Below are 72,089 nucleotides of genomic sequence, written 5' to 3' on the forward strand. Positions count from 1 at the left end.
TCACAATTTCAGTGCCAGCCTTGGCAGCAAAACATCCCTGTAACGAGTGCAAGCTGGCAGGGAAGAGGAGCACGTGGTGTGTCAGGTCCTGGAAGTCGTACGAGACATGCCAAGGGAGATTCCCGGACGTGTGCACGCCTCCAAGAACTTCTAGGGGAGGGAGAACTCGACACAGCACGCCGAGTAAAGGATGGCATTTATGTCACAGATTTAACAGGCAAATACACTATGCGCTGATGGTGACGTACTAGAGGGGTGACATCTTGATGCAAGGACGAGGAGGACCCCCGGACTCCGCGGGCCAGCGGTCTGCCTGACAGAAGTGTCCTCAGGAGAGGGCATAGAGGGGGCGTCAGTCCTTCTCTCTGATGAGCTCCTTTTCTCTTTTCCTTTCTGTTGGAGTACAGTTGCTTTACCACTAACGTGTTAGTTTCTGCAGTAGATGATTTACTTTTTAAAAGAAGCCAAGAAATCAAAGGCAAATATGGAAAAATGAAATGCCAAAGCTGAGGAAAAGTTCATGGTGAAAACAAAGAAGCCCCCGGGGGAAGGCGACCCCATCCTGCAGGGACGCCCATCTCAGCCCTGCGACCCTGGGGTGGGGACACAGGCAAACGGAAACCTTGTCTCCTACTGGCCTCTGTTGTTGCTCAGTCACTCAGGCGTGCCTGACTGTGACCCCACGGACTGCAGCGTGCCAGGCTCCCCTGTCCTTGGCTATCTCCCAGAGTTTGCTCAAATTCATGTCCATTGAGTCAGCGGTGCAATAAGCAGGCCTCTCTCTGCAAGGTACTTTTTTAGAGTTAAGGGATCTAAGTATTGGATGGAAAGAAATGTTTATTTACATAGCTTGAAACCTACTTCTTGGAAACATCTGTATGGTTAGTGCCTCAACCAGATACAGCGATGTTATGTTGTTAAAAACTTGGAACAGCATGTGCCCTTGTATGGCCTCTCCATGCAAACACTGTAAGAACAAACACACAAATTTTGAGCACTATATAAAGTTCACTGTCAAGAACCTAAGCACATATTCCGATGTACTTACCTCCCTAAAATTCCACCCACCACTTGTCTGACAAAGGAACACTTTACCCAATTAAAAATTACGATTCTTAAGCCATTTCCTCATTGTAGAATGTAGGATCTTGGTAAGAAACTAATTTCTTAAAACGTGTAAGGAAATTTCCCAGTTAACAAATTCCATGGGGGTGGCGGGGGGTGCTCACGGTCTAAGAGCATTTTCCCCTTAAGAAGATGAGAATTCAATTTGATAAATTAAACATGATTAAACTTTTACAAGAAATTCTGATTTTTATTTCAGTTATTTCACAAAACTTAATTGATGGCAAAGTACAGAAGGGCATTCGAAGAAATACTTTGCAACAAAGCTTCCCGTTGCTTCTCAAAAGTTAAAGTTGGATTTTTCAAATCAAGTATTTCCCTAAATTTAAATCAAAGTAGCTTGCTACACACCCTTGTATACTTATCTACATACTGCACATTTAAGGATACACACTTAGGATTAAAACAGCACACGATGAAAAAGCAAGTTTGCCCCCAAAACTGCATTAAATTCTTTATGTAACTCCCGACAAACCTTTACTTCTTAAAACAAGGAATTCACTAAAATGAGGAACTCTTACTGCTAGAAATGTCAAATGGACAAGTACCTGCAATTCTTCATCACTTTTTTTATAACTCCGTTGTCGGTTATTTCTTTCCCCTCCAAAATCTACATTTTTCCTCAAACTCCATAAACGTGTACAACACTTGATCTCTTTTGTTCTTTGTAGGATTATAAAGTGAAAGTGAAGTCGCTCAGTCATGTCCTACTCTTTGCGACTCCATGGTCTGTTGCCTATCAGGCTCCTCTGTCCATGGGATGGATTCTCTAGGCAAGAATACTGGAGTGGGTTGCCATTTCCTTCTCCAGGATTATACACAATATCACAGTTTTAGACTATGAATGATCAAAATCCATACACTTGGTTTAATCATTAAGTATTTAAGGACCCTGTAGATTCAAGACTGAGGTCACACTCTGTTCCTCCAGCTGTGAAGGTCACACAGAAGCCCGTTTCTGAGTTCCACCATCTCCTGCTTATACACTGATAAATGGGTTTGGCTATGCTCATCCTGGCTTTATTTAAGAGCTGAGATTGCTAGTGGCCAGTTATTTCAATTCTACGGGAAATAAAGGCAAGAAAAAAGGTCTTAGAAAATTCAGGACAAGGTTCCAAGGTTCCAGTCTACCCTCTGCATGCGTGGGCTGTGCATCATGGATACGTGAGAGCTGACGGGACTCGGTCATGTCATACAACTGACTGTCAGACACCCCTGGGTTATGGTTTCCTGGGGGAATCTTGGAACCCATCCATCCTCGGGCACAGAGGGAGGGCTGCATCGATTGTGCAGTTGGCCACAGGCTTCACAGGACCATGCCAGCGACGGCCCTGACTAGGACAGGACATGAGGCACCCCCTACATGAGATGGACCTCGGTGGGCCAGAGCCTGGGCTCTGGACCACATCATCAGGACCCAATGCCTGACCTGTTACCTAGAGCCCTTAAGTCTGAGCATCCTTCACTTCCCTAAGCCTGTCTGGCCCTCCCCGACAAAGGTGCTAAGAACAGCACCTGTATCCTGGGACAGGGGTGAGGACTACGAGTTGACCTAAAAGTAACAGCTGGCACACTGTGATAAAGATCTTGAAAACCATTCCATGCTTTTGAGAAACATGACGGGTGAAACACGTTCCTCAGGTGGGTAATCACTTTGGGTGCCTGCTAGCAAAGCAGTTATTAAAGCTGAACTTCAAAACATTGTCAAATCACTCATTTTTGGACAGATGATTAGATTCTTTTGCAAGCTAAAAAACTTTACTGGTGTTCTAACCAACCTAACTTCACAAAGACAGCTCATGCAGTAGTAATCCCTAAAGGTGATGCCTGCAACTTAATAAAGGTTAACATACTAAGAATTCTGAAAATGCAGGTTACCTATATTGTTAAGACTTCAGTCTTACTTAAAACTGATTTTGTACCTTGCTTTGGCATTTTAAAGCCTCTAAAGCAGTTTTCTGGCTGCAGATTAAAATGACTGGAGCTTAAAAATAAAAGACCATGCCAGGTCTCCACTCCCCACCAATTAAGGGGTATCTCCGCAGGAACCAGTCAAGGGTCAGGACACTTTCTGAACTGCATCACACCCGCTAATGCATGGGTCTGGTCACCCACCACTGAAATCTAACACAATGAATAGCTATCTTCGTAGTTTCCTACACCTTTTCCAAGGTGGGTGTTATTAATACACACCGGAACAACTGGAAAACAAGAAAACCAGTTTTAAAACAAGAGCAATGTGGTAATAGGGAACGTATGAATAATTAGAAAGGGAATTTACCTGGCCAGTCGAGCTTTACACTGTAATTATAATGCTCAAAACCTTACAGTCGAGAATGTGATCATAAAGATACTTTAGGATCACAAAAACCATTTCTGCAGTCACTTATACTTGGTTTTCAATAAACCTGAGGAAAAAAGATGCAAAGTTGTATGCAATTTATGGTTATGCTTGATCAGTACTATTACAGGGAAATATTCACAGAAACTGATGCTGGATGGCAGAACTTAGCATTAGTTTTTTAATATAGTTTCCAAATTGCCTAAGATGCACACCTCATGATTTCTACAATCAGAAATGCAGGAAAACCGAACTCTCTCTCCCTTCGAGGGTGACGTTCTCACTTCTCTGCGCCCACCCCACAGGCTGGGGGTTCCCAAGAGGCCACGGCTGCCCAGGGCTCTCCAGAAGCTTGGCTCTCAGGGCGGGAGAGTGAGCTATTCCTATCTCCTACCCAAAAGCCCTTGACCTCCAGGTCAAGGTCACTAAGAGAAGACCACCTGCCAGCAGACTCGAGTCCCAGTCAGTGACAGGCCATCACTCCCTGACGCAACATGAGCACACGCATGGCCGTACTCCATGGAGATCAAACCCCCTGTTGCTGCTTTTTAGAAAGGAAAATGACACTTCACCACGTTTTTCAACAGTTTATTCACACAATAGTTTATCTCCCTTTAAAAGCTAGCATATGAAGATCACTTATTTACCTTGTTTTGTTGTTTTTCCACATGGTAAAACCTTGATCGTCCCCTAATTCTCATAAAGGTCAATGTTTTAAAATTTATGCACATACCAGAATCACCGAAAGCAATGTGCAAAGCTCTGGGAAAACTAGTGCTTGAATGTTTTTAAAGTGGCAGAAGATCACAATTCAGGGATGAACCCTGTAAGGAACTGTATTTTTTACCTTATGGGTAAAACTTGTTTTCAAAGTGGTATATTTCGGATGATTACAATCCAGAACTAAATCCCATGGCAGACAACATCCGTTTTAGGGGAACTTCTGAGCTAGGATAATAGAAAGAAAAATTAAGAATATTACTTTTCCCTGACGAGAATTTCCGACTTTGATACATACTTTTTTCCAAATGTCATTTAAGGTGACATACGACACACTCAGAATATAACCCTTAAATCTGTCTCTTGTAAATACAAGAATGGGCAAAATTACGTACATTAGTTACAGAAAGAACGTAGGAAGGCGGTGCACTTGGCATCACATAAGAACGTTAAGGCCTTAGATACGTGGCTGTGCCTTCGGTGACGTCATTGCGTTCCCCTCATGCTTACATTCCAAGTAAGCAGGCAGGCAAAGCAAAGATTTCTAAACATGTAAGTGTTAAAGATAGTTTAACCTCTATATTACCAGTCAATTAATACAGTTGGGACTCTTCTCAAGTAACTGTCATAAAGCGGCCAAATCACACTTCATACGGAATTGAGGCGCCTCCCGTACAGTCAGAGCGCTTCCTGGAATGTAAAGCAGAGGAGGAGCCCACGTGGACTTTTATGTTGTAGACGGTTCCCAGCTAAGACCAACCACTGCATCACGCAGTCTGTGAAATGCCTACCAGAAAATGCATTTACTTCTTACCAGTTGGGAGGGGGTAATCCTAGCCTAAACATTAAAGCCAGACATGTAGGTGAGACTATTCCATGGCAGCCTGTGGTTTCATCTTAGGACAGGAAGTTTCACACTGTTATTAAACAGCATATTAATGTCCACTATTCCTGTCATGTCAAAGTTATCAGAAACAGACAGGAAGCTGGAGTCCGGAGAGCAGGCTTCCTGGTCCGGCCCTGCCTTCACCTCCCATGAGACATGAGCGAAGTTCTCAGCTCCCCAAAAGGCCTCAGAGCCCTCAACCAAAAAATACAGGAGCTGAACAAAATGAACCCTAACTACACAGGATTCCCATCAAATGGGATTCTGCTAAATTTAGCTTGAAAACTGACAGCTCTGAAACTACCGGCCTGATGCTCATCACCAGTAACACTGATCACAGGGAGAGACTTAGGCCAGGGAGCGCCTGCTTCTGCACTGACGGGGCAGGATGGCAAGGCTGCTGCCGGCGTGTGTTTCCAGGTTCCAAGTAGAAGGAGCGTCCACCCTGGGCCCCAGGCAGGCGGGTGGCTCCAGAGACATGCGTATGTTCTTGTAACTTGTGCACACAGGCCAGGGGTTTTCTAGAAGACACCATACAGCACATGGATCTGACAAGCCCAAACCACATCTGAAATGCAAATGCAACTAAATACTTCAGACTGTTTCTCTCCTTCATAAAATGCACACACAGATGTGGGGCCAACATCCTTCACTGCACGCCAGGTCCCCGAGTCCAACTTCCCTTTCAGATATCAGTGCTTCTTTTACAAAACCAACACCTATTTTCAAAAATCAAAATTTGCTTGGATTAGATTGTACTTAGTAGAAAAAGTGAATCTATTTTTTCTAGTTTCAAGATTTTCTATGCCAACACAGAAGTAACTAAGTGAGACATAAGACTTAAGTGCAGGGAAGTACACCAGACCCTGCCACGCAGTTACACCGAAAACCCACTTCACGTGGTTGACACAGAGACTTGCAAAGAAGGTCATTTTTCACAAAGGAATTCCCCAGGCTTACTCAGTAATACCAAAATTCCATAATGGAAGTTACCTCACATGTCAAATTGGACCGGGGCGGGGGCGAACTGCGGGGGTACGTTTAAGTATTATTCTGAGATGCTACAAAATCACTAGGCTGGTCAAAAATCAGTGATTAGAACCAAGGAAAATGAGTCTTTCTTGAGAAGACAGACACTCAAAGAACCTAAGAACAGGATAAATTAAACAGACTCGCACCACAGGGCAGACGCGTAAACTGCCTGACATTACAGCACTTGTAATTCTCACGATGTCTGCTTATTTTGTATTAACTTGAAGACAAACGGATTATGACCTTCTAAAACACCAAAAGTGTCCTGAAATCTTATCAATTCCTTTCCTTAGAGGAATGAGGCCTTTGAACCACAAACACCATGACACCTGCAAGGGTTTCCGTGAGATAAGTCATGCGTTTCATAACCCAGATCGCCACACAGCGCGCTCCCTGACACCCGCCTCAGGACACGACAGACACAAGCTATCGAGCAAGAATCTGTTAACAGTTTTATTATTTTTGTGTTAAATACCATGGGACAGGATTGGAAGGATGAAAAACTCAGTCAACAACTGCCTCACAAGGGTAAGAAAAATTCTGCCATGATATTAGCAAAGGTGAAGGAGAAAATTTACACTGTACGAGGCACCATTTCCCCACAGAATACCTCTTGGCATTTCCTGAATGAGTGGGATTAGCAATCTAAATAAATCATATTTCAAGAGGTAACAGCAACAGATAAAATTTAAAGGGATTATTAAAATAACATTTACAAGACTCTGAACAATTCTTGAACTCTTATTAAAACCACAAAGAAAGAACAATTCTTTATTTATGAATTTCATAAAGGACTGGATGTGCAATGACGCCTGCTAGGGACGGTCTGGTGGCGGTGGCGCTGTCCGGAGCCCAGCACTCTGCTCTTACGCGTTTCTTTCTAACCGTGAGACCGTTACGGGCGAGGCCTACATGACGCTTACACACAAAGCATGGTCACCGTGGGCCACATGGTCACCATGGCCACACTACCAGTGAGATGGCAGGTAAACGAATCTTTTCTGGTCAAGAGGAAAAAAAGAAAGAGCACTCTGCATGCTTCACTCTACAAGATGAATTTCCCTAGAAAGAATCCAATGAAAATGGCTGCAATGACAACAAGAAGTGAAGGAAGAGGACTGGTGACGTTCTCTCTGAAGGACACAGCTGAGGTGGATCCAGGTTTATCCGAATGTGCTACCTTCCTGAGCCGTAAGCCTTCATCCTAGGAAAAAACACAGGCACAAAAAGAGATTTCAAAAACAAATGTGCATCAGACCACAAGCTACAAATCCACAGACAACAGAGCCAGAGCCATATGCAGGTGACCCGGGGGGCCCACAGTGTCCTCACAAACGGCCCTTCAGCCACAGATGACCAGAAACAGGTCAGTGCTAGTCAGAGTCCGGCTTACACACACGTGGCAAGCCAGCCCCACACAGGGAGAGCCGGGACCTCGCGGGACTGGGGGAGAGGGAGGGTGTGAGTAAAGGGCTTGCACCCAGCCTGGACCATGGAGGACACACAGGACCCTGTTTTGTAAGAAAGGAGGGACACAAAAGAGGGGGAGAGCTGCTTGCAGGACCCGGGCCCAAGGCTCTGCGCCTGGACTGGAGACCACTTTTCTGCAAGGTGATCTCCACTTCCAGACCAGAGCGGCTGCTCCATCCTGACTGATGCTGTCTGACACAGCAGTTTCTGACAGTCAGCCTGGGATTTTAGGGGACAAGGTTCTCAGTAACACAACAGCAGTCACTCAAAGTAGGAGGCTGTTACGACACTTCACCAGCTGCAGAATGACACTGGAAAACACCCACACCTCTGCGCCAAGGCAGCCAGCTTCACCTGGCCTACCACCGTGACCAGAGAGGGGGCAACGCTTCACCTCCTCAGCACAAGCTGGTCTCGCTTCTCGCACTCCCCCCGCCCCGCCGCCATGTGTTCACCAGTGACACCACATGCCCTTGGCGTCATGCTGTCTGCCTATATGCCCGGCTGCTCGGAGTGGCTGTGGGTTTGGGTCTTGTTCCGGTTAGTCCTATGTGGACACCACAATGACTCTTAGTCCCAGAGAGAACTTTAAAAGGCACTCCAGATGACTCTGCCTCCCTGGGTTTGGGGTGTGGCCCGGACATGAGGTAAGAGCTCACAGGAGACTCCAGTCAACAGGCTAGATGAGGAAGAGGGGGTGGGGAGGTGAAGGGCAGTGGGAGATCCTGCCCAGGAAGGCTGCCGCAATGCCAGCCTCGATGTGAGCTGTTAAGGGCCAGAGGTCAACTCAGTGCACCAGCGGCCTTCAAGGTTCTTTTATCTTTTAAAAAGCAGGATGCTTCTTCAAACAGCATCTCCTAGAGAACATCAGTCAATTCCACCACCTGTCTCCCAGCCTGGTCAGCCTAGCAGTTCCTGGCATTCAGGCCTCAGCTCTCTGAACACCTGGGCTCAGCACACCGGGGAGCACACCGTCCACCAAACACAGAACTGAGGTCACGGCAGGTAAAGGAAAAGTGCAAACAGCAGCCCCCTTACAACTGCATGGGGCTGTGTGTGGTTGTGAAACAGAGACCATCTCTCCACCCTCCAGGTAGGTGCTCGGGGCAGGGGCCTTGGAGAGGGGCTTGAGAGAGGGAGAAACAGCCAGAAAAACCATCTCAGCACAGGTCAAGCCACCTCACAGGAGCCTTCAATGGGAGTCATGCACGAAATTTAAAATTTTCTAAGCCCATTAAAAAAGTACCAAAATTGATAAAATTAGCTTTAATAATGTATCTTCTACTGAATCCATAGAATTCAGTATGTTTTCAACATAACAACAAAAAACAGGGATTTTTCTTGCACTACGTGACTCACAGCACATCTTAATTCCAACGAAGCACACCTCGGTGGCCCGCCCTGGACGACGGGGGCCCCTCGCAGGGACGACACTGCTGCCGCAGCCAACAAGGCCAGGCCCGGGCACGGAGGCTGCGCCAGCAAGCGAGGACGCGGCAAGGCCACACCAGCCCCCGGCACCCAGGCCGCCGCCAAGCGGGGCCGGGCGGGCACTCACCCTCAGGAGCCGGTTCTCTTCCGACAGCTTCATCATCTCCCCCTGCAGCCGCTTGCACTCCTCCACGAGCTTCCTCGTCTCAGTGTCACTGAGGGAAACGCTGTGCGGCTTTGGCACGGGCCCATCCTGCTTCGCAGCATTCAGGGGAACGGCTTTGCTGGGTTCCATGTCGTTCTGCATCACAAAGATAGCAGGCGGGGAGTTCGTCAACTGACAACTCTCCTTACTGGTTTTAAACAAAACTTAAACTCCACATCCTTGTCCAAGAAATTATTTACACAGCAAGTTCTGACAGGTTTCAATTTCATTATTAAAGGTTTTAAAATGTCCAACATCTGGTCCCCTGTGACCAGCTCTACAGGACAACAGTGAGCATGAGTGGTCACCAAGGTCCGAACACGTGGTTCCCTGCTCTGCGTCCACCTCCCACCCCAGAGCAGCGAGCACGCAGCTCACATCATCCTCCAAGATTCTTCCCTACCACACCTCCAAGTCTGGGACAGCAAGAGTCACTCGTCTGTGCTTCACCCCTAAACCCAGCACCCCAGCCAGTGATCACTCAACAAGGACACTGAGGGACACCTGCCCGGATCCACACACGAAGTTCACGGTCAGTGCTGATTCTGCAGCCCGAGCGAGGTGCCGGAGGGCAGGGGGATGCGGTCGCAACCACTCAAATGAAATCAGACCACCTAAGAGAAATGCGTGAGAGAAAACCCAAGTTCTGTTCACAGAAAAAAGTAACTGGAGGACCTGGAGCCTGAAGCGGAGATAATGAGCACAAACACGTGTTGTGGGGAAAAAGCAGGCAGGGAGAGTCCGCCTGACAACTGCGCTCAAACATGAGTGACCCCCGCGTTTATGAAGTAACACTCCCTGCTGTAAGTCATCAGATTCAGTACAGAGCCAAAGTGGTGCTCTGGCACTCTAAATTACAACTCCCATGTCTTAAGTCCGCCAGCACTGACCCATGTGACCCGGCGGGCCCCCAGGTGCCCTGAGCCTCAACTGGACACCTGTCCACCCGAACCTCCTCTCCACCTTCAAGCACCCCAACAGGACTAGCACAGCAAGTCTTGTCTTCAATTAAAATTTTACTTGCTAAAAATTTAACTTTTCAGATAGCAAGGTATAAACTGCTTTATTCAGATATAAAATTCTACCAAAAACATTTTCAAAATCAACTTTACGGCAGGTTCCAAGTACTCACCAGAGGATTTAATTACAGTCAACACCTGCCACAGCATCCCAGTTCTGGAATTCACACTGAGTACAAGTGGGGACAAGACGTACTTCCTATGAAGGGGTTGTGCTCTGATTGCTATTCTAGATCCATGTAAAAATGACCACCACTGATTATACTGAGGTCCCAGTCAACACTCAGATCCCCCTCACTCTCCGAAGCATCCCCGCCGGGCCAGGTACAAGAAGCTTGCTTCATGATCCTCTCTGCTTCTGTGGGAGCCTCCTCCTCCCTCTCTCTCTTCCCAGCCAAGCCCCTCAGGTCTGCTAAAAATCCCATTTCAGATGCTAGTACCCTCCACCAATAGCTTCTCTCTTCCTTTCCTTCATAGTCACTAGAGTTCACTTCAAAATGGCTTCCCAAGTGACTTCTCACTTTCCACCTGAAGCAGCCCAGCAACTGGGAACCAGGATGGCACACGGCCTTCCTTCCTCCATGAAGACCAACGGTCCACAATACCACAACTCGGGGAAAGAGTATCACCCTCATGCCAGAAAACTAAGAAATCAACAGGAGATACAAAAGGTCAACCAAGCAAAGACAAAATTAGAACGAGGACTCATCAAATTCTTCCCAAATGGCTTTTTATTTTTGAACAAATTTTTGAAATTCTAGAAAATTGAGAATATAAGAGAGGAAATTACCCCCCATTCTCTCATCAATTCAACATAACTATTATTCCTATATTATCTTCCAATATTCTTTCATATGCATGTTTTATAAACTCAGCATACATGTAACTTTTAAATCTTTCTTTATTCATTTATACGTACATCTTTTAAGTGTCATTCTAAATGACATGATGTCACTAAATACTATTCTGTGCCTTACCAAAGTTACTTAAACATTTCACTCTTATTAACATCTGATGGGAAGCTCCCACTCTGGGATTTTAAATACCACGTCAACTGACAGCATCTCACAGTGACAGAATGAGATCTTTTAATTGAAAATTTTCCTTAATGTAGTTATATTGCCTTTATAAGGAAAAGGAAAAGAAATGTCATGACCAATCTGTGGTGCATACATGTTAAAGACTAGAATGCATGGGATAATAGTGAAGCCTAAACACTTGTCAGAAGTGAGCCCAACAGGTCATGAGATAGTCACACTGAGTACGTGCACATACACCCTGTGATCACAAGCATTCAGGTCCCTACAAACCAGTCAGCACACACAGCAGGGGCAAGGAAATCCAATTTACTGATTAACTACTTTATAGTGGAAGCATACAGAACCTAACTCGGGGTGGCTAAAGAAGGGTTGAGTGGGGGGCGTCACTGGTGTGGGATAAGCTGGAGACACCAAGGCTGCTGGGACCTAACCACAGGCTCCACTGCATGGTCCCTCCTCGAGAGTTGCTTCAGATGCTCCCCCAAAGAGGAGATGGGTTCTTCTGAACCCGTCTGGACACCAACTGGAGGCATTCAACAAGCTGTGACGCCGAACAGTCAAGGAGCAGTGACGCTGAGCACATCTAACACTGCAACTCGGAAGAGACTCGGCAGTCAAGGCCATGGTACCACTAAGAGCTTGCTACCCTGCTTCACATGACTCAGCCTATCAGCAGCAAGCCCCTCCACCTAGGAGATGAATTTACCGCTGTACTTTTTAGAAAGCCTCCTTTAGAATTTCAGTTCCAATAATACTCTGAATTATTCCCTTTAGGGATAACTAGAAAAAGTGAGGGCTTAGGGGCTGCCAGAAAAGGAAAGGTGAGATAAAAGGCAAATTTGGTTTCTGCACTGAAGCCCTGGGATGGTCAGAGGAGGGAAAGAACGCACACCGGGGCAACACTCGTGGCTCCTGGGGGAGTGAGGGGTCCAGGGCATGTGCAGGGGCAAAGGGCAAAGCCCAGAGAGGCAGCAGGAAACCGCAGGAGGCTCAAATAAGACCTCAGCTGAGAGGAGGCGGTGTTTGAATATAGTTACCGAAATATCAATACATCTGCAGTCTAAACTAAAATCACAGAACTGTTAGAAGTTTTAGGCCTTTAGAGAAAGGAGTAGGTTTTGAAGCCTTAGTGTCCGTGTTCTCTGAAAGCCAGAGCTCCCCAGAAGCAGGAAATGCGAGAGAGAGGCAGCCTACGGCACCCGGGACACCCCCAGGAGGTCAAGGTCGACAGGTGTGCCAGTGTCGTACTCAACTGGATGTCAGGTGCACACAAGCATACACAAAGGCGCACACACGGAGACACTAATAAACTCAGAGGTGACCTCAGATCTGTAGGGCTCCTGCCACCATTCTCCCCCGGGGACACCAACAGTTAAAGACAGTAACCGTCAGCTGCATGGGACAGATGTTAGGCAGAAATCTCATTGATCTTTCTTATGTATAAACATAAAACACCTGCCTGGAGAGTGACATCCACCAGCTCCTCCCCCTTGACTGACACCTGCTGCCCCCATCAGATTTTTCCCAGAAGATGCTCCCCAAACCTCAGCGACAGTGAAAAAGCATGCCCACTTCATAATAATGCTCCCATTTACACTGTTCTGCTCACGACTGGGATGTTATCAAGTGTTGTGTTTGCTGATTAAGCAGAAGAATTTGTATTCGTAGTTTTTAAGTGACTGTGGTTCTGCTGTCGTTTTAAACATAGCTGAAATTTTCAGTTCTAGTTACTGCACATAAAACACTGACAATAAATACCTCGCACGTGCTCAGTGACTACGTCACCGTGATCAGTGACACTGGCAGACTCGTCTATCTGTCAGCTCCCTGAAACAAACCTTCTGCTTCTCCTGTTTGAACACACTGAAGGCCCTGGGCTCATTCTTCGCACTATAAGTGGCAGGTGCTGTGCCTGTGCTGTTGATGCTGCCCAGCGGAGCGACGGCCACGGCGGGCCCTGGAGGAGCGAGACCCTGACGTGCAGGGGAAACACAGTCTCAGTTTCACACCGAGCTCTGACCACTCCTGCGAGGGACTGGGGATGACTAACACAGAGATCATTAGGCTCTCAACATTCAACTTATTCTATAAAGACGTGTCACACATAAGAAATAGTAATAAATAATAGTTATGTTAAAGCAAAAAGTACCTTTTTGAAGTTTTTCTATGAATTAGCTACAATCAATTTGCATTACGTTCACTAAACTAAATGTATAAACCTTATTAACCTTAGGCCAGCCTCATGTTGTCCTAGAATGAGGACCTTCTACCTGCGTGGCTTCTAATTTTTGTTACTAATGAATACTTGTCAATACCTGAAGAACAAGCACTTCCGTTTTCTTACCTTTGAAAACACTCAACTTGAATAATGTTTAAATTAAATCAATTTTTCCAAGCGTTCAAAAATTACAATAATTTATACACTTCTGTATTCAGCACAGACACCCCTCCCACAAACACAAACATGCGCGCGCACACTCCCCTACCTGCCTCCCAGGATCAAGACACAAAGACACACAGAACATTCTAGCACACCATTGTATCTCCACAGTTCTCTATCTTCTCAAATTCCTTTAACACACTTAAAGATAATACCATACAAAAAGGCTGTAGCAGACTCAAATAATACTTACTGATATCTCAGGTCACTATACATAACTATGATAAGACCTCTCCATCTTACTTGATAATGCACTGTCGCCAATCTGTTCTTTATCTCAACAGAAAATAATGCACACTTAATCATAAAAAATCTTTATACACAGGATCCCTGAGGTTCCCTTTCTTGACTGCCCTTCACTCTTCATTATGATAAGTATTTTTTCCTTGAAAATAACATTATATCATAAAGCAAATGTCATTAACAGATGTTAAATGGAGGGCTTATAAATGAAATGTAATACTTTTTTAAAATTTGGAAAATGTCAAGTAAAGTTGGTGGCCTAAAAAAAAAAATTTTATTTCAACAGAATTAAGTGATCAAATATGATTACTAACAAGTTAATCTGAAACCACACTCATTCTAAAAAAAACCATGAACACTAACTGGACATCAGATTTCATAATACAGAGATAATCATAACGAACAAGAGTTAATAACTCAGACAACTGCGCTTGCCATGAACTTACTAAAACGCGCCACCAACGTGCTCAGGGCCCTGAGGACTGGGGGCCACAAGTCTCAGTGCCTAAAAGCAGAACTGCCCAGGAAGTGTTAGTAACAGGACCTCTTTTCATTCTAAAATGAAAGGTTTCTTGGACTCCTAGACCATTCTAGGTACGATCCAAATCAGAGACCTATTTCCCAAAAAGAAGCCCATATTCTAATGATGGTTCAAATACAGTACGACTGTTTCATCACAAAAATGACTTCCTTAAACGATAAACAAAAAAATACATGGACTCAACCACTATACTGGCATCTTTCCTACAAGATAACCAAAACCTTCATTTTCTTAGTTATATATTTGGCATCAAGGTTCTAAAAACCCTAAGGAAATCAACAACATAATAACATACTCTTTTCCAGCTGTCTCTAGGAACAGCCAACACCAAGAACTAGCAGCACACCTGAAGAGACACGGGCCCTCACACAGGGTGCCGCGCCTACTGTGCTTAACCGACTGTCTACTTCTTTGGGGTGGCTCAGGGAGGTGGGTGAGGGGCTGCGGGCAGGGGTGAGAAGGGGATGGGGTACCAAACGTTAAGACACACTGAATCAACATCACAACACTGAGACTTGCTGCCTACACCAACTCTGAGAACAAAGTATAACTACTATGATAGCTACTGCACCATCTATCAGCTTTGGATATTAACTAAAGCTTTCTAAATGGATTACTAAAGGTCCTAAATGCAGATGGGCAACTCTTGAGAGTGAATGTGGAAGGGGCCGCTAACTGGCATGGGCTTCTCTTCAGGTCCACACACTAAGCGCCGAACACAAGGCGAGTGCCATCTGGACGGAGCTGTGTATTAAACCACAGGCTGTCACCAGCAACTTGGTCAAGACTAAATTGAATTTTGCTGAAATTAACACTTTTAAAAATATATAAATGAACAAACTAAACAAATAAGAGGTGAAACCATGTCACCATAGGAATTTACTACACAATAATCCTACTACATACTAAAAAATGTTTTGTACTTCACTTCTAAAAATACATGCTACTAACTGTTTACAAGTGTGTTTTCCTTGAACAAGGGAGTGTCCTCTTTAATCAATTTGTGTAGACAGCATTCAACTTCATATGGCACCTAACTGATTTATCTGTAGTAAACTGACAAACTTTATCTATGCAAAACACGACTCAATGATGCCCTAATTCCCTAATAAACAAAGTTCTTACTAAAGTGAAGACACATATACAGAAATGGGGTATGAAGTAATTTCATAACTGTACCTATGGCTGTTAGAAAGAAAGTAGTATGTCAAAGACACTATGATCTTAGAGCAGTTTCATTAACATCGTCTGTAGTTAACACTGAACTGGAAGTGGCAAGATTTCATTAGGGTCTTACCAACAGGGTCTCATCATGCTTTAGATGAATAAAGCATTAGAAAAGAGGTGTTTCAAATGTATTTTTACACGCACGTGTGTGTATCCATACATATATATAAGGTTTCATCCTTAACCATTATAACAAATACACAAAAACTTTGTATGTTTTATATTATAAACATTCCAGGTTTGGTTACTTTGATGCTTCACATTTTCTATAAAGATTTTGACACAACGAAAAGCTGACACCTCAACAGGAAGTCACTAATCAACAATTCAGATGGCAGGTCTGGGGCAGGCTGCACCCACTTCAGTGATCCCTGTGTCACAGGGGTTTCTTGTAGAACCTGCAGGTTAGCAGCACCACAAGAATGAGTTTAAGCAGGAACAGTTTCCAAACGAGTATTTTACAGAACAGCTGGTACCAACATGGAACCTCTAAGGGGCTGAAACACAAATGAGTTTAAGTCCGAGAGTCCACAGAACATAGCAAAGAGGAGAAAAGGAAGGAGGTGGCAAAGCTAATGGAACATATCATCAGAAGGACACAAGTGAGTGGAGGCATCTAACCTAAGAGAAAGACTCAGAACTCCGCCCCTGACTGTACCAGCAAGTATCAGGTGAGCGCCATGTACTTCTAACACAATGAGGCCGGAGTGACTGAGCCACCACTACCCAACCTTCAGTGAATTAATGGACCTACACCACGCCTTCTCACTTGCAACTTTACTGACGTTTAGGGCTAGAAAATATTTGCTCTGGGAACGGTCCTGTGAGCAGTGTTCCTGGCCTCTACCCACACCCCACCCCCCCGCCACCCCAATGGCTGTGACAACCAAAAACGCCTCCAGACATGGACAAATGTCCCCTGGCTGGGAACCACTGTCTACACACCAACAGCTGCTAGCTTCAAAACAAAAAAGACACTATGTGCCTCCCTGAAAGAACAGATAATCATCTATACAGCAGTCCTGCCCTCTCCCTCACCAGCAAAAAATAAGCCTCAATTTAATCCAGTCTCTAGATTCGATTATGGGAAATACCAAAAACAGCAGAAAAGTTAGATGACATCTGAAGGATGCAACCAACAAAAGCCAGGCTACAGGAAACTCTATAGGACAAACCTGATTCAATAAACAATGTTCAAGAGGAAATCAAGGGAATCTACAGTTTAAGAGTCTTAAGAAACATACCATCCAAGAGTAGTATGTTTGATTTCAAATCAAACAAACTACAAATGTCCAGCTGACACTTGTGACTCTGCCTGGCAGCGTGATGTTAATGATGCACTAAACTTTCAAAGACTAATGACAGTGCTGGCCTCACTCTTCTACTTTTCTTAACATCCTCAGCTTTGAACAATATATACGGAAACAATAACGGATTGAAATTAATTAATTAATTATGTCTGAGATGTGACTTCAAACAGTATGTGAGATGGGAAGTGATGGAGATGAGATAAAATCAAGCTGGTTCACTGGGGTTAACTTACTGTTCATTTTTCTAGGTATTTAAAGTTTTTCATAATCAATTGCTTTTAAAAACTCATTACCTTTAGCAAGTATTCCCTATAATTTAATTGGTCAGTAAAAACTATACTGCAAGTCCAAGTAGTTCAATAAGTGCACATCCTTCTGCAGCCAGTATATCAAGCTCAGGATCAGCTACTCTCTGGCGAACTTTGAAATTGCTGAACACGCTCCAGGTTACTAACAACCTGCTCTGGAAAACTTTTAGGACCAAACTACTTTGGCTTTAGCTCCATGGTGTGGGGTCCTGAGCTCACCACACAGTATCTGTTCAAGCCTTTAGCAGACCCAAAGCCACTCTAGCTGGATAATCTGGGCTACACCTCTGTCTGGTGCCCCTGCTACTTCCTTCCCTGTTTAAGGCAGAAGATGGCCGGGCCCATCTATCAGAGTCATGTCATTTCCCTCAATCTCTGGTTTGGTTTCCAATACTACCTGGGTCCCGGCCCTTTTCAGATTATAATCTCAAATGCTCTCCAATCCAGAGCATAAGAGAAGCCCAGTTGAAAGATAGCTCTGTGCTTATTAAACAACTGTAAAAATCATAAAGCTCATAAAAGTGAGAAAATACCCAAATGTGTTTTTAAAATAAGTCAGCCCTATTCCAATGAACGCTGCCTCCTGGAACACATCTGAAGGGAAGGACAGCCTGTGTGGAAGAGATATCTCCAGCTCCATGTTCACACGGCAGCAGCATCTACGACAGACAAGACATGGGGCAACCTAAGTGCCCATCAAGAGAATGGATGAAGCAGCTGTGGTGTATACGCACGGACTGGAATGCGTGTATACAATGGAATATTATCCAGCCATTAAAAGGAAACCCTGCCATTTGTGACAACATGGTTCTGAACCTTAGGAGCATTACACTAAGTGAAGTGAGAGAAAGACAAATACTGTATGATGAGCTTACTTATACATGGAATCTTAAAACAACAACAAAGTCCCAAACTCTCAGAAACAGATCAGGTCTGTGGCTATAAGAGTCGGGTATGGGGAGGAGCAACTGGATGAAGGTGGTCAGAAGATACACACTCCCAGATAAACAAGAACTGGGGATGTAACATATAGCATGGTGACTACAGTTAACACAGCTGTGTGGTACACTCAACACCTTTTAAGAGAGCAGATCCTAAGAGTTCTGATCACAGGGGAAAACAGTGTTTTTTGGTAGCTGTATGAGACAATGGATGTTAACTAAACTTCCTGCAGTAATCATTCCGCAATGTATGGAAGACTAGTCTTTATGCTGACACCTTAAACTTATACAGCATGTCAACTGCAGCTCAACAAAACTAGAAATAAAACAAGTCAACCCAGACAATGTGCTACTGTGCTTTCTTGGTTCCAGGAAGAACTACACAAGCTATTAGCCTCCTGGCAGCCTCAGCAAAAAAAGAACATGAACTCCATGTGGGAAGTGTCAAAACTCCAGTGCTGCTGCACCGCCAGAACCTTGCTCTCCAGTAAGAACATGTGTTTACATTCCCTGTCTTTGGCAAATATTTTAAGATCCCCTTAAAAAGGCATTAAAAACACAATAAATGATTTGGTCAACACCTAATTACCACTCAGGCACTTTTTCATTTCAGCTTATCCTCAAAAGAGAAACACAGTAATCAAGCCCATGTATTTAACCTGCAAGTTTACTTTTCAACAGGGCAAATGGCCTCCAGAGCAAAGACAACAGTCATGTAAGATTATAACCTAATTGTGCCAAACAATGCTATGTGTTCATATTACTTTATATGTTAAATCGCATGCACACAAATCTACTGACCCCTCCTAAAAACCACTGAAAAAATTCAAATTTGCATTTCACAAAAGGAACAGAGAAAGCAACCACAACCCATTCTCTAAGGCTACTTTTTAAACTGTCTCTCAAATTTTATTTGCCTCACACTAATCAAAACACAACATAAAAATCATTTACTAAGGGATAAAATCAGAATTATTTTGACCAATAACAATAGTCAACAAAATACCTGGGAATAGCCAAATCTGGAATAAATGTTTGTCCATGTAAATTAAATCTTACCCCTAGGCTGCAGGTATAGCTGCCAAAAAGCAGTTTATGTCTGTAACTTAGTTTATGTCTATAACTTAATTATATTTATGTATACACACATCTTATTCTAACAAAGAACTTGAAGTGGTTTAAGTGGTAAGATTTTGGTAGGAAGAGATGGTTCTTCTCCATCATGCAGCTTTTTTAATTATTTCTTTTTTAATCATACTTTTAATCAAAAGTATCTAAAAGTACTTTTCCTCTTGAACAAACAAAATGTTGTAACATGAAAACAGCACGTCCACACCATGTTTTTAAAAAAAGCCTAGGCACCGAATCTAGAACAGCTGTATCATGCATCACACACCCACCAAGGCCAAAACCAGCAGCAGAAGTTAAATCTCAATGTAAGAGCTGAGCAGCTTCCAATTTTCTTAAATTTTTCTACTTACCAATTTATCATTTTCATTGGGCATTTCAAATACACATCTCAATTTAGAATCCATTAATTCATCGGGTTTCGCTTCTTTCCACTAAAAACAAAGGAAACCAAACAATGAGACAGAGGAAATACAATTGTGACAAGTAGGTTTCCTCTCAAGGGATAACCAAAGGGTTAGTGCAGCTGCCTGGAGACGGGCTGGGGGGTTTGCAGGCGCCACAGAACTTTCTACAGAACCTTACAAGAGCTACTGTCACCACCATTAAAACCACACCGACATCCCTAGAGACGACCAGGCTTCACTGTTAGCAATGCACTTCTGAACTGTCTCTAACAAATACGACTTCAAAATTCCTTCATTCTTGACATGAGTTAGGATCATCCATAGAGAAGAGATGCACAGATTTTTTTAATTTTAAAAAGTAGGTTTCTCAATAAAGAACTAAACAAAACCCAAGTTTAAACAACATTCCCCCAAAAGATTTCTGTTCAATTTCTCTACTCACCACAGCTTCCATGTCTGAAATGTTTGGTGGAGCAAAGATGGTCTGTACCATAAACTTGTGTTTACTCTTCTCATTGGGGTCATAGTCAAAAGGCTGCAGCATTACTGAAGAAGAAAGGACACATCACTGACCTTTGACCGTTCCCAGCACTCACTCACTAATTTGAAAATTTAAAGAAAACCAGGAAAGTTGCAAGAAACGCTGGATTATTAAAGTTGATTCAGAATCAATTTTATGATTTTCAATTATTTTTACCTTGTCTACGTTTTTAATTTGCTATATCTTTAACAACCCACAAAATAAACAAATGGCTATTTTAAAAAATAAGTATCTATAATTGCCCTCTCTAAACTTAAGTTTGGAAAATTTTCAAAACTTTGCTAACATTAACTATTACAATGCCTATAAACTCAAAATCTAGTAAATTTGTATTTAAAACCACTTATAAATTTAGTTTTCACATTAGTATTTAGTGATAACAGCTCTTAAAATCAGACAACTAGAATATTTATAGGAAAAATTCTAGGTAACTTAAAACTCACTACCATTTATTAGTGCTTAAATATAACTAGCTTTTTCTAAAATAGATTTTAAATAAACACCTATTCAAGAGTTTATCAGTGTGTTTAAATGAGTCTAAGACAACAAAGTGTAGAAGGAAACCATACAGCCTCATCATTTCTGAACTTTTCCCACTGTCCTACTAATTATATTTAAAATTTTTTCCCAAGCATTTATGGTTTTCAATGGCCTACAAGAGATTTTTTAGAGGTTCTGTATGGCTTAAATTATGTAATATAAATCTAATAAGAGATTATAAAGAATGAATCAGCAATTCCACAAAATATGTACACAATACTGTGGAGTTAACTTCCCTGCTAATATTTAGATTATTTCTAAGATAGATGTCAACATTTTCAAAAACCCAGATGAAATTAAGCAAATGCAAGAAATAGCAATTATATAAGAACTTCTTCTTTATAAGGTACGTCTGAGAGATCCTTAACTCCCATCGTGGTAAAAAAAAAATTTTAACGGCCAAATATACAGCAGTAGAAAATACACAAGATAGGGGGAGTCCCTGGTGGCTCAGTGGCAAAGAATCTGCCTGCCAATGCAGGAGACACAGGTTCAATCCTTGATCCGGGAGATCCCACAGGCCACAGGGCAACTAATAAGCCCTTGCTACACAACTACTGAGCCTGTGCTCTGGAGCCCAGGAACCACAACTACTGAACCCAACTACCTAAAGCCGGTGCTCTGCACAAGAGAAGCCACTGCAATGAGAAGTCTGCGCACCACAACTAGAGAATACCCATGCAGCAACAAAGAACCAGCAGCCATAAATGAGTAAACAAGCAAAATTATGAAAAAAAGAAAACGCACAAGATAAATGTGCGTTTATCCAGATAATGCACAATCTATCTCCAGGAACACCTTTCACTGAACAACTACCCCAGGATATTCACTAGAAACTGAATAAAAAGAAAAATTCAAACAAAGATGTGATGGTGACTTGCTGACAGACCTCATAACAAGAGAAAGACAATCTTAATCCATAAAAGTGCGTGCTAAAGTGAATATGCAGACAGTCAATCAAGGAGGGCTGATGGAGGAAGTGTGAATGGAGAACCCCTCACCCACTGAGGTGCTGCACTAAGCTGGAGTGCCAAGCTCCAAGTGGAGGAAAGGTGTCAAGGATGCATGTGAACACAGGAACCAGTGTGTCTGGAGGTCCTAGTAACTCAGATGCTCAATACAAGGTGGGGCTTATTGTGGGAGAAAGTGCTTTGAGAAATATATGCACATTCTTAAAAAACACTAATACCGGAAAAGCTCCATGAATTAGAACCCTCCAAGAAAGTCACTCTGAATAGTTCCATGGAATCCTGGGGTACAGCTGCTTACGCCAAAATCCATTTTTAACCATGTGGATAGAAATTATTTTATCTTCTTCCAATTGAGCGGCAGGCTTGTGGCCTTAGAGAGCAACTGCCAGAACACACGTGCCCACTGCACACTCTTCTGACTGCCCGCCACCTTTCCCATGAACTGACAGCTCGGACAGACACGACAGCAAGCCTGCCCGGCTGCCACACCATAAAACTCCTTCTCCAGGGCCTCCAGGCTCTGCGTCCGGGGCTAGGGACCGAGGGAGGATTCAGTGCCCCACAAACCCTGACTGCAGTCTGGCCTCAACTGCCGCGCATCAGGTTCCACTGCACAACGTCTCAAGGAGCCAGACCCCAGCCGGCTCTGTGGGCCTGCAAACTGGAACACCGATACAGAACTGTGTGCTGTCTTAGTCACACCTGTCAGGATCACCCAGGATACTCTGTGTGCTTTGACACACACACGTCTGGGCTATATCCACAGAGACTCTACTCTGGAGAAGCCCGTGCTGCTATGACAGGCCTTCACAAAGGTGAGAACCACGGCCGGAAAACGGGAGTAACTTGTCTTAGTGTGGGGCCTGAGAGGCGCTGCCATTAAGTAACCTGTACCCTTGACTACCTTCCTGCCTCCACTGTGAGACAGTGTCATGAGGGAAGAAGGAGCAGTCTGGGGGCACTGACTGTGCTCCACGGCAGGAGCAAGCAATCCGTGAGGAAGGAGCCACCACGCGCCCCGGACTTCAAATAAACACAGAAGGGCCACAAAACTGACATGGCATTCACAGTAAAGACAGAAGCCTCATCAACTACTGTAAGTTACTGGCCAAAGATATACACTGTACATTCTTAAGCAAGACTGAGAATAATCCCTCAATAGCTGCATGTAAAGCGTAACAGCTAGTGATCTATGGGAGATGAGAAAAGTCAAAACTGATACAAAATTTCAAAGACCAAATAATAAGGGCAAAGGATGTGGTGGTAGTAAGCTGCAGAAATAAAGAACAACGTAACATTTTAGACTGACAGTAACTGCTTTCAGCCCACCCCACCCCCAAACACACCCCCACTCCACCCCAAGAGAAGGGGGAAACTGTTTCTGCAGCAGTCTGCACACAGGGAGGACAGCATGAACATTTGCTACCTGAAACGGTCACAGTCAACCCGGGATCAATGATCCCACTGTTGGGCCGCACACAGTACCGACGAGGCGCTGTCGTCTTCACTTTGAAACACACTTTTCGATCTGAAGGATTTCGCAACTTAAGGTTTGTAGTGACTACATCTGTGAAGGGGCCTGTAAGATTTAAAAAACAAAAACAAGGGGGGAAATGTAATTGGATTCACACCCACACAAAAACAAAATTCAAAACTGGACAAACAAAACCTCGACTTTATGAAGTTCACGTACAGGTGGGGACTCACAAAGGGGCCGTGCTCTCTCCTTCATTGCTAACCCACCCATAAAATCCCTACTCAAACTTTTCTTGTTTCCATCAAGTAAAATGTGTTCTGAAAGTTTCACAACTTACGAAATAAGCCCCAAACTGTATTCTCCCAGTACATGCTTACCACATTACTGAAAAGATCAGTTCTCCAGTGCCCTGCAAACCAGAGCCCGTCTTCAGACTTACCTGACCGAGCGAAGGGCAAAGTCTCTCCACCTAAAGCCAGCAGGCCCAGAGACAGGTGGTCCCGCCCCACCTCCATCAGCTTTGATCCCCTCACTCGCTCCTTTCACTCATGTTCATCACATGCTTACTAAGATAACTGTGTCAAATGCTCTACATACAAAGGTTTTTTAAACTTTGGTTCAACACCCAAACATAAAATTGCAAAACAAAGAAACCAAACGGTGATGCAGTCCTGCCTGAATTAAGTAAATCTAAGACCATTTTTTGTTTTTAAAAAAGGGGAAGAGTGGGGTGCAGAGAAACAGTACAGTTCTCAGTTCAACAAAAGCCTAAAGACATTTTATGCAGATTTAGACAATAAATTGAATACTGGTTAATTTGGAGACAGAAGATGGAACTTAAAAAATATGTCCCCATGAGAAGCAACAACCACACACTTCTCACTAACCCAAAAGCAATTTTAAGTGGTTTCTAAACGGAAAAAAAAAAAAAACCCTTTAGAAGGCTGAAATCAAATTTCAAGGCTGAAATTAAATAAACCTGAATAAACATGTCTTTTAAAACTGTAAAATATTTCTAGTATGCTTTAAAATGTTTCTAGTAAGGATCCCAGACTGAGAAAATTCCCCAACTCTGCCGAACAAGTTTCCCACTTTGCTGAGTAGGGGGAAGTTACCTAAGACAAAGGCTTGAAGGGAACACACAAAAATGAAGGACAGTGTAAGGAGGGCGGGGTGGAAAGCAGACCAAACTGATAAGAGGAGAGGAAAAGAGAGACTTCAAATCAAAGGCCAGGAAAAAGCACTTACTTCAAGTCCAAGGAAATAAATTAATTCTAATCTGTGCTTAAAAGTTTTTTGAGTTATAAGATATTTTCTAACAAAGATTTGGAACTGGGATGAGAGGGAGGAGCTAGAAATAAGAGAACATTAGAAGAAAACACAAAGGCAGAAAACCAGTTATAGAAAAAATTTTAACATGAAACAGGTATTTAAATCAACAAGTAGGCTTTTTTTTTTTTTTTTTTTTTAAATATATACAATCTACACGAGAACTACAATCTCTTGGACAGCTCGCTTTCATTTCATGGTCGAGTCACTCACTGTATCTGCACATTATCTCACATCCTTGCTGCTCCTCCCAGCATTACTACTGCTTGCACGTTTTGACAAGCAGCTGACACCCCATCCCCACACCCCCACCCCGGGAGTAAGGGGAAGCCCCCAGCTGCATTCTGCCACGTGAATCCACTGGTAAAACTATGAATCTTAGAGAGACAGATCCCATTTCCTAACATTCTCAAAATCCACAAGTTACTACAGGTAACTGAGAACGTGTCCATTTTTATGTTATTATTTCAACTAGGATTTTAACATTAGCGCTAAGTATAATTTTTAAAAGTTTGTTTTCAGAAGTTTCTTAGTAAAACAGCTAACATTTTACGAATCTTAATTTAGAACAATCCTGTATTTTCATAACATAATTATGTAACCTTGTCATTTTAAATTCAATTTCTAAAATCTCCCCAATTTTAGAGGAAAAGTGCGAACTATTCAAAATAAGGTAAAATAACTTTTTTTAAACTGATTTTTTTTCACTATTATTCATTTTATTAATATAAATATTTTTTTCTTTTGTTTGGCTTTTATTTATTATTTTAATTTTATTTTTAAACTTTACAATATTGTATTGGTTTTGCCAAATATCGAAATGAATCCACCGCAGGTATACATGTGTTCCCCATCCTGAACCCTCCTCCCTCCTCCCTCCCCATACCATCCCTCTGGGTCATCCCGCTGCACCAGCCCCAAGCATCCAGTATCGTGCATCAAACCTGGACTGGCGACTCATTTCATACATGATAGTATACATGTTAAACTGATTTTTTAAATGACCATGTGTCAAATTTCATCAACATGAATTCTGAAACACTACTCACATTTTAGATTGCACATCAGGGAATATAAATCTTACATTAACAAATTGTGATCTTTCTAGACATGAAAATGCAAACTATCTAAAAGATGAAAATAATATGTCAAAAGAAAAAAATTTCACTAAAACCAAATTCTTAACTGAATAGATTAACCTTCTCAGTAAAATGTAAAATTACCTGTAATATACCCATCTAACAAATGAATTTGAGGTTTTCTGCACCACTTTGTCCCTCTAACCAAGTCTCTCAATAAGGCTTGCTTCCAGCAGACAGTTCAGAGTCCAAAGCCATTTTCCAGGTTAAAATGCAAAATCACCAAGTACTAATGACCACAAGCATAAGAACCATTTTTATAGCTAGAAGCAGGTTCAGGTAGAGATATCTGTTACACTTCGTGGGTCACAGAAACTCTGAGAATCTCACAAAATTAAATGCAGGTATTCTGTCTGACGTGAGGAGTGGAGGTGCTGCTGCCGGGGGAAGGAACAGGACGGCGGTGTTCTGTGACGCCCAGGCAGACCCGTGCAGTCAAGGGCCCACCAAACCTTCACACACCCCTCCAGACAGCCACACTGCTAAAAAAAAAAAAAAAACAAAACTCTTTTCCAGAAATACATCTATTGCAAAAACTCTGTTCTCTTTCTCTTTCTCCAAAAATCTAAAATGTGAGTTCACCAATACAGAAAATTATTCTACCAACAGCAATGCCACTCAGGACATGTGAATCCTGCAACACGTCTGGGGCAGTCAGCACACGTGTGTGGGTGACTGTCATGTGAGTGCACCCACATGCATAAAGATTCTCTCGCCCTGATTTCAAGACGTTAGAGAAAACCAGTCAGCCTCCACCAGACAACTCTTGCCCTCACTTCCCTTAAACCGAAGCTCACTTGTTGAGGGAGGTCACAGGCATCCGGCTACTTCATTAGTCTTCCAGTACAGTCTATATAGATACTGTACTATCTATTTATCTATATACAGATACACTACATCTAGTACAGTCTACATAGGATAGATCTACTAGTCTTCCAGTACAGTCATACCCAACACTTACACATCGAAATGCCTATTTTATTACAAGTCCAGTTTCTTCTCCTGTATGCTATAGTTAGGGCATATATTAAGATTTTCACTATGTACATTGGTAGTTGTAATTCATACATGAATTTCATCTCAGAATACAATACTGGGCACTACAAAATATAAAATGTTAAAATGGGATACTGTGTCAAATAAGGTTAAAAACTACTGCATTCTATCAACACTCTCCAGCTTTACTAATAATACCCTGTGTTTTAAACACCCAGTGCTTAGGTGTTTAAACTGTTAAGAAAAACATGCAAATGGTCACCGTAAAAAAGAGTAGTTAGCTGTGCAGGGAGAGGAGGAGGGCTCTGCTGAAGCCGAGTTCCATTTCTGAGCCTGGGCCGTGACTGCACAGCTCCTGACTCTCTGATAATTCTATCAACTGCACATGGTTTTTCTTTTATGAAAAACAGTACATTTTTTTTTTTAAGAAAAGATGACTCTTGGTATAACCTTAAAAAAAAACTGAAAAAAACCTGTGAAAAGCACTTCTGATGAAAAAGTGAAACATTTGAAGCAAACTACATAGGAAATAAACACCCATGTTTTGAGGATTTCTAAAACAATCCCTATAATTGAGAGAAATCCAGCCATGTGTCCAACATAAATGCTTAGTTTAACATTTAGAAACACAATTACTACAACAGTCCATTTAAGATTACTTGGTAGTAAACTAATCACCAACCACAGATACCATCTGGTATTCCCTACTTGAGAGATGAAATTTCACTGTTTACACATAAAAATATTCCACATAAAACAAAATTCCACACAATACAGATTACATTTAAACTCTCTTACTGAAAAGAAACTAAACAAAAATTAATTTTATTAAAAGTCTACCTTTTCACCACACAGGCTGCCCTTCTCTCCTCCCCTCTCAAGCAGCCAGGCCACTTGGGGTTACCAGGTACTCCGCCCTAACTCTACCAGTTACCATTCCCTGTAAACCAGCACCCTAGCCTCAGCCCCAAACTGACAGAAATGTAACATACTTCAATGTGGGCTCAGTGTTAAAAAGCCTGGAAAAACCTGTACCCTCAGACTTCAGAAATGTAGGAAAAGCTTAGGGCCACTCACCTGGAAGGCTGTCCATAGGGAGACCGGCCTGACTCCTTTACATAAAAATGTATTCCAGGCACGAAACACTGGCTATCTAAAATTTAGAGCAATGATTTCCTTTTAAATAGTTCTCCAAACCATCCAATCTTAAAAGGAACCCAATTAAGCTAAAAACAACTAAAAGCAGAACCACTCTGACTAAACAATCTTTAAAATGGTTATCATCTGTCCATATTTTGATGTAAATTGCTGTTAAAAGTTTTCTTTAAATGCCAGGCTTTGTTTAGTTACAAAGAAAACTGACTGGGGGGGGCGGGGGGAGGAGAGAGAATAGTTGCCTTTTCTCCCAGCGTTCTGAAGAATTTCAGAAAAATCAAAATAACTCAACTGTGAATGTCCTATATGCGTAACCTAGACTCTACAACTGACACCTGCTGTTACTGTAAGACCTAGCAACCTACCTAGCCATCTGTGTCCATCCACCTTATCTTCCTGCATTCCAAGGTTCTGAAAACTCCTGAACACCTCATCATGTAGACCAACTTGAGTTCAACAGTATCTGCTTACTGAGAAGAGAATCAAATGTTATTTCAGGATTCGTGGTCCTGAATACAGCATGAAGCATTACAGAAATAGAAAAGGTCTCTGGGATGCGGCTCCAGAATAAACAGCTGTGTGCAAGAATGGTACCCTGCGAAGGCTGTGGCATCCTTTAGACCAGGAACTCAGAGGCCTGCTGACAGACCAGTCTCCATGGGTCCTGGTATTTCTGCAGCTTGGCCAGTGCAGGCCCTGGGGGCTTTCACACAGTCTTTCCAAGGATGTATGTACAGCAGAGACAACAGCCCTGGAAGACAGTAAGTACCTCCTCCTGGAGAGAGCAGGCTTCTCTACCATCCAGCGTGATAAAATTCAGGTCTTCCTCTGGAAAAAGGTCAGGCAGGTTTCTGTGCAGCCCATCATGAAAGATTCAGGGCCCTAGGCTCAAAGTTTCCCAGCTATGACACAAAGCCACCACGTGGGCAGCACCCGCCTACACTGAAGCCGTGTGTGTCACCCCGTGGAATGAAGGGCAAAGGAAACCAACACAGCTATGAAGACGCTGCCTGTAGTGCTGCCCTGACCATCACACACCCTGGTCCCTAAGCCCAGGGGTCCCATGCCTTCCACAGCACCCACAGCACCGAAGCGGACTCAACGTCCTGAAGGGGTCACAGCAGCTTTCACAATCTAGCCTTTACTGGACGCCCACCAAGTATCAAGAACTCTGCATGAATTATGTCATCTAACCCTAATAACAAGCCATGAGGCTGATACTTTTATTACTTATTATTCTCATTTTACAGATGAGTCAACTGTGACTCAGTATAAGAACACTTGTCCAAGGTCAGACAAGCACAGAACCGTGCAAGTGGGAAGTCAAAGCAGGTTTGTCTCCAGGGCCTGAATTCTCATAAATTCTCTATATATTCTATGTGAACTACCTGGCTGTATTTATTTCCTAATTCATAAGCCATTCTAGGCTGACTTCTGCAGCATTAAGGCATGAAACTGCAGTCAAATCAGTAATACAGGAAAAAGATTTTTAATGGTTACTGTATTTCCCTTGGTTCCACAGGAAAAACATTTCCAGAAATGTTTCCACCAAGAAAACAGTTTTTCTCTTTTATACCATAGAATGCCCTAAAACATAAAGCTACCTAATTTTATTTACCTTTACTCCATTTTCCCCAAAACATACTGAAATCTCAGACCTGAGAGAATGTGAGCTCTGTGAAGACTGGTCTCATGTGCAGCTTGCCCCCAGCTGCTAGGACAATCCCTGGCACAGCAGGTACTAAATAAATGTCATCATAGAAGCATTAGTGTAAAAACAAACAGAGGACTACTTCAGGAAACAAAATGAATCAATTCAAGATGGTTTATAGTTATTAAAATATTAAACATACCTTTTTATAAGGTTTCATTACTACAAAAGTATGGACGCAAGATTAATACAAAAGCCAAACTTCACTATTTGATTTAAATACACCACCCTTATGGCAGAGAGTGAAGAACTGAAGAGCCTCTTGATGAAAGTGAAAGAGAAGAGTGAAAAAGTTGGCTTAAAACTCAACATTCAGAAAACTAAGATCATGGCATCCGGTCCCATCACTTCATGGCAAATAGATGGGGAAACAATGGAAACAGTGACAGACTTTATTTTCTTGGGCTCCAAAATCACTGCAGATGGTGACTGCAGCCATGAAATTAAAAGACCCTTGCTCCTTGGAAGAAAAGCTATGACCAACCTAAACAGCATATTAAAAAGCAGAGACATTACTTTGCCAACAAAGGTCCGTCTAGGCAAAGCTACGGTTTTTCCAGCAGTCATGTATGCATATGAGTTGGACTATAAAGAGAGCTGAGGGCTGAAGAATTTATGAACTGTGGTGTTGGAGAAGACTCTTGAGAGTCCCCTGGATTGCAAGGAGATCCAACCAGACAATCCCAAAGGAAATTAGTCCTGAATATTCACTGAAGGACTGATGCTGAAGCTAAAACTCCAATACTTTGGCCACCTGATGGGAAGAACTGACTCACTGGAAAAGACCCTGATGCTGGGAAAGACCGAAGGCAGGAGCAGAAGGGGACAACAGAGGATGAGATGGTTGGATAGAATCACCGACTCAATGGACATGAGTTTGAGTAAGCTCCAGGAGTTGGTGATGGACAGGGAGGCCTGGCGTGCTGCAGTCCATGGGGTCACAAAGAGTCGGACACAATTGAGTGACTGAACTGAACTATTTCTTTGATTTGAACTATATCTTTGATTGCTTAAACTGTTTCACTGCCCTCGTTTATCCATATTACATAATCAGCAAAAAAATTTCAGAATTCATCATGAAAAATCTCCAAAATCCACTTAAGGTAGTAGTGTGTGGTCATTTCTAGGGGCTTGGAGTCAGGGTTACAAGTGACCAGCAGGCAGGAACCATGTCCTTTCTTTACCTGGCAGCTCTTTCAGCTAACTTAGCAGTGTTCTGAGCACACAGTCAAGTACTCACCCATCACCTGCCAGTGAAGAAGCATGGGCACCATGCAGTCAAAGCACTGACTCTCATCCTCCCTGTGGGAGGCGGGGCGGCGGGGGCGGGGGGTGCCCTTGAGCAAATCGTGTCACTTCTCCAGCACAGCGTAACCCCCACTCCAGCTCAGCAGGCAAAACCATCTCCAATTCCTAAACTCCTCTCAGTCCTAAAACTACATGACATTTGGGAACAACTTTACTGCCTTAATTAGAAAACACCTACTACTCCAGGGAAGCAGGGCAGATAATCCAATCTCAGATGATCACGGCTTTACTGACATTCAGCATAAAGCTACTAAACATTTTAGGAGTACTCTTTCTGACCTTCTGACGCACAGACTGCTCACTCTGACCTAAACAATCTTTGTGACAGAGAATACACAACTGCACTGTATTCACCAAGAAATGAAACAATTTGATTTGTAACATTTTTATATAAATTTTATGTTCTTCCACTGTGCAACATTATAAAGAAAAATCATGTACACACACATAAAATTTAATGCTTGCAATTAAAATTAAACATTAAATGTGGAGGCTGCTTAAGTGAACACCTTCATTAAAACAGAAATAAATGCTTCATATCTGAAGAGTTTAGACTACTTTTTAAAACCTAGGTTGGCAGGATAGGAAAGAATAAAAGAGAAATGGATACTTTGGGGAGAACTTGAAATAAATGTTTTTGAGCACCACTTATAAATCTAAAGCTCTTGTTAGACTAGAAGCAAAATAGTTATGAAAAAATTATCAACAATACTATAAATTTTACGGAGAAGGCAATGGCACCCCACTCCAGTACTCTTGCCTAGAAAATCGCATGGACAGAGGAGCCTGGTAGGCTGCAGTCCATGGGGTCCCTAAGAGTCAGACGTGACTCAGCAACTTCACTTTCACGCATTGGAGAAGGAAATGGCAACCCACTCCAGTGTTCTTGCCTGGAGAATCCCAGGGACGGGGGAGCCTGGTGGGCTGCCGTCTATGGGTCACACCGAGTCGGACACGACTGAAGCGACTTAGCAGCAGCAGCAACAGGTGTTATAGGTGGTAGGATTGAGAATCTGCTTTATCCTGTTCTATACTTTCTCAATTTTCGACATTAAGCACTGATTTTACAATCAGAAGGGATTTTTAAACATGGATTCATATTAGCTTAATTTATTCATAAAAGCTTTTATTTTTAAAGTCAGGGTAGGGGTACTAAGAAGATACAAAAAAGCTATCTTTGGAAGATGTGGTTATTGAGATGTTTGGCAGTGGGAACCGTACTCAGAAAACAAAACCAAGGAATTCATCTTCCCCTATAAGCTATAAAAGTAAAATCTGTTCACAGAGAAAACAAACAGAAAACACACACTGTGATGCAAAGGTACTCTATCCCTTCAAAGGTGTACCAGTCACTCCAATTTATGTCAGATTATCCAAGCACCAAAACAAAATATACGTGTATAAATATATATATGGAAATATATAACTACAAAATAAAAGGCTGTCAAAATGCAGCCCATAAGAAACCTGTCAAATTATACTGCAAACTAGTACTTTAAAGTCCTCTCATATTAACACTGCCTGGAAACTCCCATGGATGGAGAAGCCTGGTGGGCTGCAGTCCATGGGGTCACTAAGAGTCGGACACAACAGAGCAACTTCACTTTCACTTTTCACTTTCATGCACTGGAGAAGGAAATGGCAACCCACTCCAGCATTCTTGCGTGGAGAATCCCAGGGACGGCGGAGCCTGGTGGGCTGCCGTCTATGGGGTAGCACAGAGTCGGACACGACTGATGTGACTTAGCAGCATATTAATAATTCTTTAACATATCTATTTTTTAAAATGGCAACTGAATTCAATCATATCCTTTAAAAGTTGAAATACAAATAATTAAACATCTCATTAATTTAAACATGAATTTTGAAATCAGTACCAGATGTTGGCAGTAACTCTACCACAGTTAACATCCCAAATGCCAGAGAAAAGCAGCTAAGCAAACTACAGCATATTAATAACACAGCATCAAAGATGGCAGCTATAAAAATTTAAGACGTTGGTGGAGATTATTTGTGTAAAGTGAAACGTCACAGTCATCAAGCTGAACATATTCTCATAAGTTTTGTAGTCTAAATATATTTAAGCAAGGAGTTTTACTAGGAAGAATACAATCACATTAAGAGTTGATTCTAAAGATCTACTCAATCTATGGCACAGGAAATAAAGTACAGCTGGCCTCACAAAAGGCTACTTTCAAGAGGAACTGCTACCTGGATCCACAAGCTCTCTGTCATCTGCTCTCCCCTTCCTCTCAGCTAGCTGCTTCTGCTTGCACAGGGCCCACTGCAGCCACTGTTTCCAACCCTCTGCGACCTCAAAAGTCTTTAAAGAGGAGACATCAAAACATTGACTGTCAGCCATCCATACATACACGGTCCAGCCTGGGGGAGATGCCCACCACAAGACCAATGAGTCCAGTAGTCTGGACATAGAGGGAGGGCTCCTGTGAGCGTCCACACTGCTCTTAAATACAGTCTGTGGGCAGGGCCGATTCTCTGAGAAACAAACACCCTCGACAATCGACCATGCTTCTCACCAGGGACCACCAACTGATGCTGACAGTAGGAGTTCAATTTGTCACCTGTCACAGGACAGTTATAATTTATAAATTAGATCCACTTTCAAACAAACATGGTTTTCTACTTCTCTTCATATGCCTTAATTTTAACTGTTACTGGATGGTTACAGATTTGTTTTCTACTGACCTTACATAGGCACCTCATTGTAGGACAATTGAAACTTTTGATATAATCTCCCAAAGTATCAAGTCTAATAACAAAATAATTTTTTCTCTTACTATGAAGAGCATTGAATGTTCATGCAGAAATCTTGAAAAATACAGAAAAGTAAAAACAAAAGCATCCTAAAGTAGACCTAAGGACTGCTGACATCCTTTTCTTTCTGATCTTTTTCCTCACACATATTACCATAAATGCACTCATATTTATGCAACTTCTCACGGGTGGGATAAGGCTGTCATCACCAATCAACTTAACATCACTAGAAGGGGGACAAGCAGCCATTATCACCTGATGTGACACAATTCTATCTATGAAGTATCTGTACCAAAAAAAAACCTGAAACCTGAATCTTTAAGCCCTTAAATCCAACTCCAAACTTACAGGAAATACATACCAGAAATATCACAAGTCTGGGGCACTCCACTGGACACCGACGGGGTCTTTTCAACAAGTGAACGGTGTGATACAAAGCAGGTGAACGAGGCACTGCCAAAGATTAGGACGACCTGATACCCAGCAACCAAAAATCAGCACTATGGCAAGATTTCAACAGACCAGACATCAGATTACTGAAAAATTACTTTTGGTTTTATGAAGTGACAATGGTGTCATGATTATGTAAAGAAAAAACCTTTTTTATTAGAAATGTAAGCTCAAATACTCAGGCTTGAGATGTTATGATAGCCAGAATTTGTTTAAAATACTGCAGTACTCCTACTCTCCCCAAAACAGTAAAATACTAATAATCATTAAACTTACTATTATATGAAGCTATTAAGAGTATAGAGGTTCATTAAGTTATACAAAGTTTTTTATGAATGTTTTTAAAGTTTTCATAAGGAATTTTAGAGTAATTTGTGTCATATTTTAAGCATAATAAACCCAGTAAACAAGCATTTGCAAAAATAACTAACCCTCCCCTTTACATTTAATTTTTCTTAATCAAGAAATTTTCTTTAGTGGTCACACAATATTACATTTTGTGGTCTGTAAAGTTTAATAAACTGGCAAATATTATTTTCTTTTAAACCAATTTTTTATTAAGGAAAGCACGATCCATGCTATATTAACTACTATATCCTCTGAAAGACAGGAGTTCACTGCAGGGTCAGTAAAGATAACAGAAGCAACAAGAAAAAGAGTTAGCAAGCGCCTCTGAAAGCAATGATAAAGGGGTCCTTGCTACAAGACTCGCCTCACAGCCCGTCTCCACATGGTTAAGGAACATTTTATTGAAAGGAAAAGTAACAGGTAACTATTACAATATAGAAAACAAGAACAAAATTACCAATACTAACAATCACAAAATACCAAACTCAGAAGAACCTAATCAAGGTCTCCCAATTCTTATGTTCTTCCATTTCATAGAAGAATTGTGTTTCCGTTTTGCACTCAACCATCCCATGCATTCACAAACCTTTACAGCCAGACCATCACCGAGAAATCACCCACCCCTGCTTCTCACTTCACAAATGAAAAAAGCCAAGCACAGTAGTCAGCTCTTAACAAAATACCCTCTTCTGGAACTAAAAAGCTCTGAAAACACTACCTGCAAAGGCAAGACGAAGCATCTACTGAAAGACACAAGGCCAAAACCATGACAATTAGAGGACAGAGAGATGGTCTGAGTCTTATTAACGCGATCAACACTGACTGGGCAATCACCCCAGGCCAGATCTTGTTATCATGGATATAAAAATAAATGGGCATATCCTCAAGCGCTTCACAAACAGCTTGTGAGAGAAAAGTATGTAAACATCAGTACTGTGCCATGTGGTGAGTGCGGTAATTGCCAGTGAGCAGCACCGAGGACAGGGTCAAGAAAACGGCAGTGGCCCGGGTCCTGGAGAGCCAGAGATGGCACCATAGGTAGGGCTCCTGCAGGGGAGACAGCCCTCCGGCCAGGACGGGACGACATTCGGAAAAGAGCATGCAAAGGCCTGCAGCACTGACAGCGTCTGGAGAAACCGCTGCATGCAAGCAAAGCTACAGCAGAGGTGAACTGAAGAGGCAGGCGCGGATCTGGGCTCCAGTAAGTGCGTAACAGGAAAATGCTGCAGGTTCTTCAACCACGGAAGCAATGGGATCCGGTGTGCACTTTTCACAGGGTAGTTCTTTCAGCATCCCTGAGGACGACAGGCTGGAGGAAGTGGGACACAAGGAGAAAGGGACCAGCCTGCTAACCGGTAGAGGAAAGAGAATCACCTGAAGCAAAGAAACGAGCCAAATCCAGATCCCTCCCGAGTCAGGCACGTGGACCCCAAATGCCCATGGGTTCCCTCCTCAAGTCCAGCTGGAGGACCTAAATGCAGCTACCCTATCTGAGGAGGTCAGGACCTTCCCGCAGGTGCTCTCCCAGGCCCCTGAATTCTGCCAGCATCTGCCAGCTCCCCTCTCCAGCTGTGCAGCCAGAGACCACAGCACTGTCCGGACACTCTCCCGCCGTGCACACACCCAAGAGACCCCCCTCAAACGTCTCACCATCCCCACCACTGCCCTTCCAGCAGTCAGCACCTGCATGGACGGCAGCCACAGCGTGGGTCATCTCTCGCTCCCTCCAACACAAGTCCACGCTATGACCAGATTACAACACTCCTGTCAACACAAACGCGGTGTCAGCCCACTACCTCCACACCTCTATCTTCTCCCCACTGAAGATCAACAGTGGGTCACGATAAAAACAGAACTACTAAGCCAACACCCATGCATCCTGGCTGACCCAGCGACTGGGGTACTGACCCCGCAGCCTTGTAAACACAGGAGAGGTTATTTAACACGTCGAACACCACACCCTCCTGCCTCAGAACCCTTGCACCTGCCACTCCAGGAGTGTGCTCCTTTCCTCTTCACCCAGATAACTTCCACTCATTCTTGGAATCTTAGTCAACCTGTAGCAGCCTTCCTCGACCACATCAAAGACCCCTATGCCACGTTCTCACAGCACCAGACTCATCAAAGCTAATCTGTCTTCTGATGATCTGATTAGCTTCTACCGCTCCCATGACCATCACCTCATAAAAATAAAGATTCTTTTACTCAAAACTGTAGTTCCAACACTTATTCAATGTGCATCACATATAGTAGAAACTCAACTCTTTCTTATATAGCTGAATGAATTAAAACAAATGAATTGAGAAACTGAGCTGCATTTAACAGGAGAGATTCAAAAGTTATCTCTGGGATGCAAAAATATAAACTTTAATTATTAGATGTGCACAGCATTTCTGGAATGAGTAATCAAGATGCCACAAAAAAGAAATTAACAACATAGGAAAAGGAGTAGGCGTGCACATAAAAAGCACAGTTCAGAATATGCAGAGTTTGAGATGTCTGTTCATGTGTGCTGAGTCGAGGCCTACTCATTGTGACCCCATGGACTGCAGCCCGCCAGGCTCCCCGTCCCTGGGATTCTCCACGTAAGAATACTGGAGTGGGTTGCCATTTCCTTCTCCAATGCATGAAAGTGAAAAGTGAAAGTGAAGTCACTCAGTCGTGTCCGACTCTTCACGACCCCATGGACTGCCACCTACCAGGCTCCTCCATCCATGGGATTTGCCACGCAAGAGGACTGGAGTGGGGTGCCATTGCCTTCTCCAAGGGAGCCACCTGCTGCTGCTGCTGCTAAGTCGCTTCAGTCGTGTCCGACTCTGTGCGACCCCATAGACGGCAGCCCATCAGGGTCCCCCGTCCCTGGGATTCTCCAGGCAAGAACACTGGAGTGGGTTGCCATTTCCTTCTCCAATGCATGAAAGTGAAAAGTGAAAGTGAAGTCACTCAGTCGTGTCCGACTCTTCACGACCCCATGGACTGCAGCCTACCAGGCTCCTCCATCCGTGGGATTTTCCAGGCAAGAGGACTGGAGTGGGGTGCCATTGCCTTCTCCAGGGAGCCACCTGAGCAACATTCAAATCCAGGATAATCAAGAAGTAATCAGTATGAGGTAAAGAACCCACCTGCCAACGGAGGAGACAGAAAAGAGGCACAGGCTCGACCCCTGGGTTGGGGAGATCTCCTGGAGGGGAACATGGCGACCCACTCCAGCATTCTTGCCTGGAGAATTCCATGGACAGAGGAGTGTGGTGGGCTACAGTCCATAAGGTCGCAAAGAGTCAGACATGACTGAAGCAACTTAGCATGCATGAACCCCATCAGTATGGACTCCAAAGCGGATCCCGCCTCCACTGGCGACATGAGGAACTTCCCAACCTAGGATCAAACCCATGCCCCCTGCAGTCAAAGCACAGTCTTAACCACTGTACCACTGAGGAATCACCCAAAGCTGATTTTAACTCTGAACTCAACACAGATTTGGGTGTATAGCAATGTGTGAAAAGAGCATGGAGGAGACAGAGAAGCCCTCAAAACAAGGAAGACTGAACAAGACAAGTTCAGAGTGAGATAAAATTGAAACCAAATCAGAATCTCAAAAACACGAGCATTTAAGAAAAAGGAGGTCACAAATGAGACAGCAAAGACGAAGGCTGGAGGACAACTGTGTCACAGGAGTCAGAAGAATCCAGTTATTAAAAAGCGAGCTGTCAACACTGGGAAGTGCCAAAGACACGTCCAGGGAGAGAGAGAGCACCGTGGTCACCACAGTGGCCATCAGAAGAGACCCGGAACTCCAACTGCTTTTCCAAGAAGCCTGACCGCAAAGGAAACAAAGCCCAGGAGACATGAGAGCCTCAGGGAGCTGGGAGTCAAGGAAGTACAATATCTTGCTGGTTTGTTTGTTTTTAAAAGGGAAGACTTAGGTGTATGTGTTCTTATGTTTAAAGGAAGAAGCCAGTGGTTGAAAACGTCGACAGAGAAAATACCTGCTGGAACAGGGTCTGAGTCATAAGCCATCTCTACCTTAACCAGCAAAACCAACAAGCTTGGACATGAGAAGGGCTCCACCCTCTCGGGGAAGTGTGGACGTGTGCCGACGAACAGGTGCTACAAGAGGGGACAGCACATCCCAGAGGGCGTGTATGCCACACTTAAAGAGTTATGCTCTCACCCAGAGGGCAGTCGAGAGCTCCCTGAAAACGGTTAAGGAAGATATGACACCCATGTCCAGGGTGTGGGGAATCAGGCCAGGGGTCTGATGTAGCCACTGTGAAACGCGAGTGAGCTGAAACGCCTGCAACAGTGCCACACACCCTCCAGGAGGAGGCGTGTTCCCCATCCTCCCTTGGGTCTCTTCTTCCCGATGTGCTGCTATCCAAAGATGCTTTGTCTGAACATCACTGGTCCCTGGTTGCTCAGAGCGCTTAGTTTTCTTTACTGATGCTATTACTATGGGCCACCTTCGACACAATGATTTTGGTCTATTTTCCTTTCTCCGATCATGGCCAGGAAGAATATATTCACAACTTATTTCAGCACTTTCTAAACTTTCTTCTCCAAACTTTCCTCCAAAATGAACAGGCTGGAAAAATAAAATGTTGTATAATACAAAGGAAAAAATTTTACAAGAGTAAACAAACACTTTAAAGACCCCCCCAAAAAAAGCCTCACATGTAATGCAAAATTTCACACCTGAATTCTATGTCAAATTACTGCCAAAGCTTAAAAAACAGAGTTTTAAAATATCCACATCTTTTTCTTTACTAATGCAACAAAAAAACTTCAGAGTTCATGACATTATAAAAGTACTTTCATATAAACAACTGTATAAAACAAACTAGAATAAAATATTAATGTAGGAAATATATTAAACTGTTATTTGCTTCTCCAAAATTGTGCAAAGTGCCAATAATTCATAGCAAGATGACTTTATTATGCATGTAACAGAAAAATGCACCATACAATCTCAGAATGATTAAATGACTCATTCTTGGAGAAACTATCTTAATCAAATGTAAAGTTAAAATAATTCAAATAAATCTACCAGAAGATGACATTTTGCAAAAATATCCTTTAACAGACTTCTACTTCAACTAAAAACTGCAGATGATTTAAAGTAGAGTTGAAAGATTTTTTTCACACCATCATCAAAATTAGCATGAAGAGAATTGCTGATTTCAAATGAGTCTCCTCACTTAATGCTGAACTGGTCTTTGGAATACAGAGGTTTCCATCAACAACTTATTTACCTCTGACTAAAAGAGTAACTTTTAAGAAGGAAGGAATCAAATGACACCAAATGTAGCCTCCCAATTCGTCCTACCAGCTCTGCTTTCCCAATCCTCCCCATTCCCTACTCTTAAACAGAAGCACACAGCACACCCTAAGCACAAGCCAACCTTTTCTCACATCAGGAAAGGAGCAAACCATTCCCATGACCTGCCCTCCCGCTTCCCCAAATGAAAGCAAGCCAATAAAGGTGTCAGAGAAGACTCTTCACAGTCCCCTGGACTTCAAGCAGATCAAACCAGTCAATCCTAAAGAAAATCAACCCTGAATATCCATTGGAAGGACTGATGTTGATGCTGAAGCTCCAATACTTGGCCACCTGATGCGAAGAGCCAACTCACTGGAAAAGATTCTGATGTTGGGAAAAACTGAAGGCAAAAAGAAGGGGGTGGCAGAGGATGAGATGGTTAAATAGCATCACCCAACAATGGACATGAATCTGAGCAAATTCCGGGAGACAGTGCAGGACACTGGAGCCTGATGTGCTACAGTACAGTCCACGGGTCACAGTCATACAGGACTTTGCGACTGAACAACTCCTCCTAAAACAAGTGGGGAGGAAGGAAGAAGGGGCTTCTTTCCTCCTACTTGTTTTGCCTCTGTTACAGAATCTGCATGCCTCTTCCATCTGGAGGTTCAAGCACTAAGAAAAACATGTTTTACTCCTTAAACTACAAACTAACTGTGGTTCTTTTCTCTACCTTGCTTAGCACTGAATCCCCAAATATAAGCTGATGTTTGCTGAGTAAATTACTCATTGTTGAATACTCTTCATCAAATATAGAGATGGTACAAAGCTTTCAATAGTGTTTGCTAAGTAAATGGCCCAGTTGAATATGTGTCCCTATAAACTTTTCCATGAAATCCTTTTTTAAAAAAAGTCAACTAATGTCCAAACTTTAATAGGCCTTGTGAATTACTTTCATCCATAACACAAAAATCTGTTCTGTAATCATAGCTAGTAATTCTTCAATAACTAAAATAAGTATCTGGCAAGTCTTTGGGTCAGGGTTTTGGTTGTTCCTTTAACTTGCCTCTTTGCTATTATTAGCCTCTTACTACTGAAACGGTAAAGAATCCAAAGAAGATTAAGCCGGTAAAAAATTCACCTGCAATTCAAGAGACTTAAGAAACGGAGATTTGATTCCTGGGTGAGGAAGATCCCCTGGAGAAGGAAATGACAAAACACGCCAGTATTCCTGCCTGGAGAATCCCATGGACGAGCCTGGCAGGCAACAGTCCATGGAGTCAGCAAAGAGACGGAGACGACTGGGCCAGTAAGCATGTCATTGAAACATACCGAAACTTAGAGAACTCTGTGAACACTTCTTGACCTAAAACTAGTTTTAACGGCGTCCAGGTCCCTAATGGCAACACACACAGATTAACAAGGAGAAAACTTCCTCTGTAAAATCAGCCTCCCCTAAAATAACTGCAAAACACCTAAACTCTCAGAAGAACTACCTACCATAAAGGTTTACATTAAATTCTTTTATTCTCAGATAAGAGCTACAGAGTTAGGTATTACCTGAACTTTGGTATTCATGATTCCCCTAGGTGTTTTATTTCTCCCCTTTCGGCGAAAACTATGTAAACTCACGTTACGCCCATAAACTTGCTACAATAAAATGCACTTAAGAAGCCTCTCTAAATATTTCGTGGAGTCGTCTTAAAACCGAATTCTCACCTAACACGCGGCTCACTGACATTTCCATTCAAAGAAACTCGCAAATGTACTGAAGAGCTTGCAAAATACAGGCTTTATACACAACTCCTTTCACAGCGGCAGAATACAACATCTTAAAGCTCTAAAACTATTTAAAACGTGTCCTACGGAAACCAAGGTGTTTTCTTTCGCACTCTATTTCTTTCGGTTTGATTCTCTAAAGCACTGGAGCGGCCTCACAGTCCCAAGCCCGTGTGCTCGTGGGGCCCCGGGAATGAAGGCCGAGTCACGGGCTCCGCAAGCTCCCCGCGCCCGCAGCATCCCCAGCAAGAACCGCCCGAGTAGCTCCCGCGGCCCCCGGGTCCCCGCGCAGGTGACGCCCCGCGCAGGTGTCGCCCGGCGCGGAAGACGTCCAGCCGCCTCCGGCCCGCTGACGCAAAGCCCGGCCCACGCCCGCGCCAGACCGACGACCGCCCTGCCTGCCCCGCGTCCCCGGCCAGCCGCCCACGCCCGGACCCCGCCCCGGCCCTCGGGCCAAGGACGAGGCCGCCGCCGCAGCGAGGCGCCCGCGGGCCGCAAGATGGCGGCGGGAGGCGGGAGGGGCGCGCGCGCCCGCGCGGGCGGGGCCGGACCGGGCGCGGGCGGCGGGGGAGGGGGCCCACCGGGCGCGGCCACCACCCCCCGCCCGCCGCTCCCGCAGGCCGCCCCTGCCAACCTTTGAATTTGAGGTCTGTGGGCGGGTCGAGGACTAGGATCTGCTCGTGCTTCGCCATGGTCCCGGAGGCGGACGCCATCGGAGACAGCGCAGAGCGGGGGCGCGCCCGCGGCGGGTCGCTGGCTGCGGGCGGGGGGCGGCGGCGGCGCGGGTCGGCCCGGCTCGACACAGGGCCAGCGCTCGGCTCCCGAACCCGACACCCGCCGCTCTGTCGGCGACTCGCTGGACCGCTCGCCGGTCCGCAGCTCCGGGTCTCACAACTGACTCAACCCCACACCAGACGCCGCGGCCACGCGCACTGCGATCCTCGGCGCCCCACGTGACGCCTCTGCGTGCCTACGTGCGCGTCCCGGCGGCCGCGAGGCCTCGCGCCCGGCCCGCCCTCCACGCCGCCAGGCGCGACCGGCTGTTGCGCCTGCGCGTCCCTGGCCCGCCGCGCTCTGAGCCTAGGCCAGCTGTCAAGGGAGCGGGCGTGGACGGGGCGGAGCTCAGCTCCCTGGCACTGACGCGGCGCGCACCGCAGAGCGGGAGGGCGCAGTCCTCGGTCACGTTTAGCTGCAGTTACGAGACTGGACTGGAAAACCCGCTAAGGTAGCCCATCGACATCTCCCAAGCGGGAATGCCAAATAGCAGAAGTAGGAGCGAACAGGTTCGTGGACTACAACTCCCAGCATGCTGCGCGCGGGGCGGGGTCTCCAGCTGGACCGATCCTCTTGCGGCGCTGCGTGGTGCTTGCTGGGAGTTGTAGTAGCGGCTGAGCGCGGGCGGGAAGAAGGGTCGGTTGGAGGCTGGGGTGAGGCTTGCCAACTCTCATTTTGGTTCCCAAAGGATGTCTCATATGCCCTGAAAAAAGAAAAACAACTTTTGGAGACTGCCCCGAGGTTCCCCGGTTAGAAGTATAGAGGCTTCCCAGAGGAAAACATGCCAGGATCTGTTAGTATGCTCCCTCCCTAATTCTATCCATCCCTCCGTCGGTACAGCTGTGGTTCTCCAGTCCAAGCTCTCCGGCTTCCCGAATTCTCTTCTGGGATGCAAAAGCCCTTGAGGAAACACACCTCCTCTGTCGAGGACGCGTCGTTGGGGACCTGATGAGGCAAGCGTTATCAAACTGGAAATAAAAGTCAGTCTACAGCGTTTGTTCCTCTGTCTCTTGCTCAGTTTTGATTGATAACGATGAGCCCAAACCAAAACAGTTGTCACGTTCACATGTTGGCAGCGAATTCCATCTGCAGCATTAAGAAAGCCTGTAGTAAACTGAGCTGAAGGAGAAAAAATGCCAACAGCAGAGTTGCTGACCAGTCTTTAATGGATCTCCAGGGTAGTCGGGGACAGGAACATGAAACGAGTGTGCTGTAAATCAGCCGTCATGGTGCTGCTGGAATTCAAATCCCTGGGAAGCACCGCGAAACAACGCTCAGATTGATGCTGCCGCGGTGAAGGAGGAGCCCAGTTGGTCTAGAAAACAAACCAGACAAATGGGACAGTGGCCTAGCCGTGGACACAGAGTCCACGTCCTCACTGCAGTACAGGCATCGGAACCCACTTGGGAACAGCTCTCCGGAGTAGCTAACCTAGCATGCGCACCAGGCTGTAGGCTGTGCCCAAGGAGAGCAGTGTAGCTTCAGCAGGATGCCAGAGCTTAATTTGTTGGAAATGCGTGCGTCCTCAGTCCTGTCGACTCCCTGCGACCCCACGGACTCTAGCCCGCCAAGCCGCTCTGTCCAGGGGATTCTCCAGGCAAGAATACTGGAGTGGGTTGTCATTTTCTACTCCAGGGGGGTCTTCTGGACCCAGGGATGGAAACCATGTCACCTGCCTTGGCAGGCAGATTCTTTACCACGGAGCCAATTGTTTGAAAAGCATCTTCTAAATCTACCTATCCTTTGATTTTCTTCTATTCACAAAATTATTTTGAAATTTCAATTCTCTTTGAAGGAAAATACAGAAAATCTGTTCAAGAGGCTTTAAGATTTAAAAACAAAATAGTTGAAGTTGACAATCTCCCCATGGTATGTGGTACCATATATGTTTAGTCGTGAACTGACGACCCTTAAGCTATCACAAAGTCAAGTTCCTTTTCAGCTTGCTGCAGAACTCTAATCCATGGGTAAGTTAGCCTGGCCAACTGGCCCCTCCATGACTAGGTGAACACTTGTCTCCCAGCAAGCTGACTGGGAACCCCCGGTAGCAGACCCAGCAGGCTGAGGGCTTTGCCTGTTTCCCTGCTGTGAGGCAGGTTGGCGTATTCACCGCGAGTTCAGGAGGAAGCCGGAAATGGATATATTGCAGTTTCCACATCTGTATCATTCAGAAACCTCTGCCTATTTCAGTTATCACCTCTGCAATCAACTGATTTTCTCTTTGCAGTATAGCTTCAAAAATGGAATAGAGTCTAAACCCATAAGCATCTACATATCTGGTGGTCTAAGAATACATGAAGCTTCTTTGGAAGAATTCTTCTATTACTAGAGCACTGCTCTGTGAATGACTCAGAGTCCCCCTGAATCACCTACCCCTCATTCAACAGTGCACTGTTTAAGTGCTTTGTGCTTTGTTTTCATTTTTTAGTTTTTTTATGCCACACGGTGTGTGGGATCTTAGTTCCCTGACCAGAGATCGAACCACACCGCCTGCATTGAAAGCACACAGTCTTAACCACTGGACCACCAGAGAAGTCTTGTTTGTGCTTTGGTGTTTTTAAATACCTTTCTTCTTACACTTCGAAGAACTTTACAAACATCACATGCTACTCAGAACAACCTCATAACAATTGGCAAGTGTTACTTTTGTTGTTAAATATGGAAATGAAAACATAGGTGAGAGCATCTCATGTCAGTTAATAGACCTACACTGGAGAGGAGGAATTGCCCAGTTTTCTCTTCTGTGCATTTTCGCTCTTCCCAAAGCCACAATAAAATGACATTCGAAAGTGATTAAGGCAACAATTGTTTTAAGTGTAACTGACTTCTATTGTTTCTACATTGACACACAGCTTCCCAAAGATCCCTTAAGATAATAACCAAAGATATACTCAAGCATATTCTTTAACTCCCAAGTTTTCAGGTGTCCAAGAGGTACAAAGTCCTCAAATATTACTTCAACCCACTTGAATCATAAGTAATACTCACCTTTGTACAGATTATCTCTTAGGAGTTTGGCAAGAATTAAAAAAAAAAACAAAACATACCAATTTCCAGTACAAATGATAACAAAGTACAATTGTTTTCTCCATCTTTAAATATGTTAACTTTTACTATAGAGATGCTCTATAATTATGAATTTATGGACAATTCTCTGCATAATTTATTTCAGTAAACATTTAAATGAGCATATCTTCAACAGATACTGAGGCAGTAAAGTGTATAGAGTACAGGCTGGGTTCAAGTACCGTTGTCTGCTGTGTGGTCGTAGCAACTGCCTTCACCTCTCTGTGCCTGTTCTACATTTGTAAGTTGGAAAGAATAACAAAAGCTCTGTCCGAGGTTTGTTGTAAGAATCATATGAGTTAATACTTTATCGATGTTAAATTATTGCCTTGCCCAGCACGTGGTGGGTATTCAGGGGTGAGCCAGTTGACATGGCCTCTGCCCTTCCATCTGAAGAGGAGAGACAAGCATGAAATAGCTCCTTTACAGCTAGGATTCTGTTCTTGGCATTAGTTCAACCAGTCAGTTAGGCTCCTGGGATATTTGAAAGTGAGACGGAGGCCAGCTCTCTGCCCCTATCTGTTTTCTGGGGAGGCAGTGGGGAGCCTTGACGCTTTCTGCAGCAGTGATCCAGAGCCCAGACTCGGGCTTCCTGGCCTCCAGAGGCAGTAAGTAGTGCAGGATCAGCAGAGGCCGAGGCTCCTGCTTGAGTGCAAAGTCCAGCTCCCTGGGTCAGAGGTCGGACCTGCAGCCTCGCAGGCAGCAGCTGCTCAAGAGAGCCTGCCCCTACCCCACGTTGTGTAAGCACCTAATTGCGCTGCTTCCTGCCTGTGATAATAGTAGAGGCTACGGAGAGGGCGGTGTGGGGGAAGCCAGGAGTGGACCAAGAAAGGTGAGAGGTGTAGAAATCTGCTGAGCGGTCTTATAAGGCAAGACCAGGAACCATCCATCTAAGGGTGTAAAAGGGGGAGCTGGGGTAAAACGGGAATGGAACACAGTCACTGCACACGAGAGACTCTTTCCAAAACACTCAAATACGATGGAGAGTGAGAACCACCTGAAACAAGCATGAGGTCAGGAAGCACCCCAGGGAAGCAATGATGAAAGTGTGGCTATGTTGGGGGTACTCCTTATAGCATATTTTTCAGACTTCTGTGAAAAATAGAGATTCCAAGAGAAAGCAGGTGGAAGCTTCACCAGATACAAATCAATGCTGGAAGAAGAGTTAGAAAAAAAAAATGTGTCCCGGGATACATTTCAGTCACTCAACCATGTCCAACACTTTGGGACCCCAAGGACTATAGCCCGCCAGGCTCTTCTGTCCATGGGATTCTCCAGCAAGAACACTGGAGTGGGTTGCCATTTCTTCCTCCAGGGGCTTCCTCACCCAGGGATCAAACCTGCATCTTCTGCATTGGCAGGCAGATTCTTTACTGCTGTGCCACCTGGGAAGCCCCTTGTATGACTATGGAAAGCAGTTAAAACTATAAGGAATAATCTTTGTTTATGAGAAACACTTTGAAGAATGTTTTCTCAATCTTCTATTCTGTTGAAGCAATATGTGATTATTGTAACAAGTGACACAACCCAAAAAGCATATGAATAAGAAGCTTCCTCTCAATTCTCGCAATTGTCACTCCACTTCAGGTGACCAGTGTAAACTGTCTGGATTGTGTGCCGCTCCCCAAATTTATCCAGACTTAGAAAAATATGGCTCGTTTTTTTGGGGTTTTTTAAAATAAGAATTCTTATAAAATATATAAAAACATATCCAGTTGCTTTATTCACCTGACAGTTTAGTATGGATATCTAATCAGGTCAATTGGCAAAGATCTAACTCAGTCTTTTAATAGCTGAATCCACAGAATAGATGACCCTACTATGGTACCACTTGTTCCCTTATTGATGAACATGTAAATTGACCTAGGCTTTTATCCCAACAAACAGCACAGCAATAAACATGTGTCCTTACCACAAGATGCTTTCATTTCCACAGGAATGCTTTTATTTCCACAGGGAGAAGCCCAGTGGTGGGAACCTCTGGATCAAGCCTATTTCCTATTTCGATACATATGGCACACATTTCATCCAAAGGGTTGTAGCAGTTCACATTTCCAATCAGGGACTTAGAAGAGCGTCCATCTCCCCCACACCCCCAATGCCCCCAGCTTCACCAAATGCTAGATCCCTCTCCACACCAGGGACTAAAGAAAAGGCATATATGTCTCCTTGGATTGCTTGGGTCAGTAGTTTTGGCCTCCAAAATTGTATATTTTCCTCAATCCATCCTTTCCCACTGAATCTATCTTCTCCTCCTGTTCATTCCATTTTCTTTCTCTAGGTTACAAAGACCAGAGCCCCTGTAAGCCCAGATTCTCTGCAGTTAATAATGTGTTTTCTCCTACAAATTTATTCCTTTTAAAAATAGTTTTTGTCTGAGCCATGCAGCATGTGGAATCTTAGTTATCTGACCAGCAGTCGATCCCATGCCACCTGTATTGGAAGCACAGAGTCTTAACCATTGGACCACCAGGGAAGTCCCCAAATATATTTATTCATAAAGGAAAGCAAGCAAGAAGAAATCCAAAGATGCCTATGAACAATAAATCCCCATTTGATGTTATCTGACTCCTTGTAATCTCTGAACACAGGCTTCTTTGGAGAGCCTTCCAGGGCAGACAGCACATATATGCTAATCAACATACTGGAATCCTTTTCATACTGTTCTTGGGGTTCTCAGGGAGGAGAAGGGGACAACAGAGGATGAAATGGTTGGATGGCATCTCCAACTCTACAGACATGAGTTTGACCAAGCTCCGGGAGATGGTGATCGATAGGGAAGCCTGGTGTGCTACAGTCCATGGGGTTGCAAAGAGTCAGACATGACTGAGCGGCAGAACTGAACTGAACTGATACCAGAATCCAGGCTCCATCACTTTTTGCCCTGTTATATGTTTTGCAATTATACTCATGACCTTATCTATAATATGGCAACATTCCAACTTCTGTTTACTTTTGCTGATGAGTACAAAGTGCTCAGTGTGATAGTTGGCAAACACTGAGCTTTTAATAAATGATTGTTATAAGATAGATCCCACAGTTTGATAGCTCCTTTGAAATATCGGCCATACACATATATAAGTTGTTAGACATTTAAATCCACAACCAAATGTCATCATCTTAATGAGATACTTCATAAACAGAAGATAATTTTGTAGGATTTTCTGAAAATAAAATCTGTTTTTTTGTTTTTTTGTTTTTATTCATTGATTTCAATTGTTGCTTGAGGTCTTGTTTGGGACAAACTGCACTGAACTGCACACTGGAAAAATGGTTAAAACGGTAAATTTCGTGTCAGAGATATTTTATCACAATAAAATAAAAGGATGAAAGCGTTTCTTTTGTTCAGTGCACACAGTTAATCAGGTCCTTCTGTAACAGAGCCCTGGCCATCTCATTCCTTCTCAATGGCTTTTTTTTACATCACTTTTCCTGGCCTTTTAAAAGCAATACTGGGGATCTGAGCTTAGGCTCACTCCAATCTGGGTTCAATTCCTGGCCTTTTAGTTTCTAAGGAGACAATACAACTATTTACTGTTGTAAAAATTAAAGGAGAGGAGCCTTGTAAACATTTGAATACAATGTCTGGCACTCGTAAGATAGTAAATGTCACCATTGCTGTTATTTACTTCATAATTGCTCTTTCTCGGGTGGGGTAAACATTCATTTTTGGCTCCTTTTTAGAGGATATATAGTTGTATTATCTCCTTAGAATCATAAATGTATCTGAAAAAAATAATTTTAAAAATGAAGCTGATCCCACTGGAGACTTAACAGCACACTCTGACAAATAGTTACTTCCAAAGAAATTCTGTCCAGTTCTCCTGTTGATCCCTGTGTGTTGCCCAAGTCTGGATTTATCTTGTCAGCATATTAAGTAAGTTTCTAACCATGACATTAAAAAACAAGAATAAGAATGCATTTGCGGGTCACTTTTCAGTGCAGAGATAAGTAAGGACCTGTACTCATGTGGGTTAAGCCTGTGACCCGAGTGAAGGTTGGGTGACCCCGGGGTTATGTAGAAACCCAGCCTTATGGGGCCTGAGCAGTTACAATCAGGAACCTGGAAAGTTCAGTCTAAATGTGGATGGGATGAGTTCACACACCACCACCAGAACACCTGTGAGGTGGGCAGGGACCCTGGAGTCAACCATCTTTTGAGTGGATCTGGAGGCGTGGCCAGACCCTACTGACCCCCATGAACTCATCTGGCAGGTTTGTATGATGAAAGAAGTACATCGAGTTGATAGAGGAAGCATTAACACTGTAATATCCTCAGCACTTTATTTGGTACAATGGCTTTAGCCCTTGTCTACTTGTTATATGTTTAATAGAAATCAAAGCCAAGTACATAGATTTAATTTTATTCCAATGCAATCACACAGCTGTATCACAGAAACTCACCAAGCTGCTTCCTCAGATGGAGGACCTTCCTTGGAACTAAAGGGCTTTTAGACAGATGCAAACTATTATATATAGAATGGATAAATAAGGTCCTACTGAATAGCACAGGGAACTATATTCAATGGTCTTAATGCTCAGTCCTGTCTGACTCTTTGCAACTCCATGGACTGTAGCCCACCAGTCTCCTCTGTCCATGGGATTCTCCAGGTAAGAATACTGGAGTGGATTGCCATTTGTTTCTCTAGGGGACCTTCCTGACACAGGGATCGAACCCATGTCTCCTGCATTGGCAGGTGGATTCTTTACTACTGCGCCACTTGGGATGTACAGGGAACTATATTCAATAGTCTATGATAAACTACTGTGGAAAATAATATTTAAAAAAAGAATATATTTTATATACATATAACTGAATCACTTTGCTGTACAGCATAATTTAAAACATTGTAGATCAGCTATACGTCAATTTTTTAAAAAAGACTGAGAAATTTAATTTATCCTAGTCTCAGTGATTTCAAGGTTTTACTTCCTTACAAAGGTGATTAAAAAAAAAAAAAAAAAAAGCCTGGAACCCTTGAAAACACACACACATGCCTATCTTTTTCACACGCCATTTACCACCTCCCAGCTCTCTTTAAATGACTGAGCTCAGGGCTGGAGCCTGCTGGCGAAGACAAGTGACACACATCCAGGCTCCACGGCAGCATCGATTCCTCCTCTGGCCAGTTTCACCTTCCAGGGTAGCCTGGGTCACCCGCACTGTGCCCCGACCAGAGTCAGCAGCAGGCTGAGCTGCCAGACTGCTTCTTGCCCTTTGTCCTTGCCCAGGAGGGTGAGTTGACAAGCTCAGAGAAATAAAACAAGCATGTGGCAACCAAAATATAACTATTCCTATTTTTAATCTGGCCAAAGATCAATAGAAACATGAATTTTGAAGAATTGTCAGGCTAAAGAGTGGGAATGAAATCACAATTCAGATGCTAGCAGTGGATTTTAAAGTGAATGACTTGTCCTTTAAGAGTCTGTAGCTCCATGTAAAGTCCAGCCCAGAGAGCGTGTGGTTCAGTTTCAGAAGAAATATGTTAAGCTGAAATTAGAGTATGCCTGCCCAGACAACCTCGTAATGGTGCAATTTTGGAAATGATTATATAAGTCCCAGAATTTATATTTACACATAAATTACTGCATGTTGGCAGTGCAGTAAAGGGTGCTTGGTCCCTAACTGTACATTCTCTCTTAGGAAATCATTGAGATGCGCATTTTACACTCAGGGCCCAAGAAAACGACCATTAGGTGGGTGGTGTGGTGGTAAGGGGGCCACTGGTAAGGCACCCTATAGCAGGGGGCAGGCTGAGGGATACGTGTCTGGTGGCATTTCTGATCTGCAGTATACATGTTAGCTAAGACTGTGCCCCAAACACTGGAAAATCTGGGTGTTTCCTTCTCCCTGGTATGTAGTGACCTGAGTCAATGGCCAGGGGTCCCTCTGGGGGTAGTCCTGAGGGAATCACTGCAGTGCTCCTTCCTTCCTCCTGGGGACTTGGCATTTCTTCCATCAGTGGATCCTGGACAGAGCACCGGCAGCTCCGTTGGCTAACTGCTCCTCCGTTCCAGGGCATACCCTCTCACCCATCCTGGGGGGAAGGCCTAGAAATGTCTCCTGCTCCAACACCACTGTTTTCCTATAGCTTTGTTTGCCTTCCAATGAATGTGTTAACATTCATAGGTCATCTTCCTGAATGGATAAAAAAGATATGGTACATATATATAATGGAACACTACTCAGCCATGGAAAAGAATAAGATAATGCCATTTGCAGCAACATGGATGGACCTAGTGATTATCATACTAAGTCAGTCAGAAAGAGAAAGACAAACACCATATGATATCACTTCTGTGTGAAATCTAAAATATGATACAAATGAACTTATCTATGAAATAAAAAAAGAATCATGGACATAGAGAACAGACTGGTATTTGCCATGGAGGAGGGGGTTAGAGGAGGGGTGGGTTAGGAGTTTGGAATTAGTAGATGCAAATTATTATATATGTGATGGGTAAATAGTTCCTAAACTGTGCTAAACAGTTCCTACTGTACAGCACAGGGAACTATATTGAATATTCCATGTTAAACTACCATGGAAAAGAATATACATACATATAGAGAGAGAAATCAACCAAATTTGAATAAAATTAAATTTTTTAAACAATTAAAATCTTTTTGTCAAAAAAAATATTCATAGGTCATCTTTCATGTGGGACCTGTGATATTGATCATCCTCTTGTTTCAGAAAACTAGCAGAAGAGCTAAATAAAAAGAGAAATATAAGAAAACATACAATTGTATTTTGCACGCAGTGGTTTGTGGGTTATGAAAAAATAGCCGACATGTCCATTCTACCTGACCCTATGATGAACGAAAATAATTAAAAGATGTGTATGAATAATATTCTTATAACTGGACAGAATACAAACTTCTTAGACCATTAAAGAAAGCATCATGCTAGAAATGCTTATTTCAGATGCAGTAACACACTGATCCTCAGTGTATCCTAACACCAACCTCTCATTGCTGTTTTATGTTTATGCACCTGTTGCAAAACAGTAAAATTATTTTATTCATTAGTATATTAGTTTCCTGGATAAGGAAATGGCAACCCACTCCAGTACTCTTGCCTAGAGAATTCCGTGGACAGAGGAGCCTGGTGGGTTGCTGTCCATGGGGTCACACAGAGTCGGACACGATTGAAGCGACTTAGCATGCATGCAAGCACTAGAGAAGGAAATGGCAACCCACTCCAGTGTCCTTGCCTGGAGAATCCCAGGGACAGAGGAGCCTGGTGGGCTGCCGTCTATGGGGTCACACAGAGTGGACACAACTGAAGCGACTTAGCAGCAGCAGTATATTAGTTTCCTGTGGCCTCTGTAACAAATTACCACTAAGTGTTGCTTAAAACAACAGATACTTATTCTCCCAGAGCTCTGGAGGCCAGAAGTCCAAAGTCAAGGTGTGAACAGGGCTGCAACCCCTCTGGAGATGCTAGAGAAGAATCAGAGGTGAAGCCTTTCACCTTCTGGTGGTTGCTGGCAGTCCTTACCTGGTCCCTACGTTCACATGGCCTTCTCTGTGCATGTGTGTGTGTCTATGTGTGAGTGTGTGTGTTGAGTCACCTTCTACCTCTCTTGGATAACTCCACTCTGAAGACCTCTAAGATTCACCCAGATAATTATGGATTATCTTCTCATTTCGAGACCCTTAATTTAATCACAATCTGCAAAGACCCTTTTTCCAAATAAGGTAACATTTACAGGTTCCTGGGGTTAGGATCTAATATCTTTGGAGCCACCGTTTAGTCCACTACTGTGCGTACTAACAAATTTCACATCAACTTCAGAATTTGGTTAAAATCATCTCTGACAAATAACTCAATGTAGAGAAATGTAATAACAGGAAAAGGTATAATTACTACTCATTGAAAATATAAAAGACATTCAATCAACCGATTGTTTTATATGATGTGAAAACTATTTCCCTGTTTCTAATTCTCTTATGAAAATAACTGAGGCATTGTGAAAAGTAATATTTACCTAAGTTATGTGTAAATTTGCCAATGATTACTAAACAAATCTAGGCATCTCTCTCTTTTTTAAATAATATGGTTGAAAATTATCAGAAGTTGAAGTACACAGAATACCCAAGGCTGCCTCAGACCCAGCTCATTCCTTCCCCCACACATTAGCAAACTTTTTATTGTCTTTCATAAGGCACGGGAAACCCCATTACAGGATTAAACATACTATATTTCAGATGGAGTTTTTGGCCACCCAGCCTATTACCTGGTTTAGAGTAAGATTGGTAAATACACTCTAGTTACAGCCATCTAGTTTCTCACATTTTCGTAAGCAATACAATTCTAGATTGCTGGTGTAGCCCAATGATTTATTTAAGAAATCATGAGTGTGTTGCAGGGCTTCCTCGGTGACTCAGCTGTAAAGAATCTGCCTGCAATGCAGGAGACACAGGTTCGATCTCCGGGTGGAGAAGATCCCCTGGAGGAGGAAATGGCAGCCTTGCCTGGGAAATCCCATGGACAGAGGAGCCTAGTGGGCTACAGTCCATGGAGTGGCAAAGAGTCAGACATGACTGAGAGACTAAACAACAAATGTATTAAAAGAGCAGCATCAGAGTTTATCAGTCCTGACTATAGCCTTGAAGCCAGAATGACCCAGCTCTGCGCTGTACCTCTGCCCCACTCATTGCTGCTTGACCACCTCCTCCGCTTCTCATCCTTTCCCTCGTCATCTCCCCTGAGCTTATCTTATTCCCATGTCCAGTAACCAGGTTCCATATTGTACCCACAGATCACCCCTGTGGCTTTGGCAACTTCTGCAGACCCCTCCCAGTTTCCTGGGTCTCATCTTCACTGCTTCATTTTCTGCTTGTTGACATCCTCTGCTTCCAGAAATGAGAGAGACCTTACTCACCCTTGACCTGCAGGAAGTCCCCATGCCCCTGCTGGTCAGCTCAACTCTTCCCTCCCACAGAGGGGACGTTTGGATGTATTTCACTTGAAGTGTTGCAAAGACATGGAATCTCCATCCGGGAGATAAACAAGGGTTATCAAGATCTCACATTTAAGCAAGTCAATGAGGTGTAGAAAAGTCCTAAGAAATACAAATCAATTTATTAATTTTAATTGGAAACAGAGGAGTTTTCAGTGTCCTATGAATCTCTAAACAGTTTTCCCAGAGAAAAACCTATGATTTCCAAGTATTCATTGTATTCAAAACAGTTTCTCGACTGGCTCTGAATAGAGCTCATTTCTGACATATGCACCCATCTTTTTGTCTTCAACCCAAATATCAACAATAAACATATATAGTGTCTGAACCAGATATAATAAATCTTGGCCCTTTTTTTAAGGAAAGAATCAGTACCATGGGTGGGACTTGCAGAGGAGAAATGATGGCAGCTGTTATCCAATGTGCAAAACTCCCGCTTTTCTTTTAGCATCTTTACATCTAAATGCATACATGAAAGTAGCAATCCAAAATGAAGTGAGGTTATTGTTCAGATTTGTAAATGCTTTTTAAAAAAAAAAAATCTCAGATACAAAAACAAAGTTTATTTGAAAGTAATCACCTTTATCATAGGAGTGATTTCAAGCTGAGAGGGAGAGATGAAATTATTTAAGGAGATGAACATAGGAAGAAGAGCCCCAAAAGCCACTGATGTAGAATTGGTTCACTAAGAGGCTTCTCCGATTCCAGTTACTTGGCTGTCCGTGAGAGCGTAACAACACACCACAGCCTGGCCCTCCTTAACCAGCATGATTTAAAGGAAATCTCCTTAAAACCTTCTCTGGGAGGCGACTGGCTTCATCTGCCGTTTCTGAGAATCATTAGCTGGCTGGTGACTTCCTCCAAGCCATCTTAATGTCCATGAAAGATATTGATCTATGAGTCATCAGAGCTGCATTTAGCTTTGCCTTTCAAGCTGCCCTCCTGTCTACGTTCATCAAACCCCACCAGTAAGTGGTCTCTGGAGGCCAGCGGCCCCTGGATGTTTAGTGAAAGCAATCAAGACCATGGACACGCTCAATGCCGGAGCGACCCTGCTCCTCTCCCATCTTTCCAGGCCACGTCTCACCCTTGCTTGAAATCACCATCTTAACCTAAAAGAAGCCGACTTGACATTTGAGCATAAAAGCACCAAAATTCCTACAGATAGGCAACAGAAAAATCACATTTTCTCCCGGTTTTAACAATTCACCTTCTTTCGTTTCAATCACTGCCTCTCCTTACCAACCTTAACCTCATGTTCACCACTCTCTATGTTTTCGTATATTCGAATCAATCATTTTTTTCTGCTCTAGAAGCTGAAAATCTTGATCTTCCCGAACCATGAAGCTTTACCTGGCTCCTTGCTACACTGATCCTTATAGTCATCATTGCTGTGGCTGACTCTTTTTCACCATGGGTGTAAAGCAGCTCCTGATTAAAGAGCCACTATTATTTTAGAATTTGCAGCCACCTTCTCTTTGTACTTTTTGATTTATTTTGTTTTTTAGTCAACTTCTATCTCCACGGAATGTACCATTTCATAATTCCTTTGCAAGATCTTAAAAACCTGCCCCAAATCACAATGGGATTCTCTAAGCAACAGTCTACCAACATCTTTTACGTATTTACTGAGTATAATTTGAAACATTTGAACATTTCTGCCTCAAAGAGACAGACATGTTAAGCATCCGAGGAATAGGATGAATCCCCTATGAATTCAACCTCTGTATGGATCCCCACCATGAAATTAAATTGTTCACACTTGGAGAAAAATGCATTTCTAAAGCATCACTTTGAAAAGCAGACCCCCAAACTCTCTCACCCTGCTCGTATCCTTTGCATCTTTCTGAGTGCCTAGCTCATAAGCGTTTCCTACTCTCTTTGGATTTATGTTCCATGTGCTATCTTTTGTGAAACTCGAGTGTTATAATTTGTCTTTTGAATAAAGCATAGAGTTTGTTTATTTTTAAGGCCTATAGTTACAGGGGAAATCCGATTGGATGCACAATTGAATCTGATTTCTCAAGAACAGATGCCGGGACATCTGGGTGTTTAGCAGCTCTGCATGTGGTTTTATTACTGGTGGTTTGAGAAATGCTGGTTTAACCTGGTCCTGACCACCCTGAGTTCACTCCCCTCCCTCCTGCAGGGGGAGCAGAAGGGGATCTGACACCGCCTCCCCGCTGGCCAGCCTGCTTGAGGGTAAGAGGTCAGCGCAGGCCTTCTGCCCTGCCGTATGGGAGCTTGGTGACCGGCCCACCCAGCCCTCCGAGGCTTCTCTCAAGGTAAGGGAATCTTCTGGAGGAATGGACACTGACTGGCCTCACTGCACCTGTGGCCTCAGCATCATGGTCTTTCGGTTTGTGCTTCAAGGCCTGCATTCCAGGGGACCACAGACCACTTGGCACCATGTCCTCCCGGGTCTTTGGAGAAGCCCCCGCTGGCACTTTGGGCTGATTCCATGGGGCCCTGAGGCAGAGTTTCTTAGGACACCCCCTTCCCTGATTGGTAGTGTCCAGATGTGAGCTCCTACATCTCCCTGGAAATGACCTTTTTTTTTTTTTTTTTGATACTCATCCCAGAGGCCAGACCCTGAGCCTCAGCTGGAGCTGCTGAGGGTTAGATTATGTCCTCCCCCAAATCCACACATTGAATTCCCAGCCCCCATATCTCATAAAATGACTGTGTTTGGAGATAAGCTCTTCAAAGGCTTGATTAAACTAAAATGAAGCTGTTAGTGTGGGCCCTAGTCCAATCTGACTGGTGTCATAAGAGGAGGAGGTTTGAACACACAGATGCCAGGCCTGCGCATGAAGGCAAAACAGTGACAAGGAGCCATCTCAAGCCTGGGAGAGGCCTTGGCATAGACCAACCCTGACGATGCCCTGACCTCGGACTTCCAGCCCCCAAGGCCATGAGAGAGACGTGTCTGTTTAATCCCACAGTGTATGGGATTGTGTCTTGGCAGCCATGGCAGTTGGAGCAGATGGGTGCACAGGCTCAGGTTCACAAAGGGCCTGCACCTTTGTTATCCTGCTGGGTCTCAAGGCTTTGCAGCATCTTAACTCTTGGCAGCTGGTGAGTGGCTGTTTTCCTGCATCCCAGTGAACCCTGCTATCAAAGTCTTGGTGACTTTTGCTTTTATTTTCCTATCAGTAAAAAATGTCCACGTTTATCACCCATTTGTTCTTACTATAATATAAACTGTGCCTTTGGCTTACTTTTCTGTTGAGGTGCTCCATTATTCTTACTGATTTACTAGAGTACTTTTTAGAGTAAAAACATTGAATTTTATGTCATATATTTGCCAAATATTTTTTCAGTTTTTATTTCTTATTGTGTTTCTAATTTAGCATGGGAATGGTTTAAATGTTTTACATGTTCAGAAGTCTTTAATTGCACTTGTATTTGAAAAATTCTTTTCCCGTACATGAATCAGATGGGTGGAAGATTTAACTAAATCTTCTTCAATTTTTAAATGATTTCATGTTTTATTTTTTAATATTTAATCCAGTTTTTTATTTATTTGGTATCTGGCATGGGAATAAGGATGTCAACTGATTTTTTTCTCAAAGATCTAAATTTTTCTATACAATTAAAAATATAATAATCTAGTCATGGTCCTTTGCACTGAAATATTTTCTTTTTCCTATACTACTATTTACACACCAAATTCTGGTTTTTGGTTATTATTATGATTCATTGCTCTCTTTTCTTCCTTCCTCAATACTACTATTGGTACCACCACAATTGTACACAATGATAGACTAATTATATGTATATTCAGTTCAGTTCAGTTCAGTCGCTTAGTCGTGTCCAACTCTTTGTGACCCCATGAACTGCAGCACGCCAGGCCTCCCTGTCCATCATCAACTCCTGGAGTTCACTCAAACTCACGTCCATCGAGTCGGTGATGCCATCCAGCCATCTCATCCTTTGTCATCCCCTTCTCTTCCTGCCCTCAATCCCTCCCAGTATCAGAGTATTTTCCAATAAGTCAACTCTTCTCATGAGGTGGCCAAAGTACTGGAGTTTCAGCTTCAGCATCAGTCCTTCCAAAGAACAGCCAGGACATATTAGTATTATATTAGTATAATTATCGGAGAAGGCATTGGCAACCCACTCCAGTACTCTTGCCTGGAAAATCCCATGGGCGGAGGAGCCTGGTAACCTGCAGTCCATGGGATTGCGAAGAGTCAGACACAACTGAGTGACTTCATTTTCCCTTTTCACTTTCATGCATTGGAGAAGGCAATGGCACCCCACTCCAGTACTCTTGCCTGGAGAATCCCAGGGACGGGGGAGCCTGGTGGGCTGCCATCTATGCGGTCTCACAGAGTCAGACACAACTGAAGTGACTTAGCAGCAACAGCAGCAGCAGTATAATTATACTATATACTAATTATGGGGCAAATTTCTCTTCATTACCTCTCTTTTTAAACTTTTTCCTGTCTGTTCCTATCTATGATTTTTAAGTATTTTTTCAGGTTCTCCCAATGACTCATTGAAATATTGCTTGGGAATTATAGTCTGCTAATTAAGTGGAAAGAATCGATATCTTGTCTCACTTCATTTAGACCTACTTGTTGACTATGTCTTCAAACTTATAGATTTAGTCTTAATCATCCTTACCATTCTAGTTAGGACTGTTGCCAGGTATTTTATTTTTTCATCACTATTTTCCCATGAAGATTCCCAATCACTTATCACTGAATCAAAAGGACACTGTTGAGTTCTGGATATTCTCTGAATACCACCATTTTGTCAAGTTCTCTTATCAACTCAAACAGGTTTTCCATTGATTCTTACAAAGACTCTAGTTAGATTTATCATCATTCACAGCCAAGACGATTATCTGGAATCATGCTCCTAATTAGAAGTGTGTCTTATTTCTCCTTCATGCTAAAGATTAGAGGTGACAACAGCTGCTTGGCTCATTTTTTATAGTACATGATTCTTAGTTAGCAAAATGGAGTGTCCATATTTGAGTCTTCTGAGTACAGAGAACATGACTCTGTCCTGGCCACTGTCTGATCATTATCCAGTCAAGAGAATGGTGCTGAGGTGGTTTGAGGAGCATCGACCAGTTCTCTTATAGTGTAGATTTCCTCCGTGGATCAAACTAGACCCTCAAGAGCCACCCATTTGCTCCCAGGGTCTCAGGCCCCCAGAATTGCCTGCCCAGAGTTGTGTACCCGTACCTTAACTACATGTATATACATGAAATATATGTATACGTGTGTGTGTGTGTGTGTATGTATGTATGTGCTCAGCTGTATCTGACTCTTTGTGACCCCGTGGACTATAGCCTATCAGGTTCCTCTGTCCATGAGATTTCCCAGGCAAGAATATTAGAGTGGGTTGCCATTTCCTCTTCTAGGGGATTTCTCTGACTCAGGAACAGTACCTTCGTCTCCTGTGTCTCCTGCATTGGCCGGTGGATTCTTTACCACTGAGCCACCTGGGAAGCCCATATGAGTACATATATATGCATATACGTACATACACACATACCCTGAGGCACCTGAGAGCAGGTGTCAGAAACCCAGTTGCCAGAACAACAAAGCAGGAACTCGCTACTAGGGTGCTGATGTCATAATGGCAGCAAGGGTCACACTAACTGAAATTTGAATCATAAAGTTCTTGGTAGCAGCAAATCACAAGTTCTGCATTGTCTCAGATTGTGTGAGCGTGGGTCAGTAGAAAGAGGTCCGAACTTAAAATCTGGAACCATGGCTTCCATGTCAGCTCTGACACCGATGAACCCTCTAGAGGTTTACAGAGCCTGTGAAATTCCCTGACGTCACCATAGTACTTCCTGTACACGAAGGAGGTTAGATACGTGACTCTTTCAAATTCTTTACTTCCAAAAATATCTTATCAGAAATCCCAAAGGTTCATGAACATCAGAAAAGAAATTCCCACTCATTAAATCATGTCCCTCTACAGAAGAGTATTTTTGGTGTCAGTTCTAGAAAGTCTTGTAGGTCTTCATAGAATCATTTAACTTCAGCTTCTTCAGCATTAGAGGTTGGGGCATAGACTTGTTACTGTGATGTTGAATGGTTTGCCTTGGAAATTAACCAAAATCACTGTCACTTTTGAGATTGCAGTCAAGAACTGCATTTTGGACTCTCTTGTTGACTATAAGGGCTGCTCCATTCTTTCTCAGGGATTCTTGCCCATGGTAGTAGATACAGTGGTCATCTGAATTAAATTATCCCATTCCCGTCCATTTTAGTTCACTGATTCCTAAAATGTTGATGTTCACTCTTGCCATATCCTGTTTGACTCATTTGAAAAGACCCTGATGCTGGGAAAGATCGAGGGCAGGAGAAGAAGGGGGAGACAGAGGACGAGATGGTTGGATGGCATCACTAACTCAATGGACGTGAGTTTGAGCAAACTCTGGAAGGCAGCGAAGGAAGGGAAGGCCGGCATGCTGCAGTTCATAGGGTGGCAAAGAGTTGGACACAACTTAGCTATTGAACAACAACAACAAAAGAATGATCTAAATTTCCAATGTTGCCACTAGGACTACATGAGTGAGTGAAACAAATTTTTTCAAGAGTGAGTGAAAAAAAAAATCAAGATTAAAAAAATAGGGGACAGGGACTTCCTTGATGGTCCAGCAGTTAAGACTTTGGGTTTCCAGTCCAAGGGGTACAGGTTTAATCCTTAGTTGGGGAACTAAGATTCCACATTGCCATGCAGTGCGGCCAAAAAAAAAAGGTGGGGGGAAGTAGGACAGCTGGACTTCCCATCTACATCAGAGGAAATGATATTATAATTTCACACCCGTTCCATCAACAAGGACATGGGCACAACAGGTATTAGGGCTTTTCAGAAAGGGTAGAGTTAATGTTTCTGATTTACAAGCAGGTGCCACTCGAACACACACTTTCGTCACCCCTCATCTTTTTTCATAAATAAGAAAATCAGAAGCTATGAATAGCCGACTATTTCTAACGCTTTTGGAACACATGATCACTTTAATTCTGCAATGAGTGTCTCAAGTTTTTCGTGCAGGGCACCAGAAAACTGGCCCACCTTTTCTTCTTTTCTATAAAACTGAAAGGTTGGAATGCAATCGACCTTGCACTCTCTCACCAGTTCCTCGCACTCGTCGGCATCCACTTCCAGAACACCACATCCTCGTGTTTCAGGGACAGGGCCTGGAAGAGGGACTTGATGGTCTTGCAGGGCCAGCACCACGTGGCTGAGAAGTCCACGGCCACCAGCTGCTCCCCAGCTTCCTTTAGCGCCACCTCGAAGTCATCTTTGCTCAGGATCACCTTCACCAGGTTGTCATCCAGGAGCTCTGTGTCTTCCTCTGACTGCAGGCTATTGCCTTCTGCGGGCCAGACTGTGTGCTCTAAGGACCTGGTGGTCTCACCCGCCTTGAGTAGAATGGTTTCGGTTGAGGACTTGGGGGTCTCACCCTCCTTGGGCAGAATGGTTTTGGTTGAGGACTTGGGAGTCTGACCTTCCTTGGGCAGAATGGTTTCGGCTGAGGACTTGGGGGTCTTGCTCTCCTTGGGCAGAATGGTTTTGGTTGAGGACTTGGGAGTCTGACCTTCCTTGGGCAGAATGGTTTCGGCTGAGGACTTGGGGGTCTCGCTCTCCTTGGGCATAATGGTTTCGGCTGAGGACTTGGGGGTCTCACCCTCCTTGGGCAGAATGGTTTTGGCTGAGGACTTGGGGGTCTCACCCTCCTTGGGCAGAATGGTTTTGGTTGAGGACTTGGGAGTCTGACCTTCCTTGGGCAGAATGGTTTCGGCTGAGGACTTGGGGATCTCACCCGCCTTGGGCAGAATGGTTTCCGCTGAGGACTTGGGGGTCTCACCCTTCTTGAGCAGGATGGTTTTGGCTGAGGACTTTGGGGTGTCACCCTGCTTGGACAGAATGGCTTTGGTTGTGAACTTGTGGGTTTTACTCTTCTTGGGCAAACTGAATTTTGCTGGAAAATTGGGGGTATTGTCCTGCTTGGGTGAGATGTTTTTTTCTGAAGAAGTGGGGATGTCCACCTGCTTGTGCCGGGTAGTTTTGAGTGGGAACTTGGGGGAGTCAGCCTGCGGTGATGAAATGATTTTGCCTGGGAAACTGGGGGAGTCAGTCTGCTTGGGTGGGAGGATTTGGTTTGGGGAGTTAGGGGAGTCAGCCTGTTTGGGTAAGATGATATTGGCTGGGAATTTGGGGGAGTCAGTCTGCCGTGATGGATTGATCTTGGCTGGGAAATTGGGGGAGTCAGCCGGCCATGATGGAATGACTTTGGCTGGGGTGTTGAAAATGTCACCCTCTTTTGTCGAGATGGTTTTTTCTGAGAATTTGGAGGCATAAGACTGATTGGGCAGAATGGTTTGGACTGGGGAGATGGGGGCATCAGCCTCCTTGGGCAAAATGGTTTTGGCTGAGGGCTTAGGGGTGTCGCCCTGCTTGGGCAAGGTGGTTTTTTCCGAAGAATTGGGGGTGTTGGCCTGCTTGTGCAGGGTGGTTTTACTGGGGGGATTGAGAATGTCACCCTCTTTTGGCGGGATGGTTTTTTCTGGGAAATTGGGAATGTCACCCTGCTTTGGTGAAATGGTTTGGATTGAGGAACTGGGGGTGGCAGCCTGCTTGGGCAAAATGTTCTTCTGGGGGGAATCGAGAATTTCCCTCTCTTTTGATAGGATGGTCTTTTCTGGGAAACTGGGAGTGTCAGCCTGCTCGGATGGGAGGGCTTTTGCTGTGGAATTGAGAAAGTCCCCCTGCTTAGGCAGGACAACCTGGGCTGGAGAGCTGGGGGTGTCACTGCTTTGCTCAGGTGGGAGTGTGTGCACAGCCTGCAGGGCTTCGGATGCCCCCACATGTGTCCGTTGAACATTGCTGACCTCGTGGACAAAGGCCTCCAGGGGGTGTGCTGGGACCTGGAGAGTCACATGGCTGGACATAACCTGTAATAATGGGCTTTCTGAAGAAAAAGATAAAAAAAATAAAAATATCAGAGACGAAATAAAAGCATTCTGATCATCTACTCCAAGGAAGATGGACAGGAGTCCTTCTTAGAGCGCGTGAAGGTAGTCTTCTAACTGATACATTTATTTGCATACTCATATTCCACACAAGACCAAGCAGCATGTGATTACACGTAATCTTCACCTAGGTTTTTCCCCCCTTTAACTACAAACTTCTCTGCTTAGCTTGACACTGCAGCTGACCCCCCTAAGCACACAGGTCCCCAAAGCAGCTCCCTTCCCTCCTCCTGACCTTTATCCTCACCGTCATTTGTTTCTCCTTGGTTGTCTGACCTCATTTCCGGTTCCTCCAGGACCCCAGCTTCATCACTTTCCATTTCCAGTTCCTGGTCTCTACCCACCCCTACTTCAAGGTGCCTCATGGCACCAGCAAGGCCATCCTCTTTGACCGTCTCCAACCAAACATCATATGTCAAGTAACAACCTGTACTGGGGTAGAGCCTACAGCCAGCCTGCCCTCTCTGTTTTCACAAGTGTCCCATTTGAGAGTTTCACGACATTCTGGGTTTTGGGGCTGCTCTGTGTGTGGGGCCATGCCATGCCTGAAGTGAATTCACAGGCATTATTTCCTACAACAAACCACTGAGGTAAGTCCCATTGTGATCTCCACCTTACAAGTGAGAAAACTCAGCCTTAGAGAAGTTATGGGACCAAGTCAAGGTCCCAGAGCTCATCTGTGGGGCAGGTTCCCAGCCCACACTCCTGATACTGGGCTGGGCTGCCTGCCGAGTGCCCCATCCAGGGGGGTGACTTGAAACCATCTTTCCTACCCCCTTCCTCCAGGTCCTCCCCAGCCACAGCCTTCTCTTTATGACTCGGCCACCACAACCATCTACTAAGGTCTCCTCTGTGATCTCCTCGAACTGTGGTGCTGGAGAAGACTCTTTAGAGTCCCTGGGACAGCAAGGAGATCAAAATAGTCAATCTAAAAGGAAAACAACCCTGAATAGTCATTGGAAGGACAGATGCTAAAGCTGAAGCTCCAATACTTAGGCCACCTGATGCAAAGAGCCAACTCATTGGGAAAGACTCTGATGCTTGGAAAGATTGAAGGCAGAAGGAGAAGGGGGGCAACAGAGGATAAGATGGTTGGATGGCATCACTCATTCAATGGACATGACTTTGAGTAAACTCCAGGAGATACTGAAGGACAGGGAAGCCTGGTGTGCTGCAGTTGGGGTCGAAAAGAGTCGGACACAACTGAATGACTAAATAGCAACAACAAGGTCTCCTCTCAACTACATCACCCTCTTCTGCAAAGTCCTACCTGCTAATCAGATGTCCAGTTTGGATATTGGGAAGGGAGATTACGACATGGAGGAGTTCTCTAACTGAGAAGAGGCAGTAGTGATGCTTCCCCATCCATGTGACAGAGAATCCTGGCCTCCCCTCTCCAGGCAGAAGCCTCAGCAAGGACCCAGGTTGGATGAGTTCAGAAGAGAGCTGGAAGCGAAGGAGCATCTGCCTCCCACACCACCTGGAAGGCTAGGAAATGCCACAGCCATGTGGGCTCCATGTGCCCATGGCAGTAGGGGTGATGGGCAGATTGCTGGGCCAGGGAGGTCCTCTCATCCCAAGTGGGGCTGTGATGTTCTAAGACTTGAGCTTCTCTTCGAACCAGGAGAAGCTCAAGAAGAACAAAGAGGCCACAGTGCAGGGGGATTTGCAGTGAGAGGCAAGGACCAGGGGCACAGGCTTGACCAGTGGGTGGCAGCACGGGCCCCAACCCCAGACAGCCTCCTCCTTCCTTAACAGTTCCCAGTTCCAGGACCAGGCCAGACCAACCACCTCACCTGGGAACCAGCAGGAAGCAGGGAGCTCAGGAACAGCAAGTCCATACAGCCCTGTGAACCCACAACCAGCCAGAGTTCGCACAGCCCTGTATACCCACATATTACGGAGAAAGGGCAGGGATGGGAAGACAGAGCTGTCACCAGAGTAAAACCATGTTCCTTAGGCTGAAATCCCCCAGGAGCATGGTGTCCACAATTAATCAATATATTAATATGTAATTAATCATTAATAATACCACACCGCATATTTGAACGTAGCTAAGAGAGTAGATCTTAAAAGTTCTCATCACAAGAAAAAGAAATTTTAACTATGTGTGGTGACGGATGTTAATTAGACTTACATGGTGATCATTTCACAAGATACACAAATATAGAATCATTATGTTGTACATTTGAAACTAATATGTGTTAATTATATCTCCATTTTAAAAGTTTTTTAAAAATCTTAATTGAAAAAGGAAAAAATAACAGAAGCTGACATTTGGCTCCTCCTTTCTTCCTAGTCTGGGCTTCCCTGGTGGCTCTGTGGTAAAGAATCCGCCCGCCAATGCAGAAGATGTGGGCTACATCCAAGGAGTCACAAAAGAGTCAGACACAATTTAGTGACTAAACAACAATAGCTCTTCCTAGTCTATGGTTTTACGTGACTTACTAACTTCTTGGGCCTCAGTTTCCTCATTTGTAGCATGGATGCAATCGTGGTATCTGCCTGATACAGGGATTGTGAAAACAGAAGGTCATGTGATATAAAACGCCTGGTGCAGCAGCCGGGGCAAAGCAGGTCACTATACTCGAGTGTCTTGTTTATGAGCATCGGCTCTGTGCCAGGACTGAAAGAGGTGTTCTCTGTCGAGTGAAACCCGTGCAGCCCACTCAGGAGACCCCTAGGGTGTCAGAGACTGTGTACACATGGCCCTGCGGGTTGCCCAGAGCCCCCACGGACAGTTCTTCATGAATATGGTGGATATCATACCTTGTGTGACACCTTGGGGGCAGGGGTTTTGGGAACTCAGAATCTTGCTTGGGTTTTCTGACAGCAATCTGGTGCATCTATCACAGAGCCTACAGCAGAGCCAAGCATCATCGATGAGCAAACGGCAGGATTTCTGCAACGGGACGTGCAGACATTGTCCCTCTCCTTGGTGGGATGAATAACTACAAAGAACATCACATCCGCTCAGCTCTGATTTCACAGCCAGAGGAGTCTGTATCAAACTTCAGAAAAAGTCCCTTCTGAGGCTTTTGCGATTCCAGAATTGTGGGTAAGGGTGCACTTGAATTACACTCTGCATCTTATATATGAGGAAACTGAAGCTTAGAGACATTGGTCTTCCAACCCCTCCACCCATTGCCAGCAATTGACTTAAAAAAGTACAATTATTCAACCCAACGTTATAGTAAGAAAAAGACAAACTTGATAAAACTTAAAATATTTATTAGTATGAATCAGTGTGCGTTAAACCAAAAATAACAGATACAACTGGACAACGTGGAAGGCAGTGCTTTACTACAGAATACAAGGTGGACAGGTAGGTCCTAAGGTCTGCAGCGGCGTCTTCTATACGTGAGAACTGGGTCCAGCCCAGACAGAGGCCCCTAATGAAAACACGAGGGAGGGGGCAGTGTACACAGTCAGGTGCTGACACTGGATCTCTGGGTCTGGTTTTAGTAACGAAGGTTAAACCAGAACCTAATGGGACTGAATGTGGCTCAGAGCCCTTTCTTTCGCTCGTTATTCAAGTTGTGATCAGCGTCACAGAGTACAGAGACTCAGGGCCCTGAGGGGAGCCTATTGGGCCATCACAGGTCACGTTCCTCAACCTCAGGGGACACACCTCTGTCACCTGAGCTCCCCTGGGTCCTCCATGGGGTCCAGCCCTTTGCTTGGCTAAAGGCTGGCTTCAGCTCTCCAGATTTCTCTGGTCTGCAAGCAAGTCCCCCGACACACTGCTCCCCATTATAAAGACGGCAGCTCAATTACAAGCATGCAGTGTTGGCACAATTCCACTGCCACCTGGGGGAAGTCCCATGGGGAGACAATCCCCCTGAGAGCCCATGCCCGATTTCCATGATTGAGTCATGAGCCACACTCAGCCAGGGGAATGGATCACATGTCGCTGTAACAAATCTGAAGTTGTATTTACACACGTGTGCATGCGTACCACATGGGAGAGGAAGGAAAACAGAAGAGCACATTTGGGGGAACTGGGTGAAGGACGCTGCTGAACAACTTGGAACAACAGTAATGTCCAGGCCTTTACATCACATCACACGGTTATGGTTCAGAGATTAGAAGAGTCAGAAAGTAATCTCAAGGCAAAATAATGGAAGATAAGCAAGGCTCCTTGTGGACAAGGCTCGAGCCTCCATCTTCAGAAAAGACCCCAGGTTCCTGCGAATGTCTATGTGCCCGAGGGCCATCTTCTCTTTCCACAACTGCTCCAAGGAGTGACTACAAGCACGCGGCCGGCCAATGCCTTGAAAAGTTAAGGCTGCACAGAAAGGCAAACGAGTGGCTCTCAACCACGTGGGCTTCTGAAACTAAGCCATAGGCTCACGGGTGGATAGCCTGATCTGCATGGTTAAGACCAGCTCTTTTATGCAAGATGGGAGCGCTGAACAGCCAGCCCAAAGCTGCAAACTCCTCCGGGCCATGCACCTCCTTAGCTAGGGAACTTTGTCTAGAGACAAGCTCTGGTCCTTAGGGACTGCCAGATGATGAAAAATTCCAAAATAAGCCTGCATGCCACCTGGAATGAGGTCACTTGAATGTGCAACCCACATTTTTTTAAACTTTGTTAAGAGGCAAGATAATGGCTCAGCCTTCAAGCAGAATCACGGAGCCCATAATGTTGACAAGGTGCACAAAATCCTTAAAACCCTGCAAAGTGTACCAAGGTGTCCAAGTTCCAATTTGCCAACAGTTTTAGGGGAACCCGTCTGGAGTTTAAGCTCTTGAACCAAAAATAAGTGTTTTCAGCTTCCATGTCCTAAGATTGTCAAATGATTCTGGCAAGCTGAGTAAAGTGGTAAGAGCACCAAATTGACAACATATTCTCAAGTTAAAAAAAACCTAAGTCTGAGATTTCAAACTGTTTTCTTCATTGCAGCCCATGTGAAGAAGTGTGAATGGGGCCCTGATCTCTCAAGGACTCTCACTTTTTTTGACAGCAGACTCAGTATCCCCAACCATCAAGGGCTGGTGGGACCAGCATGGCAGGGCTCAAGAATGGCTCAAACCAAGTTACAGAAAGTTTGAGGTCTTTCATCGGCCCATGATCTCTTTCTTGATTTTTACGCTGTAGGTCTTCAGTGAATGTTTGTTGAGCCTTGAAGGTACCAACTGGCCCTGTTACCACACTACCTGGTCAGCCACATCTCACCCCACAAAAGGCACCAATCTGAATCTCCTCCAAGGTTCACTTCCCATCCTGAGCCTTCCTAGGAAAACAACCGCTTCTCAACCCCAGGTTTTTATGAAAATTACAAAGAAAACAGGCTGTGAACTTTCAATAGGGACAGTTTTCTTCCTTTCCTCTCCACTGGATTCAGACATCTTTAATTCACTGGGATTCCCAGGTGGCTCAGTGGTAAAGGATCCACCTGCCAATGCAGGAGACATAAGAGACGCCGGTTCGATCCCTGGGTCAGGAAGATCCCCTGGAGGACGAAATGGCAACCCACTCCAGTATTCTTGCCTGAAGAATCCCAAGGATGGAGGAGCCTGGTGGGCTACTGTCCATGGGGTCACAAAGAGTCAGATATGACTGAGCACAAAACAATTCATTGAGCTGACAGGGAGTCTGAAAAGGGAAGGTTCATTGGAGCCTGTTCCCAGCTAACAGGCATTCCAGGGGTAGACTTGTGTTCAACCTTAATACCCACCCCACCAAAGCTTGGCCCTTTCCTCAAGACCCTCTGATTTCGTAGTTTTGGGCGGGGCAGGGAGGAGGGGCAAGCAGAGGGGCAGGCGTCTAGAATCTTACTGTGCCAGTACTTCTGGCTGGCTTTCCTGTAATCAGTTATTCATTGATATTGTTTAATATGAGAAGTTTGCCCTACAATTTACATTCAAACATCATCCAGGTAATTTGTTCCTGGGATATGGCACTACGTCACACTCTTTTAGTAAAATAACACTCTGTGAGAAACTTCCCTAAGAGAGTGGGGATTTATTACCCTGCAGGTCATGCAAACCAGGTGGTCTCTGGAATAACATTTATATCCTGCATTTGTCACTGCTTACACGGTAATGACTCCAAATGATTTCCAACACCAGGCCTCCAACTCCCAGTGCAACATGAAATACTGTAGTCGGGTTCGGTTGGTTTATATGACCAAGGCTTAGAAAAACATTCATGGAATAAAAGTCAGAGATGTAGACAACAGTTCCTAATACATCTTTCTCCACTTTCATAACAAGCTCGAGTTCTACCGTAGATGGTCCAATTACACCTCACTGAAAGGAAAATTAAGGGAACCTTTTGGCAAAGGTTGGTGGAGTAACCAAGGCAACAGCACTGAAGAAGCTCCTGACATTTGATTAGAAACACAGGAAATCAGAGTGGAACACCACTTTAGAACCTCACACACACAAGCCAGTAAGACTTTTGTACAAATTTAAGAATATTTTAAGGCTTTTAACAAAAAAACTCAGCTATACTTAATACCTAAAATCCGTTCCCTCTGAGTGAATTTCACACACCAAAGGCCATTCTGTGGCAGGGTGGTGGGTTTTCCCAGAGTTTCCCAGAATCCTTTTCCAGGGACACTTCCTGCCCTGTTCTCTGCGGGGCTCTCCTCCCTCTGAGCCAGGGGCCAGACTACCGAGGAGGGAGGCCCTGAGGAAGTGCCCAGGGAGGGAGCTCCGGCCTCTTCAAGTACAGGGGACCCTGCCCCGGGTCAGCAGCACCGCCGGCCGACCTGCGAGGTTGGCTTCACCAGTTTGATGGATCCACTGTTTCCGTTTTCATGGGGGTCCAGGGGTGGAATCTGGCGACCTGCAAGGAAGGGAGGCCAAGGGTGAGTTCTTGTTCCCAGCTGACCCCCTGTGCAGATGGGGGCCTGCTCCCGCTCCCCGATGTCATGTGTACAACCTGCAGGCTGCAACCAGGTGGAGGGGCTACCTCTCCCAGTGTTCTCCCACCATGCCACCCCCAGCCTGGGCTGTGTGACGTCAAACATAGAAAGTAAAGGAAAGGTAAAACCAGCTTTCTGCGTCCGCCTTCTCCACACAGGCATCAGCACACTGCTCGCTCCCAGCCTTCCCCCATCCGCCCACTAGAACGACTGCCTCTCAGTTTCAACAGCAACAGTGAGGCCTCAGCTTCTTAAAATAGACCTGGCTGGGGAACTGCGATGGTCCCAGCAACACTGCGTTTTAACACTGGGTTTCCATCCCTCATCCTGCCAACGCACTCAGAGAGTTAACAGGAAAGCCTCTAGAGACATTCTTCACAGGAAACAGTATCTTAATGCCATAAACAAGCAGAGCAAAATGTTAGTTGCTCAGTCATGTCTGACTGCTTGTGACCCCATGGACTGTAGCCTACCAGGCTCCTCTGTCCATGGGATTCTCCAGGCAAGAATACTGGAGTGGGTTGCCATTCCCTTCTCCAGGGTATCTTCCTGACCTAGGGATCGAACTTGAGTCTCCTGCATTGGCAGGCGGATTCTTTACTGCTGAGCCACCAGGGAAGTACTGCAATACTCTTATGATTTCTTAAGTCATAAAACTGTGGTGCTGGAGAAGATTTTTGAAAGTCCCTTGGACAGCAAGGAGACAAAACAAGTCAACTCTAAAGGAAATCAACCCTGAACATTCATTGGAAGGACTGATGCTGAAGCTTCAATACTTTGGTCACTTGAGCTGACTCATTGAAAAAGACCCTAATGCTGGAAAAGATTGAAGGCAGGAGGAGAAGGGGGTGGCAGTGGATGATATGGTTGGATGGCATTACCAATTCAATGGACATGAGTCTGAGGAAACTCCAGAAGATAGTGAAGGAAGGGAAGCCTGGTGTGCTGCAGTCTATGGGGTTGGAAAGAGTCAGACTTGACTTAGCGACTGAACAACAACAATGAGGCAGCCTCTTAAAAAGAGCAGGAAGCCACCAGCGCTGTGGAAACACACTGAGAACTCAGATCCTGTGGTCTAAGTTACCTGGAACTTACTGAAAGCTTAAACATATTTACACAAAAGAAGAGTTCCAGAAAATGCCATAGCATTCGGTACCAAGGTGATAACCTTGGAACACTGTTGAATCAGTACTAATTACATGGGCACAGAATAGGGCAAACACACACACACATCTGAAAAGGCTCTGGGCATCCAAGCATGTCTGTGCTGTTACAAAATGTCCTCTGAGAGCACAGGCACAGTCTCCAAACAGGTCCTCTGGAGGATAAATCCCACAGCAGGGTGTTTATTTTAATAAGGTTTGTATTGTGCAAGATTTTGCTCAGGAAAAGTTAAAAGACTTTTTTTTTTGAGTTCTGTCTTCCTGAAAGTTGACAGCTCAGAGAAAAAGCAGGTTTTGTAAATGATTCCTCAAGAACAAAGTTATGGGAGAAAACTGATTCCAAGCCTGTAAACTGTATATTGTGGTGGCTCTGGACTGGGGCTGTGACGCTTTTATACACAACAAAAATAAAACAGCACACTCAGCGGCAGCTGTCCTGGGGATGGCCGCTTCCTGCACAGGCCTGGCATCGTCTTCCTGCCAAGCTGCTGTCTGGGTACTTCCCTCTCTCACCCTGGCCCCAGGATCTACCAGGCTCCACTTTGGTTGGATGGGTGGTAGAGGGGCTGGGACCTGCCTGTCACTTTCATTTCTCAATTCTGATTTTCTGAATTATCCAGAGAAGTAGACTGACTATGCTTAC

General features: G+C 44.3%; 3 protein-coding genes and 1 long non-coding RNA gene across 8 annotated transcripts in view; all 4 read right to left on the reverse strand.

Moving 5' to 3' along the window:
* Positions 1-6,543: 6,543 nt before the first annotated feature.
* VAPA (VAMP associated protein A) lies at positions 6,544-42,499 on the reverse strand. Of its 5 annotated transcripts, none has more exons than XM_006066258.3 (7): positions 42,225-42,499; positions 23,293-23,445; positions 20,257-20,360; positions 19,761-19,841; positions 13,108-13,242; positions 9,133-9,306; positions 6,544-7,308 (listed from the first exon to the last, which is right to left on the reverse strand). In XM_006066258.3, the coding sequence occupies exons 1-7, from the start codon at positions 42,301-42,303 to the stop codon at positions 7,150-7,152; spliced, it is 885 nt and encodes a 294-aa protein (XP_006066320.1). In that variant the 5' UTR covers positions 42,304-42,499; the 3' UTR covers positions 6,544-7,149. The 5 variants fall into 5 exon arrangements, with proteins under 5 accessions (XP_006066320.1, XP_044790665.1, XP_044790664.1 ...); XM_044934730.1 differs by lacking the exon at positions 42,225-42,499 and adding an exon at positions 41,531-41,567; XM_044934729.1 differs by lacking the exon at positions 42,225-42,499 and adding an exon at positions 36,238-36,812.
* LOC123465294 lies at positions 28,439-35,266 on the reverse strand. Its single transcript, XR_006640475.1, has 3 exons — positions 34,118-35,266; positions 30,914-31,109; positions 28,439-28,790 (listed from the first exon to the last, which is right to left on the reverse strand). It is a non-coding gene; the product is annotated as an uncharacterized LOC123465294 (long non-coding RNA).
* Positions 42,500-60,716: 18,217 nt separating the features above from the next.
* On the reverse strand, positions 60,717-63,572 carry TXNDC2 (thioredoxin domain containing 2). The gene is given in 2 exon segments (XM_006080942.4): positions 60,717-61,539; positions 61,542-63,572. Coding segments are annotated over 2 exon segments (1,941 nt in total). The 5' UTR covers positions 63,328-63,572; the 3' UTR covers positions 60,717-61,384.
* A 3,050-nt stretch (positions 63,573-66,622) lies between these two features.
* RAB31 (RAB31, member RAS oncogene family) overlaps positions 66,623-72,089 on the reverse strand; it is a gene marked incomplete in the record, with an annotated part of 63,884 nt that continues 58,417 nt past the window's right edge. Inside the window, 1 exon segment of the mRNA XM_045164092.1 lies at positions 66,623-70,204. Within this exon segment, the coding sequence (XP_045020027.1) occupies positions 70,107-70,204 (98 nt within the window).

The sequence above is a fragment of the Bubalus bubalis genome, chromosome 22, assembly GCF_019923935.1.
Source record: "Bubalus bubalis isolate 160015118507 breed Murrah chromosome 22, NDDB_SH_1, whole genome shotgun sequence".
Taxonomy (NCBI): domain Eukaryota; kingdom Metazoa; phylum Chordata; class Mammalia; order Artiodactyla; family Bovidae; genus Bubalus; species Bubalus bubalis.

Coding starts and splice junctions, on each gene's coding strand:
- VAPA (XM_006066258.3), bottom strand. CDS start 42,303: ATGGCGTCCGCCTCCGGGACCATGGCGAAGCACGAGCAGATCCTAGTC. Junction 19,842..20,256: donor TTTCAGACATGGAAGCTGTG/GTGAGTAGAGAA, acceptor CTTTGTTTTTAG/TGGAAAGAAGCGAAACCCGA. Junction 7,309..9,132: donor AAGAGAACCGGCTCCTGAGG/GTGAGTGCCCGC, acceptor GTTTTTTCCTAG/GATGAAGGCTTACGGCTCAG.